The following is a 61,769-nucleotide window of genomic DNA, read 5'->3' as shown; positions in this document are numbered from 1 at the left end:
CCCCCAGTCATGGGGACCCTGACCCGCCACCAGCAAGCATTGAATCCTTGTGAATCCAGCAGCTCGTGCTGGCAGCCAAGGACATCGCCTATCTCGCCTGTAAAATGCCAAGTGGTGTATGCTTCAGACAGAAATCTCTCCTCTCCCCCCAGGCCTGTGACTTCCTGACAGCCCCCAAATACACCTGAGGCAAGGTGGTGTCCCTTGTTTACTGACCACTTCACACTTGCCAGGCTCTGCTCAGGCATGTTGTATGTTCTCCTAAGCAGTCTCTACAGCAGACCGAGGGGAGTATTTGCCCGGTCCATTCTTTCCCTGTCCTTTTAAACTGAGGGTCGAATCAAATGCCTTGGAGGCCAGACAAGTAAGTAAGGTAAATAGACGAAATGAACAAGGTGAAAGAGTAGAAACACAACTAAAACCGGTGACTTCTTGGGAGAGAAGAGACAGAGGGCAATGGCAGTGACTATGACAAAGTCTGATTTTCATGCCAATACTTGAAATTTTTTAATATAGCCAAGTGATTCGGTTAAAAAAAAAAAAAAAACAGACAAAGCTCTGTGGGCTGAACAAAACATATATATATATGGGCTGGAGCCACCATTTTGCATCATCTACTTCAGTCACAGTCCACCCCATCACCTACTGCTTCCCAGAGACCTAGAGTAAGAGCTGCAGGATGAGCTGGTTCTAGGCAGTGGTGCCCAACCCTTCATATTTACAGCCCATGCTCTGGCTTTGTGTTTTTATGCACTTCTGGTTCTGGAGCAGTGCTCTGGCTCTGGATCCCTCCATTTCGATGCACTTCCTTCTCTCTTACCCTTTAGGACAAGGTCTCCTCACTCATTCTCAGCCCAGAGCTCTATCTGTCATCATCCCATAGTCAAGGGAAAAACTTTCCTAGTCTGCCCCCTGGCCTTATAGACTCTACCCTTTAAATCTAAAGCTAGGCTGGAGTGGCGTGGGAAGGATATCCTGGGGGAAAAATTAAGTTATCCTCATTCACGAATGAGGAATATGAGGTCTACTTGGGTCAGGTAATTTGGCTAGTAAGTAACATGAAGGCAATTTGGATCCAGATTTACTCCTCCTCCAAAATCCTCAGAGAGTCTCCCTTTTGCACTAAAAGGGCTCTGAACTGAACAGGAACTTCTAGGAGACCTGGGATGATATGTTTCACCTTGAAATTCTATAGAAATGTTGCTTTCTGTTCCATAATATATTTGTATTTTGAAATATATATTTGTATATTTGTTTTTGAATGCAAATTTCAAAATACAAGTTTTTGAAAGAGAGTATGCACAAGTCGGGGGCAGGGACAGAGGGAGAAAAAGAATCTCAAGCAGGCTCCATGCCCAGCATAGAGCCTGATGCAGGACTCAATCTCACAACCCTGAGATCATGACCCGAGCTGAAATCTAGAGTCAGATGCTTAACTGACTCAGCCACTCAGGTGCCCCTATTTGTATTTGTTTTAATAAAGAATCTGGTATTTTTCCTCCAGGTAAAAATAATGTTTCAGAAATACTTGCTCTACCATTATAAGACTTCTTATTCTCCAGACTCCCAACCACACCTCCAGGGACTCATGTACACCTGTCACATCAAGGCCATCAATACTTCCATCCTCTTCCTCTACCAGTTTCCCCCAGGCTCCCCCAACCCAGCCTGCCAACAATCACCCCCTTGTCAGAATGGGAACTTTCAAATTGGGGCTCATGAAACTTCTAAAAACATAGATCAATAAAATAATTCATTGATTTTTTTATCTTTAATAAAACAGCTGAAAACCTCTAAATGCAAATTAAGTTTTCATTTATCTGCTTTTTCAGATCAGATACGTGAGCTCAAGGCTCACTCAAGCTGTTTTGTCAGCAGATGGTAGGGTGACTAGCCCTCACCACAGTGGTGGATTTGACCACTATACAGTTTTACAGTGTGTTTATTTTTTTGTCACTTATTTCTTATCCATAATGGACCATTGGTTAAAGAAAAAAAGCATTGAAACTAAAATCAATGTGGAGCCATAACTTTGAATTACATTCAGCAAATTCATCACATGGTTCTTTTCATCAGGTTTAGAGGTCATGTGCATCTGATCAAAATGTTACATACTGCATCAAGATGTTTTTAGCATTTTTTAAAAAAAATCAATGTTAAAAAAACAACTTTCACACCCCTATTTGACTTTAAATTTAATGGGAATAGAGACTTGTACACTGAAATATTCTATTTGCAGATATGTGCTTAAAAATAATAGCCTAACACTTTCTGTCCTGTCAGATAATTAAGGTGAGAAAATAAATTCATTTAAACATTTACCAGTTAATTTTTGTGGCTCAAATGTTAAGAATGTGAGCATCAGGTTTTGAAAAAATTTTTTTTCATCTATTTTCATGTCATAATTTTAAGTTTCAATCTACATTTTAAAAAGTTTGCTCCTCGAACAAAATGTCACATTAAAATATATTTTAACATATTATACTTTTATTTAAAGAAAATTAGGGGCACCTGGGTGGCTCAATTAACTGAGTGTCCATCTCACTCTTGATTTCAGCTCAGGTCATGATCTCAGGATCCCAGGATGAGCCCTGAGTTGGGCTCTGTGCTCAGCAGAGAGTCTGCTTGAGGATAGTCTCTCTCCCTCTGCCCCATCCCTAACTTGTGTGCACGTGCTCTTTCACTCTCTGAAATAAATCTTTAAAAATAATAGTTAAATAGCTTTTATCATTTTTATTTATTAAATTTGAAAAATAAAATTTATCTTTACATAGTTGAGCATTATGACATTTAAAATTAACTTCAAAAATATATTTAAGATGATTTTCTTTCAGAAAATTACTTTTTTATCATATGCTACATGGAGAACTTTTTAAAGGAAGTGTTTAAGGTTTTGAATTCATTCGAAAATGGTCTGGAACTTGGAAACATTTTGCTAATTCTGCTTTTGTATAAATTCATGTCATATGAAGCATATATTCTTTAAAGCTTGCTGTATTGGAATAAGAACCCAAAGAAATGATTCCCAAGTTGTAGAGCATCCAACCCATAATAGGGAAATAATTTGGGACAGTGAATCCCTTTTATTAAAGTCTTTTAATCTAACTATGTAGGTAAATGTCTACCTGCCAATCTATACAGATTATTATATTTTTTAGGATGTTAACTAAAGTCTCACTAAAGTACCCATATTACAGATATAGGATGTTGACACACTGTAAGTGTACAGAATTTATAAAGGAAATTTTTATTAAGATTTATTTATTTGAGACAGTGCAGAGAGAGAGCACAAGTGGGGAGGGAGGAGCAGAGGGAGAGTGAGGAGCAGAGGGAGAGGGAGAAGCAGACTCCCCACTGAGTAGGGACCCAGCATGGGGCTTGACCCCAGCACCCTGAGATCATGACCCAAGCCAAAGGCAGATGCTTACTGACTGAGCCATCCAGGTGCCCCTAAAGTTGTATCTAAAACCAAATTAAAAAAATATAAATCCGTATATAAAAAGTTTAGATGCTCGGCTAGGTTAAAGATATGCAAAGGTAAAAGACTGACGCAGAAGTTAGAGAGCTATTGATAACCCATGAGTCCCTAGCCCCTCCTCTACCCACAAGACTCTGCCTTAAGCCTGAAAAAGTCTGGGAACAGGTCACTTGTTCTTCTACAGTGAAAAGCAAGGGATGGACGAGTGTTTCCCTTAAACAGATGTGGACCATGGGAGAAAGCCAAAGTAAGGTCAGCAATAGGACTTTCCAGAGTGCTGGAAGAAAACAGCAACAAGTTGGATGAGAAAGTTGGTTGTCTACTATTCTAGAAGGAGTTGAAAATGACTACCCAAAACTAGAAAAGGCAGTCAGCAAATATGTTTTGGAAAAGGTTAGATAGTAAACGATGTAGGTTTTTAGGGCTGCATGATGTGTGTCACGACTACTCAACTCTGTGTAGCATGAAAACAGCTATAAATAAGCCGTAAACAAGTTTGTAGGGCTCTGTCCCGCTAGAACTTTATTAACAAAAACAGGTCGCATGCTGGATGTGGCCCACAGCTGTACCTCCCAGCTGTGCTCTAGACTCATCAGCCTGGCACGGGAAGAAGAGGAAAGGAGGGCAGAGCCTGGAAATACTTTCTGGAAATACCCAGAAAGGTCCAAGCTTTGGAATGCACACCCATGGAATGCAAAGCCAGCTTACACAACCAGCATCACACTTGAGAACCTTCCTCACTCCTCACTTTTCTTCCTTCCCCTGACTCCTACCCTAGAGATGTAGGAAGCCAGCAAGCTGAGGAGGGAGAGAAGGAAAAGCTCAAGGAAGGGAAATAAAGAAGGAGTAGCAGCCACCCTTTCCTCCCTGCAAGCTGCCAGCCTGAGGAAGACGGAGCTGAGGAAGAAGAGAATATTTGAATTAAATCCAATTAAGAGATCTTGGGCCAAACACACTTCATTTCGAACTTAAAATGACAATAGACCTGTTTGCCTAAGGATCAGAGAAGTCATGGGGTTGAGAAAGAGGAAAATACGTGTTGACTAAATCACACATGCTTTCAAACTACTAGTGACATACAAAATCACAGTCAAGTATTTTCTTCTCTTAGCCAAAGACCCCAGCTCTTCTGGAGAAACAACTGGTGACATCATCCACCTCAATCGCTTTTTGCAAACTTTCAACACAACAAACTCACCAGGAGGGCCACTCAGCAGTGTGAACATTACTGACTCATTGTCATATCCAGTTCCTCCAATTGTCCAAACCAGATATTTGATTATAGAAGATAATTGGGGATTCTTTTGTCCTTCAATAAATGGCATGACTAATTTATGTCTTCCTTCAAGTAATGTGTGCACATCCATTCAGATACTTTTAATTCTCTGACGGGGTCATGTTTCTAAGGGCCCTTCTGCCTTCCCAAGGGCTGCTGGAAAGCTTATTCGTGGCCTGCAATTCAGAGCAAATGGCTAATTATAGGGGGTGCTGATCAGTTCATTAGTGGCTCTTGAACTGCTGCCTGCGGAATGCCAGCCGAATCAGCAATTTTTCTTCCTCTAGGCTGAGTGGGGCCCCTGGAGCATTTGCAGGGATCAGCAGAAAGCTTGATTCAGTTTCAACTCCTCGACTAGGAAAGACAACAGTATGAGAATCCCGTCTGATTTTGTTCAAGATATAGAAGAAAGCTTTGTTTGTTTTGTTTTCCATATTCTGAGCTAAAAGGGTTCTTGAAACAAATGGCATCAACCTTTATTGATCTTAACACCTCCATGCTAAGACTATTGTAACATAGGTTATCAAATCCATACTTAGTCCGTGGTTTCCCAAATGTGCAACTCCCCTTTGTTGTCTCCAGCTACTACCACTCAGACATACTTTTCTTGATAATGATGTAATACTATTATGGCATTTTCCAGGATTTTGCTTTATGCTTAATCTCAGTGGGGTTCTCTTCTTAACCCATGAGCTGCTACCAGGGAGAATGGATGTGTGTCTGTCTCCTAATTTGTACTGCTTTCAGTGTGGTGTAATATGTATCATATTGGATAATTTTTCTTCTTTTAAAATTCCATCACAATCACCCCCCCAAAAAAATGGTGGTGTGGAAAAAAATAGCGTGGAGGTTCATGGTTATATGAATCTTGGTTAACTGCCAAGTCCAATGATCATTTTATTTTTTAGAACTTTTTATATAGGCAAAAGCAATTGTTTATCTAAAGTTAGTAGTGAATTGGCTCTCTAAGTCCTCTTTTGCTTCCTCTTTTCAGCAACTCATTGTCATGAAGAACAAAAGACTCTCTTCATCAAAGTTGAACTTTTGTCTTCAAAAGGGTGGATTATGTGGAAGACTGTCAGAGTGCTACTTTCAGGTTTGAGTTATAAATACCATTTTTAATGAAAGGAAAATTAGGTAAATATTCAGCTTGAGAACATTTCTGTTCTCATTTTCATTCAACAAATATTTAGGGAGAGTTCACCATGTTTGAGAAAATGTCCTAGGTACTGGGATATGCCAGAGAAAGAGGCAAGGCCAAGGACATTATCAGAGGCGATCAATGTCATGCAAGGGTGTAAAGCAGGAGGATGTAAGAGAGTGACCTTGTCGTAAATTTGGATTGAGTAGTCTAGGAAAGGCCTCTCTGTGAAGGTAAATTAAAGTTGATCTGAGTGATGAGAAACAGTCATGAAAAGATCAAGGAAGAGCAAACACATTCTAGAGAAAAATGCTGGGATCCCTGGGTGGCGCAGCGGTTTGGCGCCTGCCTTTGGCCCAGGGCGCGATCCTGGAGACCCGGGATCGAATCCCACGTCGGGCTCCCGGTGCATGGAGCCTGCTTCTCCCTCTGCCTGTGTCTCTGCCTCTCTCTCTCTCTCTCTCTCTCTGTGACTATCATAAATAAATAAAGAAAAAAAAATTTTAGAGAAAAATGCTAATACAAACACCTACAGTAGGAACCAATTTCAGTGATCCAAAAGAAGCTTAGTATGGCTCAAGAGTTGTTGCTGATATGAAACTAAGAGTTGAGCCAGGGAAGGAGGGAGGGGTCATGAAATGAGGGCTTCCCAAGAAGGGTTAAAGATTGGATTTTTTCCAAGTTTTAGAAGAAGTCAGACAAAGAGGGTGTTTAAGTAAGGAAAATAACATGACCATAATCTGATCTAGATGTTTTAATATTTTTTTCTGGCTGCAATAGGAAGAATGGATTATGAGAAGATAAGAATAGAAAATTAAGGGGCGCCCAGATTGCTCAGTCGGTTAAGTGTCTGACTCAATCTCAGCTCAAGTCTTGTTGTCAGGGTCGTGAGCTTGGGCCCCACATTGAGCTCCATGCTGGGCATGGAGCCTATTTAATTAAAAAACGTTTTTAAAGGATAGAAAATTAATATGGAAACTGTTCTAGTCCTCCAGGCAAGAGGTGATGGTGTCTTGGATTAGGGTGGTAGTAAAGATGTAGAAAAGTGGGAGAATGCAAGATAGACTTTGACATAGAGTCGGTAGGCCTTGCTGAGGGATAAATGTTGGCATAAAAGCAGTAGAAGAAATAAGAATAATGCCTAGATTTTTGTCTTGTGCAACTGGGTGGTGTGGTGGCAACGCTTACTGAAATGGGGCCTAAGGACTAGGAGCAGAATAAGGAGGTCAGCAGAGAACAAAATCCATTTTAGTGATGTTAAGTTTAAAATAGCATCTGGAAACCCATCCAGAGGTGCCAGAGAGGCACGTAGATTTGGGGACATCCATGCTGGAAGTAAGTATATAGAGGTTATCATAATAGAAAGAGTATTTGATGCCATGAGGACAGTTGAAGTCGCTAAATGAAAAAAAGAAAGAAAGTGAAGAAATCCAAGGCCCGAGGGCCTGGGATAGTCCTTTATTTAGAATAAGAAAGAAGAAGATCCATAAAGGAAAGGCAGCCAGCAGAGTAAGAGAAAAACCAAGCACATGTGGTGCCATAAAAGCCAGGAGAAGGAAGTGTTCTGTAAGGAAAGAGTAGCCAACTGTACCTAAAGCTGTGGAGATGCCAAGTGAGTAAGGGAAGAAGTATGACCATCGTCATCAGCAGGCAGCACAGAAGGCATTAGTGAGCAGTTCAAGAACAGCCTTAATGGAGAGGGCAGGTCAGAAGCTCAGTGAAATGGGGATGAAGCCCATCACTGCAGAAAAGTCATTTAGGACATTTCACTGAAACAAGGAACAGAGTAATAAGGAAATAATGGCAGGTAATTTTTTTTCCCAACAAATATTTATTGGTCAAGTGCTAAGTGTAAGGCACTGTGCTGAGTACTGCTGGGGGACAGAAGATAAATACTGAGTAATGCATGTTCTAAAAAGTCTCACAGCAGACAGTAGAGCATCAGGAGAGTTATCAGTAGTCACGTATATTCGTTATAGATTGCTATGCGATACGCTACCTGACAAACTGCCCCCAAACTCAAACATGGTAAGCATTTATTCTTGTTCATAAGCCAGCTGAAGGGTTCTGCTGATCCAGGTCTGACTCAATCTGGGCTGGGTTTGCTCCCATGTCTATGCTCGGGGCCCTTCTGGTGCCAAGAACTTGGTGAGCAGGAGAGTCACACAACCGTGAGGCTGGTGTTGACCACCAGTTCAGAAGAAGACCACCTGCCAAAGAAGAGAATGAGGCCCGCACCCAAAGAGGGACAGAGAGAACTATTGAAGGGTCTAAATAACACCACTGAGCCTGAATCCAAACATGCCTGATGTCTTCCATCCTGAACTTCCTAGTAATGTAAATCCAAAACGACTCCTTTATATTGAATATAATCTGCACTGGGCTCTGTCATTTGCAACCCAAAAAGTTCTGGCTAATACATCCACATTCAAATTCTTAGACCTTTAAAAATATAAATATAAATATAAATAATATAAATATAAATATAAATATCCACTGATGATTTAATCAAAGAGATTTCTTTTTAAGGGGGATTTAGGAAGATTCATTCTCATAGACTGGTTGGGAGAGATAAGAACCTACTGAAAGGAAGTCGAGCTGGCAGGAATTTCATAATTTAACTCCTGAGGATAAAAAGGAGAATCCCATTTCCCTGCCCACTAGCTGATAGTCAGTTGGTCCACACCAGTATGCACCGGGCCAGTTGTTTAATGCCGGCGTCCATTCTGATAAGGAACATCCACATTTTCTGATTGTTAATATCTTGATTATCACCCCTGCCCATCCCTGTGCTGCAGTATATTTTCAATAAAGTGAAATTGCTTCGAAACATTTTAGAATTCGGTTTTCTGTCTGCCTGTGATGTGTGACCTCAATTATCTCCACCTTGGATATCAAGATGCAACAGAAATAAATTTGCCTGCAGCCTGGATGAACTGGCTCCCCACGAGAGGGACTTACTTCACTTGCTCTTCTCCTTTGACCAAGTCGTGCTGAAAGAATCAGAACAGACTTGGGCAGAATGCAAATGGCAGTAACATCCGTACTGTCAAAGACACGGACAGGAGGCTGACCCCTGGCCACACGGTGCCAGAAGCAGACAGGCAGGAAGGAAGCCAGGGAGAAATAGAGGTATGAAAACCTACAAATTATGTTAGCAATGCCACATTTACTCAGTGTGCCATGAGCAAACTTGTGTTACCAACAAAATCCAGAGGGTCGGGGCCTCTGGAATAGGCCACTCCCCACCTCGAAACACCCATCCCATCCACTGGCTACTGCTCAAATTTCCACCACACTAACTTAATTCTTTGATCTAAGGAAATAATCAAGCAAATGGGCAGTGATTGAAACTTTATTTATAATAGCAGTCATTCGAAAACAATCTCTCTGCCCAGAGCTTCCTCTGACTGCCCACATAAATTATGATGTGCCCATACAATGGGATAAGATAATCCCATTAAGCCAAAACTGGGTCACATGCCACTCCTACCTACCAAAGAGTCTGGGGATGAAAAGACTTTTAGTTGAGGATGTTACCATTTTGAACAAAGTCAGAGTTGTCTTCATCAGAAAGAAGAATGGATATTCATAAGCAAGTTGCCATATCTACCATATAACTTAAATACCCTGAAATATGAGATTGTTCAAGTAATGAATGGAATGGCCCCTGAATGGAATACTCTGCAGCTGTCTGTAGCTATTAGGAATGATGAAGTAGGAAATTGTACAGTAAATGTGCTGGGCATTTTTAATGAAAACAAGCTGAAGAACGTAAATAATGCGATCATGAGTATGTGTACGTGCATGCATCTATGTATCTCCTTATACGTGCACACAAAATTTATGGAACAGCACATAAGAAAGCGTTATCAGTAGCTACGTCTGGAAAATGAGACTGAAAAAGAGTGTGACATTTTCACTTAAATCCATAGTATATCTTTTTTTAAAAGAAGTGCGAGCATGCGCAGGGCAAGGGGGTGGCAGAGGCAAAGGGAGAGAGAAATTCAAGCAGATTCCGAGCCAAGCGAGGAGTCAGAGGCGGGGCTCCATCTCAGGACCCTGAGATCGGACCTGAGCAGGAACCAAGAGTCAGAGGCTTAACCAAGTGCACCCCCCAGGAACCCCTAAATCCATAGAATTTCTTTTGTGACTGGAATCGTAGCATGTCTTAGGATGAAAATACTCAGTTCTAATCTGGTAACTTGCTTCCAGATAGGTCTACCGATAACAGCATCCTAGGCAAATCTGCCTCAACCCTGTCCTCTGAGATCATCAGCAAGAAGTGTGTTTACCAGGATTCCAGTTCTGCAAAGGAGGCTCCTCAAAAGAAGGAAGCATCCACCCACCTGAGAGACTCTGTGTCAGAGAGAACCCAGAGCTTGGACGGCAGCATACTCGCTTCTCTCCATGTCACCTTGTGCTCTAAGGTAAGGAATACACTCCTGTTTCTAAATTCACTTTGATGAGCTGATTTATTTGTAATCACCCCGATCAAAGTCCTTCTTTGTATTGAAGTTAAAATCTTCTATGCAGCCTATAATTCTCCTTCTCTTGGGCTGGTAGAAAGTTGGCCACCATCCTCCTCTGTGTTGTCATGGAAAACTGGAATGCTTCATGATAGCTAAAAAGAATTAAATAGGTATATCCAGGATTCAGAAAAGTAAACCATAGCAAGTCAGACAAAGAGTTAAAATTTCTTTTTATTTTGTTTTGTGTTAACAGTTTGTGAGAATCTTGCCCTCTGCTCTGTGATACTGCTATAGCTGCATCACATAAAAATCATCTCCTTCTCTGCCACACTGATATTTGAATAAATTGATGCCCTGAAAAGATGCACAGTGTCTTTGCAAAGACCACCCTCAAAACTTTATTCCCATAGATTATGCTTCCATATGACTTCACCCCCACAGACTTTTAAGTCAACCATTCCAATCCTCTTAGCCCATGGACAGGGTCCCCTCTTCACATCTTCCCATAATTTTTCTCCAAAGCCTACTCTATCTCACCAGCACCCTTAAAATATGATGCCCCAAAATTCGCTACAGCACTCCAATGAGGTAGTGTTTTAAAAGGCCCAAATGTATGGCCCCATTTTCTCTCTCCTTTTCAGGACACCTCCTACTTATTTGTATGTATGTCTGTCCTGGAACAAAAGGAAAGCACTGAAAAATCAAATTAATTGGTATTACTGAGCCTCTCCACTAACGACTCACGTGCCATCACGGTGCACAATAGGATTGATCAACATGCCGAAGTGCAGATACTGAAAGAATCTGCTCCAGAGAACATCCCAGCATGACCCAACACCTCCTCCAGACAAAATCCAGGCTGGAACCAGCCAGCAAGATTGAGCTTGCTGCTGGGATTGTCCCAGGCCCTGAAGAGAACTGAACAGTGGTCTGGTGAAATTTCTAGCATATTTTGAAAGGAAATGTTTTGTCCAGATATACATAGTTGGATTTGAATAATGCATATATGATAGGACTCCACCAATGGTAGTCCCAGAACCGGAAGTGTGTTAAGAATTTGGAGAGAAACTAGGAAAGAATAAGCATTGAATAAATACAGGGTAAAACATGCTTTGTATCTTTCACATGTAGATGGAAATTTTTATTTGGTTATAAAGAAAAAGTTTCTGATTCTTGGGCAAAAAAATAATAAGAAATTATTCCGATTATGAGTCTTTCCCTGAAAAACATTTATATAAGATTTCTTTATATAAGATTTCTCTGATAGACAGAGAAAAGTATACAGTAGATCAGTGTAGACAGCATATACAGTAGATCAGTGGTCCCTAAATCCGCTTAACAGAATCAGTACGGAAGAATTTTAGATGCAGATTTCAGACTTAACGAATCAAAATCCTGAGAGAGAACCAGGAAAGTTATTTATAAATCTGAAGATCTAAATCTACATCTGTTTCTGGTGGTTGTCCAGGTTTGGGAGCCATTGTGAGGATGACATCCTGTTGCACCTTCCAGAGGTAAGATCAAACTTTTTGTCTTCTGAGGCTGGTCCATAGTTGTAGTTTTTTGTCTTGTTATATTGAACTTTTAAATAATAATCCCTGCTTTTGTTCAAGACTAATGTCATACACTAGCATGATACACATGTTAGCCCCACTTATAACAATTCTTCATTCTCTGAGAACTTCCCAGTCTATAGGAAGGCACCCAGTAGACTTTTTTATATGATACAACCAAATCCCCTGGCTTCTGTTTAGTGGAATGAGAATGTTCCAAGAAGAGCAAGTCGGAAGCCCAGCCCCCTAGAAATATGAAATCAGGAGCTAGAGTGAAAGTTAGTCTTTCAGTGTGGCTAGACCTTGTTGACTTGGAAATGGCTGGCTGACATCTTCCACTGGACAGAGACACAGGAAGGGCTTTTCCCCCAAGAAAGAAGACAACAGAGGCACAGAAAGAAGCAAGAGACCAGCAAGAGTACTCTCCGGATCTCCAACAGGCTTCCAGCACCTATTATGATCTTCCCAAGGCCCTCATTGCTTTCTAGCCCTCGGGTCCCATGAGCCACCCTTCCTCCTTCTAATTATTTTTGTTATTTAAAAGCTACCTCAAGATGTCACTTGCAGCAAGTGATCTACCAATGTGCCTACTTCCACCTGATAATGAATGACATATTCTCCAGGCAAGAGAGGTTCCGTGTCCCTCCCCACCATGGTGACCAAAGTCATTCTTTTCCCAAGTGTAACAGTTCAGAGGACATATGACAGCTTCCTTTACATTTGATGATCTCTATACACTATGCATCTGTGAACACTGATATGATGGGGGAAAAAAAATCTATGTTCTTTATTAATATGGGAAAAAAGTGCCTAAACATGGTCTGGGACCAAATCATTTTGTAAGATTATTTACAACCTTCTGGGAAAAAAATGACCATTCCTGAATAAAAATACTTCAACAATTTTCTGATAAACTTTCATAATAGCTTAAGATCTCCTCTGGGAACTTGCTACCCACCCTTAGAGTCGTCTGTCAGGAATCAAATGGTATTTAACCAGACATTGCTTTTTATTCAATCCCATCAAAGACTCTCTAGCCCATTCTCTTTTCCTATAAAACATTCTTACCAAAAGAATATCTTTGAATTGGTAAGGTCTTTTTCCTTGCAGCAGGTGTGAAATGAAATTTAACAGCAGCTCATAGAAAAATCATCTGAAATTTTTTTTAAAAATCATCATGTTGGGTCTTTACAAAGGCCTTTTTTTAGTTATTGCGGCAGTTTACATCAGCCAATTGGCTGTGACTTTACTTCAGACCCCTTTAGACAAGCTCTTTATTGCTTTGTTCAAAAACATCCATTCAGCATTGATAATGAATTAGAGTATCTGCTGTCCTCTTAGAGGTCTTCAAAATCCTGCTGCTGTATTACTTGAAATGCTTCAGTACTAAGCTTAAAAACGTTGCCTGTCTACAGCTTTCTCATCTACACCCTTGCTCATCTAGACTGTGGTTTGGCATCTGATATAACTAATTTGCTTCTCCCAGAAAAACCCTATCAGATTGTTTTCTCCTTTCTGGCATTACTTAGATCTCAATTGCTGGGCATATTGCAAAACAACATCGGTCCCCTTTTCTTTTGCCAATGAGTGTGTGTGTGTGTTCGTTACTTCAAATCTTTGTTAGTGTCCATGATGTGCAAAGAGTCCTTTACATTTCTGGTCCTCCAGGAGGTAAGGGAATGGATAACAGAAAAATAAAGCTCCATAATGCAATAAATCCAGACCCCCTCATGTTTCAGGATGATAATATGCACTTAGTTAAACACATCAGAAGACATCTAAGAAAATTTTTAATATTGAAAAGAAATGCATAAATGTACTGAAGTCTTTCAAAGAAGCAACTACCAGACATGACCTTGTACAACCCCAAGCAGCTGTCCTGAGGATCCTGTCTCAAAACCTTATGGCAGCTGCTTCCTTTAAATCCCTTCTCCTATCCCAACTCCAGCAAAGGCTTACCATTTTCTTTCTCTGTCTCAACCCCTTTCCCTTAGTCTAACATCCCAAACTGAACCTTTTCTGTCAGAAGCAGCTCCAGGCCCTTTCTAGCCATTTAAGGTTTTTTGAGCATCTACAGTTTTTATTATCTTAAGGAGTATGAGTCCAGGCCTGGAAGCCGTTCCACCAAATGGCCTTTGTCTTTACTAGCGGGTCCAGGGGAGTCAGCAAGACTGTTTATACTCAGATAACAATAACTCTGCCTCCAGTAGAGCTGTGATGTGACGCAACATGGGACAAGGGCCATATATACAAGTTGAAAGGCAGCAAAGGCATCTAGAGGAGTGCAAGGTTGTTTCTGTTTGTGAGGACTAGCCAAGTTTCATGGGCCAAGGGATGCAAATCAACTCAGAGTTGACACATGAGTCCTCCAGACGGCACCAAGCCTCCCTACCCACACGTGGATAAATGGGAATTTGCCACACCAGGCCTCCCTTCCTGATACTCTCCAGCCTGGCCAAAGGCATTTCTATCCAGATATCTCAAGGCCTTTTGCTGGCCAGGGTTGTCATGTGCCAGCCACCATGGTACTGGACAAAGCATAGAAGAGTTTCTGCTGATAGAACACACCGACCGGTGCAGAAAGAAGTTATCAGAGGAGGCCTTAGGATGCCTCTCTCCAGAAAGGGCTGCTAGCCAGGTTGCCCCTTGACTGGCACATGGGAACTTGGATTTCAGGACAATTCCCGCCATTCCCAGAAGAGGTAAGAAAGCCTTACTGTGCTCAGTTGTGCAAACCATGTGATTAATGCTGAACACCTGCTTTCTTTCTGGGAGTCTGGAATTGTAGTGTTTATTAGGGAAAGTATGCCTGTGTGACCAGTCTCCAGCAAAACTCCTGGACACTGAGTCTCTAATGAGCTGTGCTGGAGAAATCAAGCACACCCTGTGCAATTCCACTGGAAGAGGACTCTTGGAAGTTTGTGCCTGGTTTCCCCCAGACTTCACCCTATGCATCATTTCTCTTTGCCTGTTTTCCTTTGAATCCTTTCGCTGGGATAAACTATAGTCATGCAAATCACAGAAACTAAGCATGTTTTGAGACTCCTGACAACATGAGCCCTTCTACTTACACAGACTCATCTCCTTACACTCCTGCCCTTGCTCACTCTGCTCCTTTCTGTTCCTCAAACAATCCAAGTTCTCTCCTGCCCCCAGGGACTTTGTATGTCCCAGCTCCTCTGTCTGGAATATTTTCCCCTATAACTTCTTATGACTTATCCTTCAGGTCTCAGCTCATGTGTAACCTCCTCAGACACTCAGACACCTTCCCTGACCACCACCAATGGAATTATATTACCTCTCACATCATCCCGTTTACTTACTGTCTACCAATCTAACCTATAATTCTCCTTTTTATTTACTTAAATACAATTAGACTGCAGTACCATAGGGCATGGGACTTACCTATCTTATTTACAATATATTCTTAACATTTTTGACACAAAAAGAATTCAGTCTGTATCTGCTGATAGATTAAATGAATATGCCCCTGTGTGCAGATCAAAATATCCAAGGGGGTAGGAGCGGATTCTTAGAAATCCATTCCAGCATTTTCCATTCTATAGAAGTCCATTTTACATACTGGAATTCCTTTTTTAAAAAAAAGAAAACAAAACACCACTGCTCTCTGTGTGCACATGGCCTTTCAGGGCTGATTTTAGCACTTCTCCTGAAACACCACAAACATCTTAGTCCTTGTTCAAACAGCTGGCTATAATTGACCTGAGCTCATGTTTCACTGCAAGATGCGGGAATTAGTAATGATCCTTCTTGCTATTGGTAAGAACTCAGATTCTGGCAAGGCAGTGCTCTGTCAACATATTTCAAAATGCTTACTCCCTAGTGACCTTCTCCTCCTTGCATGTATTTACAAGAGTTATAAAAACAAATGCCAAATGCTGAACAATAAAAGAAAAAAACCCTTTCAGTTTAGATTTCGAAAGTCAGTTGCTCTGCAAAAACACAAAATAATCCTGCCAAAATGTGAAACAAAGAGAAGTATGAATAACTTCCCTAATGACTTCCTCTCTTCCAGGAGCTCTTGGATCATTCACAGGACCTGGCCTTATATTCTGAAAACTGTCATTCTTAACTTCTTTCAAGTGAAAAAAAGCAGAGGTCAAAGACAAGAGGCCCTCTAAAATGCACTGCTATTTAAGGACTCCTTCATGATCAGAGTTCAAAGCCAGAAGACTTCAGTGAAGTACTCCAGCTCATCTGGCTCTCTAGGATCAGACTTTAAGTTTGCAAAGATAGGGGTGTGTCTTAGGTATAGAAAGAGACCCGACCTTGCAATACACTTGGCTGTCAGAGACAAGATGAAATCTGCTAGATGCAATGTCCATTGTCTTTGGCCTTGACCTGAGCCATGCTAACCTTTCAAAGTCATACGTCCTACTATTTTCCAACATGTACCTTAAGCTCCCATCATATTGAAATTTTCACAATTACTCAGGTAGGCCAAGCTCTTTTACATTTCTGAGTCTTTGTACATAGCCTTCCTCTACGTCTATGTATTTCTCCTTCCTTTTCTACCTTGAGGAAAACTATGCGTTCTCCAAGAAACTGTTGAGGTGCCACTCTCTTGTGAAGCCTTCCCAAATTTCCCAGTTAGTGGCTCCCTCCTCTGTGTTCCTATTGCCCTTTGGGGAAACCTTGATGATAGCACCTCGGATATTATATTTTAAATTTGTGTGTGTGTGTGTGTGTGCATCTTTCTCCCCTGCAGCCAGGCTGTGAGTTCTTTGGAGGCAGCCAGCTTCATTCATCTTTGCATCTTTATTGTTTGGTAGCTTCCTAAGTGCTGATTAACTAGCTGAAGAATCATAATTGAGACTTCGGGTGTTTGACTCCAAGTACTAATCTGGGGATTGTTAAGATAAAACTAAATGTAAAATGCTGTAACGTGTTGGAGATTTCCATTTACAGCATTCTAAAAGGTTTGATACAAAAAAAATTAAGGAATTTTATATACCAAAGAAAGCGTCAATTATGTCCTGTCTTCCTTTAAATATAGACAGGCTGCATATCAAAATTTTTTTCCCTTTTAAGGGTCTTGGAGCCTATACTCTATAAATTTTGTTGGTGTTTTATAGAGCCCAACCCCCACCCCACTTCATCCTGGCTACGTGTTCGGGAAGGTCTTTTACACACCAAGGGAATGTTAATACCCAAGCTTTATGGAAGATTGGCTGAAGAAAAATTAACTCATGAAGCCCAGGACCATAGGAAAAGAATTATGGAATGTGTGGCTGTTTATCTCCAGGAAGATTTACTATCTCACCTGAAGAGACACGCTGCCGTGTGACAGGAATTTATTTACAGCTCAAGCCTGACCTTTTTCCATGTTGAGGGAGATTGCATTACTGGGTAGCTTGGGGATTTATTGTCTCTGTTTAGCGGCGCTGACATTTCCTGACTATTGGCTGCAGAAGCCCTTCTAAGCTCAAGCACAGAAAATCCTGACCCTGATGTCCCACCTCTACCTAGGGCTACATTTCTCAGGGCAAAGTATTAATAGGTTTAAAGGACAAAGTTTCTTGGACGAGAATAAGAGCACAGGGGACAGGTGATACCTTGCCACCTCCCATAGAAATCAAGACAGATAAGTTCAAGTAGACGTGGGACCCTAGGAGCCCAGCAGGGTGAGAAGACAGGTGGCAGATGCAAGGATATAAAACTTCAGGGAAATGAAATAGGACCCTCCTGCCCTTCCCCTCTTTCCATCTCCTTTGGCTTCCTTCTGCTCCATATCTAGGTCACAGCACACAGTCTTCCAAACCAGAGATGCCATTCTCAAATTGGCTTCTGCTCCAATTACAGGTGATCTTTAGACAAACATTAAATAGACTGCCAAGCAGCTCTGTGTATCCTAAGTATATTTTAAGTGTCCTTTTGCTAAATATCCTTTTTTCTTTTTTTTTTTCCCTCCACTCTCACCATTTCTATAAACGTTGGGGTTAAAAAAAATGTTGGGGTTTTTTAGATATTTTTAAAATCTATCCAAGGAAATTCAAAATAAAAAAATCTCTCAGACTAAGAAAACACAGTGTCTTGGTGATTAATAAATTGTGATTAACAAAACCAATGTTCCCAATTAAATTAGAGAGTGAACTTGATTCAGGATAGGGACATTTTTAATGGAGAGAACTATCTATATGCACCAAATTTAATGAGTCACTTCAAGTATAGCCTATTTGACTTCATTAGGTTCACAGAGATAAATATCATATGCAGCAATTAACCAAGAGAATGTTGATTTAACTATCAAATCGCCTTTGCCCCATCTGTAGTGTTTGCCATTAATCACAGTCATATACAAAACTTCAAGACACAAATGGACACGAATTACTGTGTTCTTCTAAAGGCATGTCTTCTTAAAATTCTGTGCATTTTTTATTCATGTTCAAGTTACATGCTTCAAACTATGGAATGAAAAGGCTAGAAAGAGACCTAGTTATCATTTTGAACAGGTTTTTCCAACCAATTTTTTAAGCAGAGAAACTCCCCCCCCATCTACCCCCAAAAAAGAGGCCCATCAAGTAAAATAAAGAAGAGCAGAGTTTCTTATCAGGAAGTCTTGGAGATCCATTTCTGTCTCTCTTTTTAAAAAAGAAATATTTTATTCATTATTTAAAAGACAAAGAGCATGAACATGGGGAAGAGTGGAGGGAGAGAGAGAATCTCAAGCAGACTCTATGCTGTGCTTGGAACCCAATGTTGGGCTCCGTCCCACAGTCCTGAGCTCATGGCCTGAGCAGAAATCAAGAGTCAGATGCTTAACCAACTGAGCCCCCCAGGCACCCTTGCAAACCCATTTTTTTGGGGGGGTCTCATCCCCTCCTTGCTGTTGGCCTGGCCCCTCAGCCCAAGATCTCCTAGGTATCAATAAAAGATATAGAAGTGCCAAACCCTTACTTGGGACAGTCTGAAGGCAGATAAGCTGGGGGAAAAGCTCTCATTTTATAGTTAATGAAAATGAATCCAAGACAAGTTAAACTACTTTCTTAAATCTGCACAATCAACTAACCCGAAGCTAAAACCCAGGCGTCTATGACACCAAACTGATTCCCATTGATATCCACATCTCTTTTGGAGCAGAATTCTGGAAAACAAGCCCTTTACATCTGGTTAGAGAAGACATAATTCACTGCTGCCTTCATTGCTCAAGATAGAGGTCATTTTTTTATCACACGGTTTGCTATAGCAGGTAATGAACATCTATCAAGCCACAATCATGGAGTTTCTTCTGTTAAAAATAGAACTGCTGTATTATTCACAACAGCCAAGGTATAGAAACAACCTAAGTGAATGTCAGCAAAGACGATGTGACATATGTACGTACATACATAATGGAATATTATTCAGCCATGAGAAGGAAGGAAATCCTGCCAGTTGTGACATCATGAATGAAATTTGTGGCCATTATGCTCGGTGAAATAAGCCAGAGAAAGGCAAACACGGCACGATGTCACCTTTAAAAAAAATAAAATCCATAGAAACAGAGCAGAAAAGTGGCCAAAGACTAGAAGTTGGGGAAAATAGGAAGAAGTTGGTAAAAGGATACTGACTTTCAGCTATAAGATAAATAAGGTCCAAGGATCTAATGCAAAACGTGGTGACTGTAGTTGATAACACTGTATTGTATAGCTAAAATTTGCTAAGAGAACTTAAATATTCTCACCAAAAACAAATAAATAAACAAACAGTGAGGTGATGGATGTGTTAATTAACTAGATGGGGGCAATCTTTTCACAATGTGCAAGTTTTTTTATTAAATCACCACGATGTACATTTTAAATATCTTACAATTTTACATGTGAATTATATCTCAATAAAGCTGAAATTTCAAAAAAAATAAGTGTATTCCATATAATGGATAGCCATGTATTTCCACCAAGTACAGCATTTCAGTTGTCACGTTTGTCATGAACAACTAGTAATGCTTAGAAAGCATTTGAAAAATATAAAATATGGCATAATTTAGACATAAGAATATGAAGTCATTTCCTAAAAATGAGAACGTGAATCCGTGAGTCCCGTGGCCTGAACACCACATACCTGTCCCAACTTCTTCCTATTTTCCCCAACTTCTAGCCTTTGGCCACTTTTCTGCTCTGTTTCTATGGATTTTATTTTTTTTAAAGGTGACACTATGCTTGACTCCAGATGATGGAGATGCAATGTCGCAAGTAAGAGAGGACAGCCTGTGACACAAGGGAGCAAATATGGCCCAAAATTGAAGTAGCCTCTGCAGACATTCAGATGTTCAGAGTGGCTGTTGGCTGTATGGTCCTTGTTTGTTTTCTAGAATAAGTTTATTATTCTTACTGTTTACATCAACCCTGAATTTAAGGTAACTACTTCCTGTTACTGTCCATTTTATTTTGTTTATACCAGAAAAAAGAGGAAAGGAGATAAAGTATTCCCAAGACAGTATAAAGTGATCCAAGCTAATTAAATGCAGTAAGAGCCAAGTGACGGATTAGCCTTTCATCCCATTAGCCCACATGCATAAACCAAAGTCATAAACATTTAGTAAGTTCTTTGTCATTTATTTTAATGCTTTTTAAATGTGCTCAAGGAGAAAAATTTATGATGTGTTTCTCCAGCATTCTGGTTTATGAAGGTTCTATTTATCAATAACTAATTTATTTCTATAATAGAATATCAGTTTACCAAGAATGCTTCATGTAGTAAATATGTGGAATTAATGTACAAGGCTCTAATTATTGAATAATATAGGTAAGAATGTAAGTACTTACTGAAGAAAGTATATGTACTGAATGTGCAAGAAGCAATGTAAGAAGGAAAAATGTTTTAAGTATTTAGAGGAAAGAAGGATTTTTAAAAACCACGTGCGTAAGACGAATACCATATGATCTTACTTATATGTGGAATCTTCAAAACAAAACAAAACAAGAAAACCAAGCTTGTGGATAAAGAGAACAGATTGGTGGTTGCCAAAGGCAAGGGATGGAAGTGGACAAATGGGTGAAGGAGCTCAAAAGGTACAAATTTCCAATTATAAATAAGTAAGTCATGGGTGTGTAACGTACAGCATGGTCACTATAGTTATACTGTTTTTGCATTATTTGAAAGTTACTAAGAGAACAGATCTTAAAAGTTCTCATTATAGGAAAAAAAATTCTGTAACTATGTATGGTGACAGATATTAACTAGCCTTATGTGGTGATCATTTTGCAATATATACAAATATTAAAGCATCACATTGTACACCTGAAACTAATACAGTGTTATATGTCAATTATACCTCAGTAAAAAAAATAATAATAAAATTTAAATTTAAAAAAGTTACATGGGTTTAAAGTCTTGCCATAAATAAAAGAGCTCCAAAGCTCAGGATACCACCCCCTTATTAAAAACCTAAATTAAAAAAAAAAAAAACACTAAATTTTTGCTGGGTTGAGCACTGGGTGTTATACTATATGTGGGCAAAATGAATTTAAATTTTAAAAAATGTAAAAAAATAAAAACCTAATTTTTTAAATAAAGATCTTATTTATTTATTCATAAGAGACACACAGAGAGAGAGGCAGAGACACAGGCAGAGGAAGAAGCAGGCTCCATGTGGGGAGCCCGATGTGGGACTCATTCCCAGAACCCTAGGATCACGCCCTGAGCCCAAGGCAGATGCTCAACCACTGAGCCACCCAGGCATCCCTAGAAACCTAAATTTTAATCCAATGAATTTAGAACCACTCCAGCAAGGTTACCATAGTAGGATTTTAAGTATTATGATGATATGTCTGTTAGGTAAAAATGACTGCCTCTATAGCACACTTGCTGGGAGGTTTACCTTAGTCAACCTATTAAGTCAAACATAGTCACTTAAGCTTCAGTCAATGGCTTATAGAAAGTCACTAAACATTTTAAGCCACAGACATAATATGCAAAGACCCTGTTGGTCTTGCCTTCCTTTAAAACAATTCAGGTTGAGTCTTCAAGAATTAAGCGCCACAGGAAGAGTGGTAGGAGCCATAGGATGCAGTCCTCAAGCCAAAGAAACAGAGTTCTATTGAAAAGACAAGATAGGCACCCCAAGGGCTTTGGCAAGCAGTGTCATGTCATGGTCAATAGAATACAGCAAGGTACCCAGGGCATAGCCAGGTAATCTCAGAGGGATTAGACACTCTGAGCAGACCATCTGAGAAAAAGGGAGCTTGACTAGCCCTTGAAGAAAGGAGTGATATTGGGAAGGTAGAAAAATAGGGTAGGGCATTCCAGGCTAGAACCCAGAATAGCAACCCGGTGAAGGTGGTGGTGACCAGGTCTCACTCAGGAGCTAACAGGACCTTTGCCTGAAGAGAGGGCACCTGTCAGGGTGTTGATGGGGGAGGGAGGGGCAAGCAGATGGTAAAGGGTCTTCATTGCTGCACCGATGAGTTTAAATCCCATTCAGTGGGGCAACCACTAAAATAAAAAAATTATGTCAAATATTATCCCATGTATGATTGAAAAATAGACCCAGGTGCATATTTATGTACATACAAAAATGCCCAGAAAACCACCCGCAATGATACACAAAAAACCATTATCAATGGCTGCCTCTAGAGTGGGGAGGAGTCAGAGTTGAAATGGATCGAAGAGGAACATCAGCTTTTTATTTGATACCTTTCTGGGTTTCATGGGGTTTTTGTTTGTTTGAGGCTTTTTAAATAACAGGTCATATTAAATATCACTGATATATATCACTTTTTATATTAAATATCACTGATATATATCACATTTAAAATGTAGGGGGGGAATAAAATAAAAATAAATAAAATGCAGGGTGGTTTTTTTTTAGAATCAATTTGGGGTGGTTTGTTCCATTTTTAAAACAAAAATGTAACTTTTCTTATGTAAAAGAAGAAAGTAAAATCCTGGGTCAACCCGTCCGACATGGTCTTTGCTAACTGGAGCCTCATTTCAGGACTCTTGATGTTCTAAACGCAAGTGCTGCCTCAGTAGTACAACAGAGAGATGTTAAGTTGAAGAGAACCTACGACCTGCTGGAAGAACAGCAACCTGCAAGAGTCAAGGAGTCAGCATCTCAAACCGGATCTGTGGTTTGCTCTCAACGCAGACTCTTGCCTCAGAGGTGCGCGCAGGCCGCACTGCTGGGGACCACAGGCTTCGGAAGGGCGGCTGGTTGACATGTATTGAGTCAACGAGGCAGGTGGTATCGTCACAGATGAGGAAACAGGTGCATGGACCTGTGGCATACTGTGGCCCATGTGACACCCACCTCATTGGATTCCTGAGCCTGGGTTCTCAGATCCTCCGGCCCCAGCTTCGCATCACGGCCACCAGCATCATGATTCCCCACGCTGCAGATTTCTCATCTATGAGGTAAGCATGAAATGAGATCATATATTAAGGGGGTACCTGGGGGGCTCAATGGTTGAGCATCTGCCTTTGGCTCAGGGCATGATCCTGGGGTCCCAGGATCGAGTCCCACGTCGGGCTCCATGTCTCTGCCTCTCTCTCTTGTGTCTCTCATGAATAAATAAGTAAAATCTTAAAAAAGAGAGAGAGATCATATATGAAAGAACCTAGCCTACTTTGGCACATAGTAAATGCTCAGTAAAGTTTTGAATGTTCAATCTGAAGACTAGTTTTTCTGATTTTACCACAAGTTTCAAAAGAGGGCCTGGAGGGTGCCCCCCACTTGCAGTGGTCTTTGTGCCTCATGGGCAAGCTTCAAGCACTTGGTGCTGGAAAAGCTGGTGTTGAAGCCGAGCTGCAGGAAGGGCAAACACTGAGATGCAGACTTCACTCCCCTGATCACACGAGAGTGGGAGGTGGAGGGGCAGCCTGCGGGCTCACAACCAAGGAGAACACCTGCAAGCTGCCCATCTCTGCAACATCTGCTTTCAGACACATCTGCAGTCTTCTCCTGGTGCCACTGCCAACCTCAAGAGGGGGCCATGTGGGGGCGCCCGGGAGGCTCAGTGTGTTCAGTGCCTGGGTCATGATCTCAGGGTCATGGGATCCACCCCCCCACACACACACCCGGCTAGGGCTCTGCGGGGAGTCTGCTTGAGATTTTCTCCTCTTCCTGCCTCTCCTCCTGCTCCTTGGCATGCTCTCTCTCTCTCTCTCTCTCTAAAATAAATAAAGAAATAAGAAAAACCTTTTAAAAAGAGAGGGAGAACTATATGTCAAACTCTAGTTACTGGGGCACCTGGGGGGGGGGCTCAGTGGTTGAGCCTCTGCCTTTGGCTCAGGGTGTGACCCCAAGGTCCCGGGATCGAGTCCCACGTTGGGCTCCCTGTATGCAGCCTGCTTCTCCCTCTGCCTGTGTCTCTACCTCTCTCTCTCTCTGTGTCTCTCATGAATAAATAAATAAAATCTTTAAAAAAATCACTAATCAAGCATCATTTTTGAAGGGTATTTTTTCAGTCAATTTAATCCTTGCTTGTTAATATATTTCCTGTAATGAAAATTTATTTTTTTCAAAAGATTTTATTTATTTGAGAGAGAGCGAGAGAGCATGAGTGAGGGGAAGGGCAAAGAGAGATGGGGAAGCAGGTTCCCCACTGAGCAGGGAGCCCGATGTGGGATTTGAACCCCCGACCTTAAGATCATAACCTGGGCCAAAGGCAACCGCTTAACTGAGCCACCTGGGGCCCCTGTAATGAAAATTTAAATTAAGCTTTAATGTAGCCTGTTTTGTGAGGGTTTAAAAAAAAAAGTTTTAAAAATAGAAAAAAGAAAGAGTTTAAATGTTGTCGATCTGTGGATGGAACTACCCAGGGAAAATGTGTGGGAGGCACGCTGCATGGTGTTGGTTAGCAGCTTTTGCTTCTGTCCTTTTCAGCCTCACTTTATTTTTTATCATAATTTCCTCTGTCAACTGGTATGCTTTAAAAAGGATTTTTTTTTTAAAGATCTGTGGTGACAAGTTGCAAAACTAACCTAAAAAAGTCATATTTTTTTCTTTTCTTCTCTAGGTGATTGTCTCTCATGCCTTTCTGAGAAAAATGTCATGAATATTTCATCAAATGTGAGAGAGAAGAATCCCATAAATATGAGCATATTTTTTATGATAATATTCTGTTATGCAACTGCTATCAAATTCTTTTTAATGGGGCACCTACTGTTCCTCGGGTCCTCCATGACTTTGGTTTTCTCAAGCTGTCTCTCTCCACATCTCCCCACAAGAAGGATCTTTGGTTTCCCAAAGTACCCATGGCCAAGTTCACAGGACTTGAGGGGAAGGAACAGACTCCTTCGCCAGCAACTGCTGGCTTCCTAGGAAGCTCTCAACCATCCCCCGATTCCCACTGTCTTATTTTAACATTTTGAGCATTTCTCTTTCCTACAACTTACCCTGTGTCTTGGGCAAGTTACTTAACTTCTCTGGGTCTTTCTGCTCATCTGTAGTAAGGGCCTAATAATTCCTACTTTGTGGGTCATCATGGAGAATAAACATATGTGAAGTTCTGATCGGATCACCTCGAGCGGAGTAAGCCAATCCCTGATGCCCATTATTATAACTATTTGCCTCAAATTTATCTGGTTGCTCTACTTGAGTCAATGAAGGAGGAGCTACTTAGTAAATGGTTAGAAACAAGTAACCCTGTTCCATGGTCCTCCAAGCGAATTTGTCCTTCTTTTGGGTCAGGGTGGCCAGATTGTCCTTGTGGGAAGTCCTTTCCCCGCCTACTTAGTGGCTGCAGGAATGACTCCTGGACGCTGCTGGAGGGTCCGGGCATCTGTCAGAGGTAGTACACCTTGGTCATCTCGTGCTCACCGGGGGGAGGGAGACTGGGATTCCAGTGTCAGCTCCACCGTTTATTAGCATGGAAGGGTGACAATGAAGATTATTCAATCTTGTTTTTTTTCATCTGTGAGCTGGAGATGGATTATAATCGTATCCACTTCCTGGACAAGACAGAGTCGTCGAACACCCAGTGGAATCCAGTAAACTCTACTAACCAGCCTGCCAGCCCCAGCACAGGCGGTGGTCAGGAGCATCAGAGGCGTGCGGGTCTGCTCCCCTCTCAGTCCTGGCAATGGTACCCCAGTCCTCGGGGTCAAGACAACCTCGCCGGAGACTTCTCCTGTTTTCAACGTTGACATGATCCTACACTGGACCTACTTAAATTAGAATCCTCCTCTCCCAAGTCATCCAAAGACAATCATTCTCCCTGATATGCACTCACAGGTCTTGAGAACATAAGCATTGAGTAGCTGGATTCGCACATTAATAATCGGAGCCAAGATTTACTGGGAGCTTCCTCCGGCAATCACTTGTCGTGCATTATGTCATTTAATTTTTACATCAGCCCTGTGGAGTACTATCCTCACTCTACAAATAAAAAAACAAGCTCGGAGAGGTAACCTCACCCAGATTTACAGAGATGCATTTGAAGGTAGACAGTTTAAATGCACAACTACTTGAGGTATGATATACGCCCCTCAAAATGTTCTGTGCTTTAAATCATCTGTTAAATACATATATATGTGTGTGTATGTGTGTGTTACATACATATATATATATATATATATATATGTAAATATATAATTTCAACCTATGTGATGACAGGCCTCTCGCTGACATTGCACCCTGGGGACACAGCTCCCCGCTGACCAAGCTCTCCGCTTCACCATTGCATTGTTCTGAGTCTCTGAACCCGGGCCAAGCTACTGCCACTGTTCATGAAAATCTTTCCTTGGGATCGTGCAAAGAAAACAAAGAGGGAATGCTAAAAACCCGGTGGTAATCTAGAGCTTACACACTATTTAGGGAATGGGCATTCTGTTAAGCAAACATTCCAGTTAAATCAGAGGTGTTGGCGTTTGTGTGGAGCATTAAATGCCAGTTTCCAAAGTATATGCATGTAATTTCTAACACCCAGACTGAGCACGTTTTCATCTGTCCTTGCCAATTCAGAAGTCATGGGTTGTGTCTCAAGGTCATTATCAGGCATATCAATCACCTCAATAAAAACTACCAAAGAGAAAGAAAAGTGCTTCTTCAATGGGATTTACTGGATCACAGAGAGAGGGTATTGTATTTGACGATTGGCTGAAACTGTCCTAAGTTTTTGTTCCTGTGTTTCATCGCACTTAAACCAGAGTCCTTGAGAGCCCTCAGGTAAGTGAAAACCATGTGAATATTTATTTGCCCAGAAGAGTTTACGAGTTCATTTGTAAAGGTGCTTTTGTTCTGGTGTCATGGGCCTTGCAATCTTCCTACAGTCTGATATATTGAACAATGTGGATTTATAGTGTGCAGTCGAGGATGAGAGCTGTGAACACAGGGATGGGCATATGGGAAAGTCACTGGGATCTGTCTAAAAAATTGCATCAAAGAAATTTTCTGTTTCCCAGGGTCTCCCTTTCCTTTATCTACTACCAACCCCACAGAACACATCCCACTCCCAACCCTGGGAGTCTTTCTCCACTACCCTATTCTTTCACCTACCTTAAGGTTCAGCATCAACTTGCCAGGAGACCTTAGTTCTGAGTCCTCACTTTCAGAATCCCACTGCCTCAGTGAGGTGCTTAGGAAAGCCATCTCCGGCTCTGACTCCATCCCTAGTGGACTGTGCCAGATAAGGGAGTCAGTACCTGTTGCGCGCGCTGCGGCAACATGATCAGGGTCCTGAGGATAAGGGGATGAGGAAAATAAAAGAAAAGTAAAGAGATGGGGACAGGAGGGACACAGTGGATGATGTCCAAGCAGTGCCAGCTTTATTCAAGGTTTTACAACATTTTATAGCATGAGCAAAACAAAGACAAGAAGGTGTTTATTTTTAGCAGGTTTGTGAAACTCTCCAAAGTTCCCTTTTCTCAGCATGCAAGACAGACTCACAGGTGCCAGAAGACCTTGGTAAATAGATAAGCTTGTTGCTCCAGATGTGCATACTTCAAAGGAATATTAGGTATGGTAAACAGACCAGCAAGGACAGACAGACCCTTATTTACATTTATGACCAGGGCAGAATAAGTTGTATCTATTGTGTTATGTGGGCGATCACGTACAAGCGAGCCCTGAGAACCATTGCTCGAGCCCTTTCTCAAGCGTCTACCAACTATTCACCCTTTAGGCTCCCGAGCATTTTGAGTGAATGAGGGACGCAAGTCCGGGCCTGGTTTGGTTCAGTTACTCCAGCTAGTCCGTGGTCGCCCACAGTGCCTTAAGAGCTAAGGCCATGCTGATCCCCTACAGATACCTCTAGGGTCTCAGCACGTCTGGCAGCATTGCTAAACAGGACTTCTCCTGTTTATCTATGGGTTCTCCCTTATGTCATATATTGTTGGTTCAAAACCTCGGAAGTTTCCTGGGTAAGATCTGAAATTGGCCCCATCCATGAAGGGCAAAGAAAAACTGAAGGAAGAGGCCACTCCAGACTGGTGGGTAGAGTTTTGATAAGCAAGGCCACTTACCAGGCTCGTTGGGGGTGGCCACAGGACCAGTAGATCTCCACACCACCTGCCACATCTTAAAAGTTTATACAGAGGCCCTAACTGGGTCCAGTCACATATACGGTCCAGATGGTCTCAATGACACGTTGCTCTCTCAAGGCTGCATCCTTGACAACAGCTCTGATTGTAGGATCCATGGGCAAAATGTACATTCCCAGGACAGGGGAGGGTTGAGTAGCTTCTGATTGCCTGGGTCCAGCTCGTAAGTCATGTCCTCTCCATGGCCTCCTCTAATGTGTTTCCAGTGACTGTGCAAACACAAAAGTGATTCTCACGTCAGTATACACATACATTTCCTTCGCTTATTAATCTCAAAATCTATTTCTATGTGCTGACTATGTAATTTGTTGATCATATGATGGTCTTCTTCTCACAAATTAAAAAATATTAGCGTCAGCAAGGATGTGGAATTCTAAATCAAACCCTGCCCTCCACCCACATCTGACCAAAGAGCCCCTAATGGGTGAGCTCTGCTGTATTTCACTTCTAAATTCTAAAGAATTTTAAAGATGCTCCCGCAAGATCATTCAACCAACACAAATGTAGGCACTGTTGTAAAAAAGAAAACAACAACAAAATTACGGATGTAATTACAGTTGCAGATCTTAAAATAGGGAGATGATCGTGGATTATTTGAATAAACCCAATCTAATCAGGAGAGCCCTTAAAGGAGAAAGATTTCTCTGGCTGCAGTCAGTGGATGTAGCAGCAGAAGGCAGCAAAGGAAAGATGAGGCAAGAAGGAATGGAGGTCTGAGAGACATGAAGATAATCTTTGACCCACCTCTGTTGGCTTTGAAGATGGGGAAAGGGAGCCATGAGCCAGGGAATGTGGGTGGCTTCTAGGAGCTGAGAAAAAACTTCCAGTGGGTGGCCAGCAAGAAAATGGAGACCTCAGTTCTTCAACAACAAAGAACCAAGTTGAGTGAACAACCTGATTGAGACTGGAGGGAGAGATTCCCGGGAAGGAATGCAGACACCTTGAGGTCAGCCTGAGTGAGCCTGAGATGAGCCTACCAGACTCCTAATCTACAAAACTAAAAGGAAATAAATGGATGTTGTTTGAAGCTACTAGGACAGTGGTCATCTGCTTCAGCAGCAGTAGGAAACTAATGAACTAACATCCAGGGTGGAATTCATGTCCTCCAAATGTCTGGTCAGTGTCCCTTACTACAAACTGTTGTTCCCTGTTTGGTCTTCTTATCGAAATCACTTTGATTCAATTTCTCACCTTTTCATTCCCATTTACTAGGATATAGAGATGGATCCATAAAGTCCATATTCACTCTAAAATTGAAATCCAAGGATGCCTGGGTGGCTCAGTGGTTGAGCATCTGCCTTTGGCTCAGGTTGTGATCCCGGGGTCCTGGGATGGAGTCCCACTTCAGACTCCTTGCAGGGAACCTGCTTCTCCCTCTACCTGTGTCTCTGCCTCTCTCTGTGTGTCTCTCATGAATCAGTAAATCTTAAAAAATAATAATAAATAAAATTGAAATCCATATTCATTATAAGACAAGGGTCATACTGAACATCTAATTATGTGACATTTTTCTGCCATTTCCACACTGTTAGAGTGCAGGAAAGTCATTGTATTATAGAGATGCACGTTTATTTAATATACCAGTCAGTATGGGTAGGCAAGAGAAAGGTTTAAAAATTCTGTCAAATGCATTTGACCTCAGCTTACACCATGCTTTTTATAGGAACGGAATCCACTTTGAAAATAACCTTCAGGTACCTAAATTGATTGTTGGAAAGTCTCAAATGCCCCATAAAAGTCACAGGAATAAATACAATATCATCTTTTCTTTATAAAACCTTGTAGTGGAAATTGGGGGAATTCAGTGAGAAAAGCCAACAGTTATGGTAGATGTAAGGAAGCCATGACTTATGGTCTTCAACCATTTTCTTCTGAACCTGGAAACCATCTAATGACATATTGTTTGATGTCTCTCAACCAGAGTTCCTAAGCACAATTTGAAAGAGCTGGCCTGATAGTAGCACAATTTAACAGGATTTGGTTTATTGGAATTCAGGCTAATGTCTCTGCCTTTGCAAACAACAGCAAGCCGGAAAGTCTCCAGCCATGACAAGCAGGTAGCCTTACCCCACTCTGAGGGAAAGATGAGAGACATGGGTGTGCTCTGAAGCCTAATACTCCCCACTGAGACTGCTCCTTGTGAGCAAATTGCTAACCTCGGGTGGGGAGACTTTCTGGGCCCTGCGTAGCCCTCTGTGTGGACCTGGTGTTGATATCAAGGCAAAGACAGTTCTCAAGTGGGCTTGGCCCTGAGGCCTGGACATTCTGTATTTCTGTTCACCAGAGTGGACTATAAAGTCCCCAAATGCATAGTGTGCATTTTGTGTGCAGTCTAAAAGAAAAAAAAATTCTATTAGCATATGTTTTACTTCAAATCTTATTTTCTGAAACAGTGAGAAAGAAGATGTGTTCCAAAGAAGCCAACGCAGCCAATTAGCTGTCCATGGACCAAGACTCTAAAATCTGGATCCCATTTCTGGTTCTGCCAATGACCTGGAATGAGAAAACGACAACTTGCAGGCTTTGGGGCCTTTGGCTACACCCTCTTTCTACCATAAAATGGCAAATAATGTGGCACCTACAGGAACAGACTACCAAGTGAGACAGACCGGGCTCCCAGAGCCAGCTCGGCCACTTGGTGGCTGTGTGCCTCTACGTTCGCTAAGTTCTCCAAGTTTCAGGGACTTGGCCTTCAAGGGAGTGTAACAAGATCCACCTACCTCATCAGGATGACGTAATAGCAAAACAACATAGTACGTACGTCCTGCGCAATTTCTTGCCCATCATGAGCCCTCACAGATGCAACTGTTGGGGTTCTTCCAACGAGGAAACAGGATTACAGATCCCTTCAGGTGACGCAGGCCACAGGTCTTCATCAGGCGTTCCTAATTTCACTTTATCTATAGCTTTACGTCATCAGAACCAAACGACGACCAAATTAATTGCTTATAAAGAATCTATTTCAAAAAAGTAAATCTTTTGGGCTCATGTGTTCCACCTCCACAACTTTGTATTCCGGCCATAGCCTAACCTGTGAAACTGCCTCTCACCGTGTGAATTCAAATAACACTGCTTGGAAAAGAAAAGGGGAGAGAGAGAGAGAAGGAGAGAGAGACAGAGAGAAGGAAGCTGTTAGGACAGGGCAAAGCAGACACACAGAGGGCAAACAAAGCACATTTGTCTCTGTCGTTGCCACCTGGCCCTGTTTCCAGAGCTCAGAGGACATTTTTGTATGTTCAGTTTATTAATTGGGTTTCTGTCACCTACAAAGTCCACCGCTGTCAATCTCAAGGCAAGGTTGAGCCCCGGAGTCTCACCGCCTACCTTAGGAGGAAGCTTCCTAAAAGCCACAACTAGGAAGGCTGTGAGGTGTCACAGCAAAGTGACAGTCCCTGTGAGGAGGGAGGAATGGCTCCTCTCAGAGGACAAACGCATTCCCTCTGAATCAATCAAAAAATCTTTCAGATAAGTAAACTTGTCAAACAAATGGAAATATCAAAGAAGGGAGGTCACCGGACTCAGAAAGCCGGAGAGCATTTCAACAGCAAAATCATTTTTGCATTCATTAACCCTATTTCAGAATGGTCATTATTTTTTAAGAAATATTTTCAGAAAAAAAAAATATTTTCAGAAAGCCTTAACTTCTTATTTTACCTTCCTTGAAACAATCATAATAAAATTTCCTTTGCCATGGCCTCGGTGGCTACTCACATAATATTTGAGCTCACGGGAGAGAATCAAATGGCTTCTGTCCAAGTGAGATATTATTCTAGTTAATTATTAGCATTAAAATTCCAATTTAGTGCTCAACACACCAACAGACAGATGCTGCCACTGTCATGGGTCAACGCTTTTGTAAAAAACAATCTCATACTAGTCAGGTATGAAATTACCTTGAAGGGTGAGTGAGCTAATGGCACCGTGTGCAGCGGGTGTGTGCTCAGGACTCTCAGCACAGAATAAAGCCCACAGAGGCTCCCTGGGGGAGTATGGACTTTGGGAAATGAAGTTCATTTACATTCTGCAAATTGTTTCTATAAATAGCATCTAAAGAACAAAATATAGTAGAGGGCACTTTGGGGGATTTCAAAGGAAACAGAGAGCCTCTGGCTTGGAGAGGGGCAGTGAGGACATAGGAATATGAATCACACGGAGAACAGCTGCACAGAGCATCTGATCCATGTGCCTACGTAAAAACACTTCCATCTCCCCTCACAAGGGTTTGGAGGGCTCCAGTCAAAAGATGGGAATTGAAATTAGAAGAATCAATCTAGAAAGTCTTTGAAGGGCAAGTAAAGCAAAGGGGAGCGTTTCAGAGGCAGTGATGGTGATACAAAGGCTTGAGTCAGAAACCAGCCACGAGTGTGAGGAAGGAAGGAAGGAGAGGACTACTGGTTGCAGGGGAAGGCCTGTATGGGGGTAATAACAAAAGGTGGCAACCTCTGAGAGTTGTTCTGTATTCTGACTGTGGGGATGGTTACCCAGGTGCGTACACTTGTCAAAGCTCATTGAAATATATACATGTCCAATGGGTGCAATTTCAGAAACACAAGTTATATTCCAATAAAGAATTTTGAAAAGATAGATGATGTTTTTAATTATAGAAGTTAAATCAGCAGGGGATGAATTTCTTCAACATTAATCTCTTTGTCTTTCCTTTTTTAAAAACTTGAATTTGACATCTAATAGAGAGTTAACCAGAGAGTATGCTTCCCCGACTTAAGGTTTGGAAAAAAAGACACTCGTCAAAATTACACTTTGGGAATTGGATGAAATTTGATTTAACTGTGTATACATTTTTATGATCAAGGGCAAACTGAATTTAGAATAGAATATTTTTCACTCTCTGCAGCTGATTAAACTATGTCTTCTTGTCCATTGTCTGGTAACATATTTAGACCTTCAATCCTCAGTTATAGATTAATATACAATTTATATAGTCTAGGCAAGTATATTGCCTTTTCTGGTATAAACTATGGTGGGATTAAAATTGTGGGCCTCCACTCACCAGCATCAGCACCATTAAAAGTGAGATAGGATGTCATTGCAGTAACCAAAAGAAAATCAAACTGCAAAAAAAAAAAAAAAAATTAAGATATTAAACTATTATTTCCTGGAGGCAATGAGGTTTAGATTAACTCTAAAATCCCATCCAGGGTAGGGAAAACTCTTTCTAGGTAAGCTGACTATACCCACCTGTTTCCTCCCTTTGAGGCGCTTGCCAAGAGGTGAATGCCATCGGTAGGAGATCAGTGATTGAGCGTGGCCCAAATAGGCTGAAACCAACAGAGCTTTCTGTGCTCACACAAATCCTGCAGATTGAAAACTAGAGGAGACCCAAATGCAGGGCCAGGTTTACCATTGATAATTTGCTGTTCTCAGTCATTTATTGCAGAGAAGATAAAATCCGACGACTGGAAAGAAGGAGCCTGCAACAATACAACTGGTCTCCTCCTGAAGATAGTGCTCGGGTTCTGAATTTGCATGGCTCAGAAAGTGGAAGAGTTAACACCTCAGAATCTTCAAAGAGCAAGACTTTCAGGCTAAAGAGAGAGACTCCCATCAAAACTAGAGTAAGTACGGTCTATGAGCATGGATGTCTTCCACGGGAGGGTCTCCCTTTTCTTCCATTGGGCAGGTGGAGTGTGTTATCCTGTAGTAACTTTTCTGAACCCAGCCATTCCACTCCTAGGTATTAACCCAAGAGAGAGGAAAGCATATGTCCATAAACTGCCCATAAGTGTTCATAGTGGTTTTATTTGTAACAGTTGAAAACTGAAGACAACCCACATGCCCATGAAGAGAAGATTGGATAAACAAATTGTGGTATATCAATACAGTGGAATATACACAGCACAATATGGATCAATCTCAACGATACTGAGTAACAGAGGCCAAACCAGAAAGAATACGTATTATAGGATGCCATTTATATAAAATTTTAAGTGCAGACTTATCTACAGTGACAGAAAGCAGGTCATTGGTTGCCCAGGGATAGGTATGAGAGAGGAGGAAGGGACAGGGAGGGACGGGGGTAGGAACTACAAAAAAAAAAAAAAAAAACACAGAATATTTGTGGTAGTGAGGGAAATGAACTTTTAGTTCTGTATTCTCAAATGCTTTCACCGTATGTGGTGGATAGAAGGTACTCAGAGTTTATGGCATAAAAAAGTTTATAAATAAGTGCAGGCTATCTTTTATGGACTGTGGTTAAGAAGGTTAAAGAAAATCATAGGATAGCAACTCCAAGTAAGTATGTGTGTCTGTGTGTGTGTGTGTGTGTTCAAAGACAGTAGATATTTCAGTAAGTTCCTAAATGATAGAGAAGGCAGCAGTAAAGAAGTTGAAAATAAGAAAGAAGGGATAATAGATGGAATAAAAGAATTTGGGGTTTCTGACTTAGATATACTTCCTATAAAATAATTTTAATGGGGTAATTTGAATATGAATTGCCTACTAGATGATACCAAGGAATCATTATTAATTTTGATAGGTATGATAATGCATCGTGGCTCTACAAGAACATGTATTTTAAGATATAACAACTGAAATATGTAAATGAGAAGACACAATGCCTGAGAAGTACGTACAGCTGTGGCCAAATCGAGTAACTATTGAATCTGGATAACAGGTGAGAAGTCACTTATTCCATTCTCTGTCATTTATACACAGTCTTATAATAATAAAAAAATACTATTAGTCATTCACATTTCAGTATGAATAGATTCCCACAGAAGGAGCAGAAAGAACAATGAAGATCAAGTTACAAGCACAGGGTTCAAGATCCCGATCTAACACCTTAGAAAAGTCACTCAACCCAAACCTCACCTTCCTCATCTGCGCCGTAGAGATAAATGGTCCCTGATCCACTTTAAGCCCCTGGGTTACTGTAATTTTCAAGTGAGATCATGTCTATAAGGACGATTTGAAATAAATGCTTTAAAGGTCTACGTCACTGTAAATAATTAATTTAGGCAGAGCCACTGCCAGCTACAGGGTGTTTTTGGAACAGAGCAGAAAGGGAAACTCCCTCCTGGTGGATGAATCGCACAAAGGCCCTCATGGGCTGCCACAGACCCATGGTGCTCACAGGGGGAGCCCTTGGCAAAGAAAAGGGCAGAGCACGGTGGGTGACAGACAGCTGGACCTCTGCCCAGGCTTGGTGTTTGGGTGAAGTTACAAACCCCCACCCTTCCTCTGGGCTTCTAGGTGTAGTCTAATCCTTTCCTCCTCACTGGGTGGGAACAGCTGAGGGAGAGCTGGAGTGGAGTGGAAGCAAGGAGGAGGAGGGCGCCCCGAATGGAGGCGATGGGCATACTCAGGGGTTCCTGGAGGGCCTTGGCTCTTGTGAAGCAGCGAGAGGGGACACCAAGAGGTGGAAACACAGCTCAGAGAAGGAAGAAGGACTCAGCAACATGGCCCCTCCCTCTTTCCTGCCAGGTCTTGCCTTGGGCTGGCCCAGGCTCCAACTTCCCACAGGCAGAGCTTCCTGTGGAAGGTGAATAGACCACGTGCATGGACAGACCTGAACCAGAAGCAAGCCAGGGTCGAGCTCCTGTCTCCCTTTCTGAATTAACTTGCTCCAAATTACCAAACCAAAGGCCATTATCTCAACATCATAAACCTTATTTCTAATTAAGATGATCGATGCCTCTTTCAGAATTACACATTCCAATTAGCCAGGGAATAAAGTTATTCCTATTGTGTACTGGCACACTGAAATTATCACAGAAAAAGTAAAAAATTACTTCAATTACATGAAAATATTACTCTCCTGTCAAGCTTGTTCTGAAATACGGGTCCTTCACATTCCGTTTAGTGGAATTACAACTTCATTAAATATATTTGCTTGTAAAAAAAAATATAGTCTTCAATATTTTAACACGTCCCTCAATGTTTTTAAGTAGCAGCATGTACGTCCATCAGCTGTGAGAGCTCATAGCCATGCTCATGTTATTTGCATCTAAATATTCTCCCGACATTATTACAGAAGATAATTTTACCCTAGGGAGACATGCAAGACCCGGTATCAGATGTCCTATCATATTTCCCCATCATGTAATTATTCAGTGTTTTTTTTAAAAAGCCCTACGCATTCTATAAAAAGAAGATTCCAGAAAAAAAAAATGTAACTGCGAGATGACGGGCATTTACTAGACTTCTCGTGGTGACCATTTTGCAATATATCATGTTGTATATCTGAAACAAATATAATGTAACAAATAAGTAAATTATATCTCAATTTAAGAAAAGACTGACGGTGCCATATATTTGCAAGGAGGTGCAGCAACTGGAACTCTCACACACCGCTGGTGTGAAAATTGGTTTAAACACTGTGGAAAGCTTTTGATACTATATTTAATGAAAATAGATACACACGTATCCTATGACCAAGCTAAATAAATATATAAATATATAAATAAAAGATTATCCCATTATGCCACAATATCGGCTATCTTGTGGACCCACAGATGGAACAAATATTCAGAAATCTGATATCAAAAAGTTCAGGGCTCATGGAGGACATGAGAAACTAGACTTAAATTCCAGCTATGTCAACCCTACGTAGTGGCTTAACCTCCTCTGGGTTTAGGTTTTTACACCGGAGAACAGGCTGCCGAGGAGATCAAGCAAAATCATGTGCGCAAAACTCATGTCACGTAATAGGGGCTCCCTAAATACCGAGACCGCCTAACTCGATATCAAGCCTACGATGGTAGTTTAATACATATTCAATCTATTGAAAATGGGAGTTCCAAAGTGGTTTAACTGGTTCTACAAATCAGGGAGATTCTTTCTAGAAGTAAAGTTTGAATTGGCAACAGGCTAAGTTCTGGGCAAAATTTCCTTGCTGTTCATGCTGCCTAAGTGTAGCTTGGCAGGTCTTTCTCCAACTCCACAGAAGCTCCAGAAAGCCCGTCTTTCACTGGTACCCATTCTAATCTCCAAGAAGCTTTAGATTGCTAGAAAGCAATGCAGGTAAATCAATTCTTATCTGGCCCTGACTGTCTAAGCCACCTAGAGACACTTGCATTTTAAAAGGAAGCCCAGGACGTCCATTGAAAAGAACAAATGGGCAGAACTTTAGGCAGCACATCAAACAGAAGAAATCCTTTTGTATAGGAGAGGCATTTAAGGTGAGAACAGGCTTTGCACCCCGTACCCTTTAAATTATTAAATGAAGGGGAGCCCTTATTGGCACAAGGGGCAAGGCGGTCATTCCTAAGTATGGCTTCCTGTGTGGGGAGGTGATTCTTAACACTGGGGGGGCTTTTGCTTCTGGAAACCCTTTAGCTATCCTTTTTCCTCGCCCAGCACCCATCACTCTGACTCGAAGAAATGTCCGTCAGAAGTACCAAAATCAAAGTTTTATTCCACAGAAAAAAATTGTATTAACTTCAATAGTTCAAGACTTCAACTTTTTTTTCTCCCCCTAAAGTAGGAATTGGTGATAAAAGAATATTTTTTTCTTGAGGTTAAAAATCATTGAGTTACAAACCACAAAAGTAGTTTGACTTCCAGAACCTCTTCTAGTCTCCAAACACCTCCATTCTCCTTCCGCTGCTACATGCCAACCAGCCAGAGAAATAGTGAGTAGTAGGGTTTGCACGTCTTCCCTAAAGGGAGCCGGGGAGGCCCTGCTGCAAGAGGCGATGGCCTCCAGCCTTCGTGGATTGCAGGATTTGCCTCACCTTCCCCCCTTTTAAACTCTCCCAACGCCTCCCCAACCAGCATCCCTAATAAATCCCCCCCATTACCTGTTGTGGGTTCTGTTTCCTGACTGGACCCTAAACAATGCAAACACACCTCAGCAGGGGCTGTTGGCATGTGCTCCAGGGTTTTGCTGGTATTTGGAGAACCGATGGTCTTTTGCGGGCCTCTACGGTGTCCTCGGAGGACCTTTGTGTCCCCTCTGGCCTCATGGGGCATTGAGCTGAGGTCTGCTACTGGAGTCTGTGATCCCAACAGTTGGCCTCCAGCTGACAGGTCTTCAATTCTGCACTTGTTTCTCTGGCACCAAACTTCTGTGATTCTCTGGCTTCTGAGCACCTCCGGGTCCCTTTATCAGGGCACACAGGGGCTCTGAGGTCTCCCGCAGGCTGTGCTTCCCCAGGGCCTCAGGCACGTGCTCTCTCTCTCTCTCTCTATCTCGATCTCTCTTTCTCTCTCTCCCATTTCACTTTACTGCCTTTTCTCCCTTTTTTGGAGATGGTATCAATTTAAATACAGAGTGTCTAGAAGCTTGCAGCCTTCCCCAGGCTGTTCCCATGGAAGTGGGTCACTACCTTCGATTTCCGTACGTTCCCTCAAGCTTACCAGGGTGCTGGGGCACCTCACCCTTCAAACCCTAAACAGTAGGAGGAGGCGAGAACACTGGTGTCTCACTCTCCCCCCTTCCTCTCAACCTCCCTCCTGTCTGCATCTCCTCCTTAGATCAGAAACGTTCTCTTTTACTTCTTGGTCTTATTTGACAGAGACTTGCCCCAGATTACTGCCTTCCCCCCAAAGTGTTATGTACATCCACCACTTTCCGGGGAATCCTCCCAACGGGAAGGCTGCGGGGAAACATGATTTCAAGTCGAAGGAGAGAGAAATGAAAACTACATTCATTTAACATTATAACATTTTACTCCTACTACGTGCTCCCTCTGGGATAATCTTTGGGCCCCTCGAGGACACTTCCTCTTCTCTAGGTGTCTTCTCTCCGTGAGGCAGAGAGCTAGGCCCCTTCGTCGCCCTGTGCACCTGTGCTCTTTAGTAGGGCAGCCACCAGCCACACGTGAGGGTAGAGAGCTTGAAATACGAGGGGATCCCTGGGTGGCTCAACGGTTAGCACCTGCCTTCGGCCCAGGGTGTGATCCTGGAGACCAGGGATTGAGTCCCACGTCGGGCTCCCTGCATGGGGCCTGCTTCTCCCTCTGCCTGTCTCTGCCTCTCTCTCTCTCTCTCTCTCTCTCTCTCTGTGTGTGTCTCTCATGAATAATTAATTAATTAATTTTTTAAAAAAGAAATACAGCTTATCCAAATTAAGATGTGCCCTAAGTGTACTAAGTTGCGTAACGGATATTGAAGACTGAGTGGTAAAAGGAATGTAGTATGTTGCATTATTAATTGTTCTATTGATTGCATGTTGCAATGACAGCTTGCATGTGCTGGGACTCACAGAATATATCACTGAGATGGACTTCATTCGTTTCTTTTTACCTTTTTAATGTAGCTGTTAGAAAACTTTAAATTGCTCGTGTGCCCCGTCATACTCCTATTAGCCGCCAGCTTCACCGAACTTAGGAGAGTTGCCACTTGTAGACTTTTGTACTCGTGGCTGGTACCCAGAGCATTTGCACCGGGGCGCCCGTACCAGCTGTTTACTGGTGTTGACAGTGTGGGTCATTGACTTGCCATCAAATGGGATCGAATATCTTCCCTAGCACTTGAGTGGATGGCCATTGGCTAGCACAGTGCGGGCATATAGCCCTGGTAGCATGAATGAAAAGCTGAAAACTCAGATGAGACCTCCTCTTGTCTCAAAAATTGCCATGCCCCTCTGACACGCCAGCAAATCACAGAAATCTGTCACACTGGCCAGATTCCCATTCTCCGTCCTGTGATTGGGAAGCCTAAGCTACAGAGCGTTGTGTTCATGTCCAAACACAAATGGTGAAAATGCCTCCTGCCCTATCTCTTGGGTGGGAGATTTAATTTCTGCTTTCGCATGTGGCATCAGATGGGTGGCAAGACGCAAAAGCACCGTCCATGTGAGTTTACCTACGTCCAGATTAACTGGATGGTATCAGACAGGGACTGGGGGGTCTGAGATTAAGTTCTAGAAATAGAACCCTCTGCGCCTGGAGACAGCAAGCCTAGAGGGAGAACCACAGTCTGCATGCAATTTGTAAGAGGCAGGGGAGGATGTTCCCCTAGGATCACAGCAACAAATAAACAGAGGGCATCAAGCCCTCGCCAGCGGGAGGGGAGCCAACCAAACTCAGACCAGCACTTACTGAATCCGAACCAAGTACAATGCCAAATGCTTGGCTTACGGTATTTCATCCAATTCCTGCAACGGACTCACCAGGGAGTATTATCATTCCCACTTTCCATGAGAAAATTGACATTTAGTGAGTTTAAATAATCTGCCCAAGGTCATACAGCCAGTGAGTGATAAGACGGGATTTAAACCCAGAGATTTGCTGTTAGGATGCTTCCCCAGCTTCCCCGTCTGGCAAGCAGCTGCCCTAGATGACTTTCTTTCATGCTGGGGCCACTAAAAGCTGAAGAACCCACGTATTTTAGAGAGTCTTCTTTACCAATATTGGTTCACCTGTCTAGCAGCACTATGTGCATACCCAAATTTAATTAGCTTTGCATTCCCACTTCCTAACACAGGACTCAGCTCCCAGCTGGAGCTCAAAAATATTTCTAATAATATTTATTTTCTAATAAACTAAGTAAACACTTGTTGATCGTGTCTACATACTTAAAAAAAAAATCAATCAATCTTTGGACCTTCTTGTCTGTAAAACAGCACTTACAAAAGTATTGACCTGGAAGGAAGCATTTCTCTTTTCTCCTTTTCTTTTTTTTTTTTTTTTTCTTTTCTCCTTTTCAACTGTGAAGTACTACAGTATGGTTGTATTTTTTTGTGAATTAAAAAAAGCATCCAGGGCCACCCCAGAGAATGTCCCCATCCTTAGTTGCCAAGCTACCCGTGACAGCTGGCCTCTAGACACCCATCCTCTCTCTCCTTCTAGATTCTTATACCTAACTCTCCATCAGGTTCCCTTTTGCTCACTTATTCCAATTTTTCTTGGAGTTGTTTTTGCCAAATCAGGAGCTTTTCATTTTAATAAAATCTCCAAGGCAATCAAATAATTGATATCTTCAAATGAGATCACTCCGAAAGGTAGCTAATTTTAGACAGCAGTGGATAATAGACCTGGGGATAATTTCTCTCTCCTAATAAGGAAATCAGAAGTCAACTGGTAGATGGACAAGCAGGATACAAAATTTCCATTCCTCAACCAAGGTCATGTGAAATTGTTTCTTGGCAAATATAATTTCGTTTCTTGTGCTTGCCCTCACCCTAAGTGGAGAAGGGAGGACTGCCAAACACCAACTTGCAGAGCCTTTAGAGTTGCCAGTCCCCAGAGAAGGTCTGAGTTCTCATTAGTAAAGAGATATGAGATCCTATTTTGCAATGAGATAGCTCACACATGGCTCAGATCCTGAATAATTATCCACACAGAGTGTAGGCTCTAGAATGGGAGGCCTTGAGGGGCAAAAACCCTTGCAGCGTGTAATTTGATATTTATGATGTTCTGTCGCCATCTCCTGGAAGGAAAGACCAAGAACACACACAAAAAAAGGACCCTAGGATCGCAGGCTTCAGTGAAGGTAATTTTCTTCCTTTCTCAACAAACGTAAAGACTCTGCAGCCACTCAAGGTGCATACTTACATCACAGTCCCCACAAATTAACATAACGTTGGGCAACCACGAAAGCTAAAAGGCAAATGTTCAGAACTCCAGCGTCAGTTATTTGAGAACAAGAGATAACATCAAACTATGAGTGATGAGCCTTTCCAGCTGCCAGTCCCCAGAGAAGGTCTGAGTTCTCATTAGTAAAGAGATAGGAGATCCCATTTTGCAAGAGCCAGTTGCACTGTGGGAGCAGAGAGAGATACGAAAAGGATGACTTTCACACTTGGCTTTGAAAGCAGTCATCCTTATCTTCGCCTTTTAAGTCTCAGAATCTGACAAAACTGTTTTAAGGATTTTAAAACATGATTGATGGGACCGAGCGTTTTTCCAGATTAACTCTTCCTCCCAGGCTCACTTGTGTATTGGAGTTATTTACACATATGGCACGAATACAACCGAGTGGATTGAAATGTCTGACCCTCTCTAGGCAAGATCCCACCAGTCTCCGTATCTCAAGGTTTCATTTACGTAACAACAAAGGCACGTGGTGCAACACTTTAAAATATGGTTTTAAAAACAATTTTCTTGTGGTCGTTGTGTCTTTTCCACCAATATCCTCATGCAATGAGTGAAAAAAAACAATCATAAAACTTTGGAATAAGAAGTCTTTTAGTCCAACCACGAGCTACATTCACACGACGAGGAGAACTCTGTGGTCGATTCCCATGAATCATCTGTTCTTTCTGAAATGGTGCCCCCATCCTGCCCCACTCGCCTGACTTTTGGGGAGTTTTACAGCTTACACAACTCACCAACATCCTGAAGTAGCTGATCTCCAGGGACCGCTGATTTCTTTTCTGAATATAGGTTTATTCACAAAACATGGAATATAAAACACAGGTTTTGGATTTTAGAGCTGGAGGGGACCTCTCCTTTATAACTGGCAAAAGTGATTTGCTGGTGATACCTGATGGCCTATTTTGAACGATGGCAGGTTTGACCAACAGCATTGAAATATGTGGGTTTTTTTTTAATTCAACTTCCCTTGAGGGCTTACCCTGTAAAAAGCACTGTGAGGAACCTGTAAAAGATTTAATTTCTGTTCCCCAGAAATGCTGGACTGTGTTGTCTGAATTTGGCTTCCCCAAGCTACCCATAAACTGAAAGGGAGAGTGTGGCGGTCTAGTAGAAAAGTGGATCCAAGGAAGCCTCATCCTTCCCTGTGCTCTGCCTCTTTATAACATGTCTCATGCAAGAGGATACTCAGTGGGTTCAGGGGTTACTTGAGAGAGCCCATCACCGCATGGGAATTCTTTCTGAACCTGATGGCCGGGAAGAGAATTAACCTTTGTAACTGCCAAGCTTCTTGCGGCAGGAACTCTGCCCACACATCATCAATAACAACATTTCAGCGTTCCAACCTCCCACTGAATCCACATTTGGGGGTCAGAAGTTCAGTTTTCATAAATACCAAAAAAAAAAAAATTGAAATTCTTCCTTGGCACACAACCAAAGCCTTGGAAACTTCTCAATCCATCCTGTCCTCCTTTTAATTCCTCTTCCCCTCTCAGAGTGGAACTGGGTTGCTGTGACACTCCAGCAGTTCTGGACAAACTTCCTGTCCATCTTTCAGCTAGCTTCCAGCTGAATATTGGCAGTTTGTGTTAGACGGTAAATCCATAGAGTTCAGACATGTGACCGAGATCTGCGAGGTATTGATACTACCAATTTGGCAATTATCTGTCCACGTCCTGCAGCAGCTCATCAAAATGAGCTCGCGTCGCACTAACCAGTAAGCCGAGAGGCTGGCTACCTTCATAAAATTCATTTCAAGCATGTCACAGATATGTCGCAATTGCCGTTGACCCATTCCCAGATCTCACCAGTCTCACGGGTTGATTTTAAAGATTTTATTTATTTGAGAGCGAGAGCAGAGCAAGAGAAAGAGAGAGCACAAGCTGGGGGAGAGCAGATCGAGAGAGAGCGAGCGAGCATGAGCAGAGGGTGAGCACGAGTGAGCATGAGCGAGCACAGGGTGGGGGGCAGAGGGAGAAGCAGCAGAAAGACAGATCACTGACTTTCCTCCTTCTCCCTCTTTCCAGCTAGGTGGTGTCCTAGACAGCCCCATTTTCCCATCACCACAAAGCTTTGGACCCACAGGAGTAAATCTTTCATTGCAGTGGTTAGAAGCCCTCAGCTTTTCCAGGCCTCCCCAGAGAACTAGAGTCTCTCTGAAGGCCAGCAAGGAATGGGCCACCCAGACCCGTGTGACCAGTCTCTCTAATATGCAGGGTCATAGCGCCATGCCGGGCAGACCGCTGACACTTGGTTGGGCCTTATACAAATCCAAATTTTTTAGTCCTAGACTCAGAACAGACATCAGAACTTCCCCTCTTCTCCCAACTCAACTCACTAAGAATCTAGGCTTCATTCTTTGTTCTTTTTTTTAAAAAGATTTTATTTATTTATGCATGAGAGACATGGGGGGCGCAGAGACACAGGCAGAGGGAGAAGCAGGCTCCATGCAGGGAGCCCGATGTGGGACTGGATCCCAGGTCTCCAGGACCACACCCTGGGCCAAAGTTGGCGCTAAATAAACCACTGAGCCACCAGGGCTGCCCATTCTTTGTTCTTCTAAAGCCAACTGTGTTATGAAGGGAGATCTGTTTCTAGGGTAGAAGTCCATACTTAAAATTTCCCACTGATTCTACAAAGGCACCATTTCTATATCCAGAGGAGAAGGCCATTCAGGAAGATCTCTTAACTTCTAGAGAACATGTGACCATGGGAAACCTCAGCTCCCCAAATTAACATGCTTTGGTGTCAATGTCAGAAAATGCCAGGTTTGTGAGAATAAAGACTTGATATGTAGTTCCCAATATTATTTATGAGCTCCATATTCCAGATTATGAACTATCAGCTCACTCCTTCTATCAATTTTGATGATCTGCAGAGACTTGAGATATAAAAACGTGGGAATGCACGTATTTCAAAATGTCAGTTTTTCTCTCTATTCATCACTTACACTTTGTTCAAATATTCTGTTTCAGGAAAGCTTTCTTTTTAAAGTCTCCAAGTAATTATTTTACTTTCAATACTACATTTTTGCCATGTTATAATAATGAGTAATATTTTAATATTGAACCATGCATGTTTCCATTTCCTGTCATCCCCACCCAGTGGTTAGGTTAGGGTTAGGCTTCCAGTCCCACACCAGTAGCAGCTGGAATGGTCTCTGGATGCTTCCCTTAATTGCAAAAGCCTGGGCTTTCAATGGCAAAACATTGAGAATGGCTTCTTGGTTTTGTTTTGTTTTGTTTTGTTTCATTTTTGGAAAGAGAGGAGTTGATTTTCTGTCTTTTGATGATTTTGTTTTTAACTTTTAAAACACTAGGCTTTAAATATCATAAGCCAAATCTCCGTGGACCTAGAGCACAAACTTTACACAATAAATCCTACAGCATGATGGCATGAGTTGCTACATTACTCCCGAAATCAAATAAGAGTTTGACTAGAGAGTAGAAAAGGGAGAAACAGAGGGACCATGATAGCATAAATAAGCCAGGGCGTCCCTGAGAAAAAGCCCTGCCCTCCAGGCCATAGACTTCATCCTAGAAACAAAGGAGGCAGCAAGACTACAGAACTGCAATAGAAATCCCAAGAAAATATGAGGCGCTCCCAGAGCAGAAGCTTCCCAGACCATTGTCCAGGGGGTACAAGTGGTATGAAGAAGGGCACATTCCATCTGGCAGCAATAGACAGAGGAAATATGTAGGCTGTTGGGTTTGGGGGATGTCGCACCAAGTCCCCGTGCGTCCCCCCAATACACACACTCCCAAGCTTCCACAGAAGTGTACAGAAGTGGCCAACAGCAGTGAAGAACCTCCAGGGGATACCGAGTGAAGGGAGTGGTGGTGACAACCAGTTGCCTCAGTGGGATTCTAGTCAACTCAAGGGAAGTACTGATGGTAAGGACGGAAGCCCAAGGGACAGGCAGAGGGCCACATCTCCAGGGGGACTGGACTGACGTCCGATGCCAGGGGATGTATGAGGCCTGTCATAATCTGTTTGGGCTGTTAGAAGAAAATGCCATAGCTGGGTGGCTTATAATCCACAGAAATTTATTGCTCACGGTTCTGGAAGCTATTGACACAGATTCAGTGTCTGGTGAGAGCACTCTTCCTGGTGGGTGGCTGTCTTCTCACTGCGTCCTCACATGGCAGGAGGAGTGAGAGAGCTTTCTGGGGCATCTTTTATAAGGTCACCAATTTCCCTCAGGAGGTCTCCACCCTCCTGACCTAATCACCTCCCAAAGGCCCCCAGCTCCTAATACCATCATATCGGAGCTTGATTAGGTGTCAACGTACGAATGTCGTGGAGATGCAAACATTCAGTCTACGGCAAGCCACTTGGAATGCAGGCCACCTAAGTGAGCTTCCTCTAGGAAAAGAGTAGAGAATTCTGAAAGAGATAGAGCCTTAAAGCCGAACAGATGAAGAAAGACTGAGCTTTCCATTACCCAGCGGAAATGGAGGCTTACAACTTACATTGATTTTAGTTTTAATAAAATAAATTTATACTCTTCCAAGTACAGTCTTTAAATATAAGTACAGTTATACTTAAGTCCTTACTCCACAAAAATGAAAACTTAATACATTAACATCATTTATTCATTCAACCAAAAATGGAATATTCTAAGCACTATGGTGAAAGCTAGAGATATAAAGATAAATAGGATGCCTTTAAAAAATATATGATTTATCTAGCGCAGGAGACCCTATAATTACATGTGATAAGTACTATCATAAAGGCATGTGTGTTTGTTTTCTGAGGCTGCTGTAACAAATTACCACAAACTTGGCAAAGTTAAAGCAACATTCATTCGCTCACAGTTTAGGAGGCCTGAGTCTAGAACGAAAAGTGTGGTGAAAACAATATTTACTAAATGAAGAAATTCATGAAGCACTAACATGCAACTCACGAGTCTGATATAAATCTGTCCAAACCAAGCCTCTATAACCTGCCAATGAAATTAGAGTGATTTTTACATATTTTATATCACCATACATAATTAAAATAACTAAAGTACAAAACTGATGTGAGGAAGCTGATGTTGAAGAAAAGCGATATTTTAGCGTAGCTCTAGGCTTCCCCTGCTGCCTTCTATCAACTGGATTTTTGAAATGCTTGATTGTTTAAACAAATTACTTTTTAAATCAACCTAAGTACTCTACAATGGTGTGAGGCATTTTTGTAAACAAATTTTCTTCGTTTTGGGTGCATTTTATGTGAAAGTATTGAAATCTTTAATCAAGGCATTCAACAAATGGAGAACCAAAAAAACTTCAGCTTGCCAAATGTTTTAGGAAATTAAGGCTATTGAAAACAAAGATAGCAAACAGAGAAGCAGTGAATTTAGTCCCTACAAAAGCAAGGAAGTGAACAAATGTAAAAATAAGCATTAAAGTGGTAGACAGGATTTAATTTTGAAATTCTATAATTGCACTTCAGAATTATAAGTCAAGTCTTCAGAATTATAAGTCAAGTCAAGTCTTGACTTGAGGAAAATCTTTTGATGGGGCACCTACTTTAATTGGAGAAATTGCATTCTGTTCCAGAATGGAATGGGATATAGTTGAGAAGCTTATACTGTTGCAACATATAAATTTGATGAAGCATTGGGCTGCCTAGGTGGCTCAGTCGGTTAGGCGTCCAACTCTTGATTTTGACTCAGATCATGATCAGAGTCGTGAGATCAAGTCCAATGTCAGGCTCTGTGCTGAACTTGGGGCCTGCTTAAGATTCTCTCTCCCTCTGCCTCTCCTCTGCACACACTTGCTCTCTCTCTCTCTGCCTGTCTCAAAAAAATTTGGTGAAGCACTTCAAATAATCATAAAGACAACCTCTTACAGCAATGTATGTCAAAGAACAGTGTTCTAGATTGAAAGGAAAATATTTGGGCTAAAATTTTTACTCACCTTAATACATTAAAAAAAATAGAATTGAGAAGATATTTAATTTAGCAGAACTTGCTCTGAGCTTAGTAAGTACCCCAGCGCCCAGAGAACATATTCTCATTAAAAATAGGGTCTTCAGAGAAAAGTCAATTAAAAGTGTCAAAAATTTCCAAGTTATATACCATAAATCCAGTTTTGAACATCATAGCCAACTTTATGAAAATCTAGAACCATATCAAAAAAAGAAAGAAAGAAAAGGGAGAAACACAGTATCATAGACATAGAGACTGATCAAACTAAGAAATTAAATAAAATGTAGTCATGTTTCAAGAATAATTATTATGCTTGTGTTATTTTTTAACATTTAGGTAATCTGTCTGCTTGAGTGCTTTTTAGAGAGACTTTGTAAAACCCCAATCTAAAGGAATTATTTTAGATGTCCACCAATAAACCTAAAACCAATTTGTTGATCAAAAAATAAACATCTCCAAAGTCACATGATTTTAATTTTTTAAAATAATTACTTAGTCTCAAAATAGTTTGGCTAAGAACTTAGATTCTCAGCTCAGCCCAAGTGCAGATTGGGTGGCAACACCTGAGGGTGGAAACAGGTCCTTTTGGGGCCTACTGGGAGGCTCTGCTTAGATCCTGACAGTTCAGAGGACCAGGTGGGATGCAAGAGGAAAGAGTAGGTGAGGCCAAGCAGGCAGACGAGGGAGGTCCCCGCACCCACTTCCCCTGGAGCAGCTCAGCCTATATCCATTTTACCTATTGGATTTCCATATAAATTCTGATTTGAAGAAATGGTTCTCTGGCTAAAAATAAGCCTGAGAACACTGCTGTGAACAACGGAGTATCAGGGATGAATTTTAAGCAAGGAAGTAACACTAGCAGGTTTGCATTTTTAAAAGTCACTCTGGCAACAAGGAGGATGGACACTTACAAAAAGTGAACAGCAGGATATGTGGGTTTAGCACATGCACAGAGGACTTCGCTGCACTAAGGTTTACGGTCATGCCCTTGGCTTTCACAACAACAACAAAAAAATTATGTTTCTAAAGCCGCTAATGTGAGGATCTACCATTAGATTGTGATTGGAATTCCACGAGAAGAAATGTTCTGTTTCTTTAGACGACCTAATTGGATTTCAATAAGAAATCAGCAAAATCTATATTACACAACGTGTTTCCTGTTTTTGATCTAGCTGCCTGGATGCTCAGAACTAAATTGAATGTTTGACTGTAGCAACTAATTTATTCTAGCCTTCCAATACAAATTTTTCCTCTACTCTCTTTCTTTGTTTTGTTTTACCTTTTTTTTTCTATATTACCATTTTCAATATCTTTGGGAAATAAGGAATCGAAATGATAAATAACAATTATGATTGCTATATATGTAATTGCTATATTATACAGGGCTTACACGTGCTAGGCAATGCTCTAGACTCTTTATATATATTAATTCATTTATTCCCAACAAAACTAAATGTGAAATTCTCTCCGGCTTTGGGATTAGTAAACTATGTCTAAAACTTTGGTGATGTTAAGGGACATCTGTCTCTCTTTATCACCAGTATAAGCTTAACTAACCATTTCTGTGTTTAAAACCCATCAAAGCTTTGAAATAGCCAATTTAAAAGAAAAATTAACTGCTATCAAATGAAGAGAATCACTACAAGTCACCTCTCTGATCCTCAACTAACTCTCTCTTAAGTAAAAGAGGTATAAAAGGGATACATCACAGGATGAGAAAATTAATGCAAAGTCACGTCGAATGTTCTAATGGGGTAAACAAATGCAGGTGTTGTTCTTAAGAGGCAGATACAACGAAGAGTTCTTTGTCCCTGTCTTACACCTCTCATGGGCTCCATTGGCAAGTGGCTCCTCACAATGATTCCAGAATGCGATCACCTCCCAGGGCCTCTGCCCTGGCTCAGGGCCCCACCGTCTCTTACCAGCACCACCGCCACAGCCTGCTGATAGGTCTCCTGCATCACACGCCTTCCCCTTTCCACACAGCAGGTAGGGTGATGCTTTTCACATACAATGCAGAGCACATCACTGCTCTGCTCAAACCTTCTGAGGGAGGCAGAAATGTCCGAGTCCAGTCCTAATCCGGAGTCCCAATCCCCAGCACCTATGACTGTGTCCCCTTTCATGGCAAAAAGGTCTTTGCAGGTGTGATTAAGTTAGGGATCCTGGGGTAGGGGAGATGGTTCTTGATTTTCCAGATAAAATCACAAGCATCCTTATAAAGAGGGAGGCCGGAGGTCAGAGTCAGAAAAGGAGACGTGACAATGGAAGGAGAGGTTGGAGTGGTGCCATTGCTGGAAGGGCAAAGAGCCAAGGAATGTGGGTGGCCTCTAGAAGGTAGAAAGGTCAAGAAAGAGATTCGCCCCTTGAAGTTCCTGGAGGGAAAGCAGCCCTGCCACTGCTTTGACTTTAGCTCCATTTTACAGATTGGATTGGGCCTCTGTGCACAAACAGGTTGGGGGCCTGACCCATAGCACCTCACAATGTAATTTTGCTTGGAGATGGGGCCTTTACAGAGGTAATCGAATCAGAAAGAGGCCATCGTGTGGGTTCTACTCCAATATGACTGGGGGATTTATAAAAAGGGGAAATTTGGAAGCAGACACGCATCCGAGGAGGACCCCGTATGGAGTTGAAGGCAGACATGAAGGTGACGCTGCTACAAGGCGAAGAACGCCAAAGATTGCTAGCAAACGGCCAGAAGCTAGGGGAGAGGCATGGAACAGACTCTTCTTCACAGCCCCGGGTAGTCACCAACCCTGCCCAGACATTGATCTCAGACTTGGAGCCTCCGGAAGTGTGAGAGATTACATTCTTCGGTGCAAGACACTCAGTTGTGGTACTTGGTCGCAGTGGCCTGAGCAAACTCACATCCTTCAGAGACCATGGGGGCTGCCCAACCTCCAGAGATAATCAATTCAGATCGCTCTAAGCCACAAGTTTATAGTATTTTGTTATAGCTGCAATAGGAAGCTAATCCATCCTCCAAAGTTTCCCCCTCAGAAATCCTAAAATCTGAAGCCATCAACATAGCTTAGCATCTTCCAACCTAACCCTTCCTCTCTGATTTAATCTCCTGCTTCTCTTCCCCTCACTCTTCTGTCCCAGACTCACTGGCTTCCTTGCCATTCTTGGAACACCCTTGCTCACTTGCCCCAGGGCCTTTGCATTTGCGGCTTCCACTGGCTGATACGCTCCTCCTTCCCTCATGCTCCCTTACATCTATCAAGTCACTCGAGGCCTCAGAGAGGCCTTCCTTCAACATTCTACGTAAAATAGCGCTCACTCTAGCTCCTTTCTCTGCTTTATTTTTCTTAGCTTGGGTCACCATTTGACATGTTACACACTTGTTAGTTTGTGACCATCCCCTCCCTTTGCCTCAATTAGAACACAGGCGCCTTGAGAGCAGGGAGTGGTTAGGCTCCCTCCTGCATCCCCGCTGCCTGTAGCAGTGCCAGGCACCTAGGAGGCACTCAGTATTTCAGTGAATTCAAGTTGCTGCCATCTTCTGCCTCTAAAGCTCTCTCCACCTAAACTATTTTCAGTATTTTTGTCTTTGAGCGTACAAACAACGAAACCGTAGCTCCTGGGGTCATACAGCCAATATACTCACTCCATGTGACTCTCATCCAAATAAGTTGGAAGATGAGCTCACCAGGGAGGCAGCAGTGCCGCTTTCCTGCAGAACTTCAAAACTTTTCAAACCAGATAGTCAAGAGCACCACGAGGCCGACTGCTCCCGACCAGAGAAACCAGTCAGATGTAATGAAGGCCGTGGACTTCTAATTAATCTCAAAAGGCTGGCTAGGCAATTAAGCCTGTGTTTGGAACTAGATGTTAAAATATTAATGCACTAAAAGATTTTTAATGCAGTAATTAAAGGGGGTAGGTTTTAGTTGTTTATAAGGAATTCAAAATTAATCACAGTTTTCAAAAGCTCTCCCATTTCTAACTTAAAATTTTTACCTAATAGGATGTGACTGTGGTGACAACACAGGCAGCCTCGCCATGAGAGTCATAATGTGGGAAGACAGGCTGGGGAGTGCAGCTCAAAAGCAAACTGCTGCTCAATCCTACGCTCTTCCATTTAACTTGGAAGTTAGATCAGACTCCAGATCTGAATACAGGGGGAAGATTTAAGCACTTTTGTTTTAGCCCTAAAAATCAGTGTCCTTTTTTTGTACCATCGTGCCCATCCGCTTAGGACTCACAAAGCCAAACATAAGCAATGGAAAGAGTGGATGTGTCCATTTCTAAACAAGCTTAAATAAAATGTCTTCCATTACTTATCAGTGTTGGACATCTATCAGTCCGATACATAGCATAGAATAGACTCATCTTATATCTTGGAGATCCTTCTAGACTCAAGTCCCCAGATCTGTAATTGCCATCATAGGAAGGGGCATGCTTCCATCCTTCCTAAATATTCTCAAGGGAAGAGGAGGTGCTAATCTGGTCAGAGAATACAACGTGTTTCTTCATGTGTGAGTCTGTGGCTCCTGTTCATTCTCTAGAGCAGGGAGTCCCTGAGTCAGGCCCGGCCCTGGGACCCAGCAGTCTTGCTCTTTCCCATCCCGTGCCAGCACCTGTAGGTCACTGATGAGAGTTCCTCTGAGGGGAGGCCAAGCAGAGGTGGTAAGATTCCAAACTTTGGATGTAGGCTTGAGGGAACTCAGAGGTCCCATATGAGCCTCAAACATAAGCCAAGGATGCCTCAGTGGTTGAGCGTCTGCCTTCCGCTCAGGTCGTGATCCCAGGGTCCTGGGATGGAGTCCCACATCTGGCTCCCTGCTCAGGGGGGAGCCTGCTTCTCCCTCTGTCCATGTCTCTGCCTCTCTCTCTCTGTCTCATGAATAAATAAATAAAATATTTTTTAAAAAGCCAAAAGCTCCCCCCATGCATCCTACTGGGGTCCATATTGGCCTAGTCTCCCCTCTCCCCAACAGCAAAATGACCCCTAATGTTGTTATTGGGAAACAACATTACATCTATCTCCCTCTTGCCAAATCCTATTAGAACTCTGACTTTTATTCCACTCTACATACACTTTCCCCTCTACAGTGTGAAGGGGAACACATCAACCCAGGCATGATCCCTTGGGCTCCTCCATCTGAGCATCAAAGCGTAGTAGCCATTGGCTGAGAACCACCTAGACTTTGCAGGGCTCCCTCCCCAGTTACTCCACTCTCCCTAATTTAAATGACAAAAATTACATTACAGCAAAACCACAAGAACCTGCAGGGCTGCTTGCGAGCAGTCAACACCGTCTATGTGAAATGCAAGAATGCTGTGTCCACTGTTTTATTTTCAGTAATGTCGACATTCTGTAGATTGCTGCAGGCAGTATCACATAGGCGTTAAATGCACAGGCTGAGGAGTTGGGCGGCCTCAATCTGCCATCACAAGGTATGTGATCTTGAGTATATTCCTTAGGACTTTGTTTCCTTAACTCTAAAAGGGGAATAGTAATACTTATTCGATGGGGTTTTTCTGAGGACTAAACAAAAAGCATTGTGTACAATGCTTGCCACACAGCGAGCACTCAGTAAATGTTAGGAGAGATTGCCATTGTTACTTCATTACCAAATGAATTAGTCTCAGCAAATACAGAAATGATGAGGGCTTACTTAATAATCCTCTTTTTTTGTAATAATGCTCTTTAAATTATTACCACATTTGGAAAGGCATCTAAGAGTAAAGCGATCAAAATGTTTTACATGAAGAAATAGCATATATACTGAATAAAACAACCAACCAGCCATCACAGTGTGGCCCCATAACCCCAATGTCATGTTCTGAAGGCTCAGAGAGGAAAAAAAAAAATTTTTTTGACCTCAATGTAAAAGAATATAAAGCCTGTCAAACCTGGGAGTTATTTCTATTGCTAAATAATGAATTACTAAAATTTAGTGCCTGAAACAATGCAAAGTATTACCTCATGGGGTTTCAGTGTCCAGGTTAGCTTGGTACTCTCTTTGGGAGTCCATGTGCCCAACATGTCAGTCATGGCCACAATCTCATCTGACGCCTGGGTGCTCTTCCAAGTTCACTGGTTGTTGATAGAATCAACTCCTTGTGATTATAGGACTGAATCCTCATTTTTCTTACTGACTGCTGGCTGGGAGTTGCTCTCAGTTACCAGATGCTGCCTTCTTAGGGCCCTGCCACATGGCGCCCTCCAGGAACAGTTCATATGATTGTTTGCTTCTTCAAAACCAGTGGGAGAGCATCTCTGCTGTTTGGAATGTCCCTGCCCTGTAAGTCCTCCCTCTATAAAGGGCTTACCTGATTAGGTCCAGTCCACCCAGCACAATCTCTCTTTCAGTTAACTCAGTCAACTGATTAGAGACCTTAATTACATCTGCAAAAATCCCTTCACATTTTTCATATAATATAGCCCCAACCATGGATAACCGTGATATCCATCACTTTTGTAGTTCCTACCCACACTCAAGGGGAAGGGATTTACATGGGGAGGGTGTACACCAGGGCACAGGAATCATGGGGGCTAGGTTAGAATTACATCAACCACAATCTGAAATCAAATATTAAAACCATAAAACACAACTTACAGATTTAATGATTCTCAGATTGAGTGAAAATTACATTATTTTAAAATAAAGATAGAAACTGAGAAATAATAGACTCTGGCATAAACATAGTGGGTTGAACACATTCACTTAACTCATCTGTCTCCAAAAAATGCATTTGAATGACAGTAAAAAAATAAAACAGTGTAATGCTTCCAGGACAAGGAGAATATGAGACATGAACAAAGATGTTGACACGCATATGAAAGGTATAAATGGATAGAGACATGGTAAATGGCCCTAGTCGAAGAGAAAAAGCTGAACCCAGGTGCTCACAGAGGCAGATGCCAACAAACAGAATCCAGGAAAGACCCAGGCATCAGAGGGCCCATGTGGCAGGGAGCAGGTTAAAGAATGAAGAAGTGGCTGCCAGTCTATGTGAAGAACAGTTATACCCCTACATCTCCCCCACTCACTCACCCCATAGAGCGAGACAACGTTCACGATGCCAGCAGGAGATTCTGGATTCAAGGACAGCAGAGAAGCTAAGTGAAATTTTATACATTGTTTTAAGATGTCTCGCCACAACCACTATTTCTGCCCCAATATTTTCAAAATTTTGAGAGAACAATATCTCATCCTAAAGTTCTTTACTGAGCCAAACCATCTACCAATTATAGGGTAGTGTATTAGGGGTCCAAGGTGTCCGTAACAAAATTCTACAGATTAAGTGGGTCAAACAAAACAAAATTATTTTCTTGCTGTTCTGGAGGCTGGAAGCCCATGACCAAGGTGTCTCTGCGGCTTGTGGATGGCCTCATATGGTTTTTCCTCCTTGTGCGTACAGGTGCCCTATCTCTCCCTGTGTGTCCAAATTTGCTCTTCTTATAGGGACGTCAGTCAGATTGGATTAGGGCCCCTCCTACAAGCTTCATTTTAACTTCATTACATCTCCGCATCCCCTCTTTGCGATATAGCTACATTCTGAGGTGCTTGGGGTGGGGACTTATGTATATGAATTTTGACTAACACAATTCTGCTCATGACAGATAAAATAAAGTCATTTTTATAGTAAACCAAATCTGTAAAAGGAGGAGGTGTTCAACCAAAATGAAGCCCCCCGGGGAATAGGAGATCTAACATGGGAAAGAAACAGAAGAGTTTTCCTAGAATGACAGTGAGAAAAGTCCTAAGACCATGCGTGTGGAAGAGCAGCCCGGGCAGGATCCAGTGTGGGGCAAACGGATGACCTGACACGCTCAACTGTATTGAATGTACTTCTATGATTCCAACAATGAGAGCTACAAAGAGGTCTAAGCAAACAAAAGGAGCTAAGCCATTATTAAATCCAGGAAAATCCGAAGTTGTGAAGGAAACAAGTGTAATCACAGAGGAGTGGAGGGTTCAGGCATGAACGATAATTATAAATCCTAATCAAGTAAACACAGAATATTAACTCAACCCAAAGTTGGGGTATAACCAACCGTTTGGGGGAAGATAATGAGAAAAAGAGCAGGGAAAGCAGGGAAAGGGGGTGGCCTACGTTTGTTTAGTACACATATTCCTTAATAAGAAGTTGACAAGGAAAGGCCAAAGTTGGATAATAAGGAGATTGCAGGTTAAGCATGTTAATGAGAGATCTAGAAGTAAGTGGAAGAGAGACAGAAAGTTACAACCTCTGGAAATTCAGGGATCAACACAAGTGCAGCCAAGGAGTGATATTTTTATCATCAGCTTTACGTTCTTGTTGCCTTTTTAAAACTACTTAGATGCATCACTTTGTGTGAGAATTAACCTCTGGAACAATTCTCACCCATTTCCCTGTAGGACACTAAGTCCACCTGCTAGGGAGGTCCTCCCATTTCTGTCCCTACTAACATAACTCTAGCTTAGGCCCTTATCATTTCTTTAAGACTTTATTTTGAGAGGGCAGTTTTAGGGTCACAGCAAAAGCGAGAGGAACGTACAGAGATTCCTCATATTTCCCCTCCTCCCACACATGCGTAGCCTCCTCCATGGTCAACGTCCCCTGCCAGAGTGGTACATTTTTCACAATTGATGGACCTGCCCGGAGATGAGAAGAAGAGTAGGGATTATTATTTCCATCATAATCCCCTTAAATCTGTAGATTACGTTAGAATTCACTTCCGGTGTTGTATATTCTATGGATATGAGCAAATGTATAATGACACGTATTCATCTTTATGGGATCATAAAGGGTATTTTCACTGCCCTGAAAATCCTCTGTGCTTTGCCTATTCATCACCCCTTTCCCCCTTCAAACCCTGGTGAACACTGATCTTTTTCCTGTCCAAATAATTTTGCCTCTTCCAGAATATCATATCGTTGGAATCGTACAATATTCAGAATTTTCAGATTGACTTCTTTCGCTTAGTAATATGCATTTAAGCTTTCTCTGTATCTTTCCGAGGCTTGATAACCCCCCTTTTTTATTTTTATTTTTTTATAAATTTATTTTTTATTGGTGTTCAATTTGCCAACATACAGAATAACACCCAGTAGCACTGAATAATATTCCATTGTCTGAATGTACCACAGTTTATTTTCCCATTCACCTACTGATATTCATCTTGGTTGCTCCAAGGTTTTGGTAACAATAAATAAAGCTTCTATATATAAAGATCCAGGTGCAGGTTTTTATACGTATATAAGTTTTTCAACTCCTTTAGGTACAAACCAAAGAGCACGACTGCTAGATCATATGGGAAGGTGTGCTTAGCTTTATAAGAAACCACCAAACTGCCTTCCCTAGTGGCTGTACCATGTTGCCTTCCACCAGCCATAAATGAGTGTTCCAGTTGCCCTGCATCCTCATGAGCATTTGCCGGCATGTGCTGGATTTTGGTCATTCTAACAGATGTCCAATGGTAGATCGCTGTTGTTTCAATTAGCATTTTCTTAACGACATTTGAGGTGGGGCATCCACTCATATGCTTATTTGCCTTCTGTTTATCTTCTCTGGTGAGATGCCTCTTAAGGTCTTTGGCCAACTTATAGAATCAAGTTGTTTAATTTCTCAGAGTACAGTGTTCTCAGTTGTTGTTTTTTTTTTTTTTTTCTCTCTCAAGTCACAAAATATTTCATTCCACTCTCTTCTTGTTTGCATGGTTTCTGAGCAGAAGTCAGATATCATTTTATCTTTGCTCCTCTACAGTTAAGGTGCCTTTCGCCCTCTGGTTTTCTTCAGAATTTCTTTTCTTTATCCTCGATTTACTTTAACTCAAAAATGATATACCCAAGTGTCGTTTGTTTTTGTTTCTGTCTCAGCATTTAGCCTCCTTGGTGTTCTCTGACCTTCCTGGAGCTACAGTTTCATGTCTGACATTAACTTGGGGGAAATTCCCAGTCTTCACCCTGCTGGAAGTTCAAATATTTCATCTGTTCCTTCCTTTCTCTCTTTCCCAGTGGTATTCCCACCCTGCATATGTTACATCATTTGTAGGTGTGCCACAGTCCTTGGATATTCTGTTCTATTCTTTTCCATCTTTGTTCTCTTTGTGTTTCAGTTGTAAAGGTTTTTATTGAGATAGCTTCAAGCAGTTTCCTCCCTCAGCTGTGTCCAATCCAATCAGCCCATCAGAGGCATTCTTCATTTCCTTTTATGTTTTTGATCTCTAGTATTTCTTTTTGGTTCTTTCTTGGGATTTCCATCTCTCTGCTTACGTTGCCCATCTGTTCTTGCATCCCATCTACTTTATCCATTAGAGCTCCTGGCATACTGATCATGCTTGTTTTAAATTCCCTGTCGGAGAAAGACAAATATCATACTTTGCTTATATATAGAATCTAAACAACAGCAAAAGCAAACAGAAAACAAATGAGCAAACAGAAAATAGACTCACAAATGCGAGAACTTGTGGTTGCCAGAGAAGGGGGATGGGAAATGGATGAAATAGGTGAAGGGCATTCAGAGGTACAAACTTTAAGTTATGAAATAGGTCAGGGAAATAAAAAGTTTAAGTAGGGAATATGGCCCATAATATTGTAATAATTTTATACAGAGACTGTACTTATCATGGTGAACATTGAGTAATGTATGAAATTGTTCAACTGCTACGTTGTAATTAGTATCACATTATTATAACCTTAGTTAAATTATTTTAAATCCTCTGATAATTCCAACATCCTTGACATGTCTGGTTCTGATGCCTGTTCCATCTCTTCAAACTGTGTTTTCTGCCTTTTGATTTGCTTTGTAATTTTTCTTGATATATGGACATGACAGACTGGGTAAATTGAACTGCTATACATAGGTTTTTAGTAATGTGGTTGTGGGGTGGGGTGGGATGGGGAGAAAAGCATCTTGTAGTTCCATGATTAGGTCTCAGTCTTTTAGGGAACCTTAGGGACTGTGAACTTCACAGGTATTTCTCAGTTCCACCCCCTTTCGGGTGGGACAGAACTGCTAGATTGGGCTGGCCATCTTCCTTCTCCCACGAGGAAGGCTGGAGCCAGCTGGAACTGGGTGTTTCCATTCTCCCTGGTAGGCACTGACAATAACCCCAGTAGGTTAGGGTCTGGTTAATTAGTTTCCCCTGGTGGCAGGCCTTATTAAGAAGAGCAGAGTGCGCCTGAGTATTTCAACATGGTTCCTTTTGCTTTCACCCTGCTGGAAGCACAAGATTTTTCTCTGATATTTACTGTGAGAACTTGGTCAAACTCCTTGATGTAGGGAGTGTGCCCCCCAGCCCCCATGACTGGGTCCACCAGGAGTTCCTAACTCTCAGAGTTGTCTGCACCACACCTCCAGCAATTTGCTATTATGGTTCAAGTTGTCCTACTGTCCAAGGTGGTTTCCACTTGTCTCTGTTCAGGTAAGCTGAGACTCGCTGCATTTGCCCAACTGTCTCTCCTGGGGGTTGCAGGGGGGCGGCGGTGTTCGTCCTGTGTCCTGTTCGTCCTGTGTCCTCATCTTCCTTACAGATTCCAGAAGAATTCATTCTTCGGTCTGTTTAGCTCTTTACTTCAGGCCTTTGTCAATTTTCATCTGGTCTATTAACTATTAACGTTGCTCCTGTCTTCTCTTTCTCCCATATTCTCGTTTTCCTTTCCATCTTTCCACATCCTGCAGTTTAGCTTTCTTTTTTATTCCTCTGTGCCTCTGCATATGCTATTTTCATGTGCCATTACTTCCATTATCCACCTAGCAAAATCTTATTGCATGAGTTAAGATTCTAGTGGTTACAGGTGGAAGAAAAGAGAACTCAAGCGGGAGGAAGTATAGAGAGGGAATTGGTTGGCTTATGGCACTGGATTTGCAGGGTTGGCTTGTTTCAGGAATAACTGGATTGAGGGCTCAAAAGTTGTCATTGGGACTCTTTTTCTCCATCCCTCTGCCTATTCCTGCTTTTTGACAGGTGTTGATTTAATTAATTCTCAGTGACCCTGCACTGGCAAGTGGCTGAGATAATTCTGGTCTCCTATTCTTGAGGCTCAAGTCCAGCTAGAATGAGAATATCTCTTTCCAGGCATCTAAGCAGCTCTGATTGACTCAAGCCGTGTAGCCATCCCCGACCCAATTGCTAAGCCCCAGCCAACAGAAAGCATTTATTGGCTTGCCCTATTTGTTGCCATGCGCCTATCCCATTACTCCACCAGACCCCAAGGACTAAGCATGGCAGAGGGATGGGCTCCTGCTAAAAGCCAGAGGCTGTTACCCGAGGTAAGGTAAGGTAAGATAAGGCTGCTAGATGACTAAAACACAATTATCCACTATTTTATTATTTTATGATTTATTTATTTGAGAGAGAGAGTGCGTGTGCATGTGAATAGCCTGAAGGGGCAGAGGGAGGGACACCTGGGTGACTCAGTGGTTGGAAGGGGCAGAGGGAGAGAGTCTCAGCTGACTCCATGCTAAGTGTGGAGCCCAATATAGGGCTCAATCTCACAACCCTGAGATCACAGCCTGAGCTGAAACTGAGTCGATCACTTAACCAACTGAGCCACCCAGGCACCCCCACAATTTTATTATTTTAAGACTCAGCTGAAGCATCCCCACTGGACTGAGGCCCCTCTCTGAGGTCAGAGATTATACCCCTTTCATCCTTGAACCTTAATGCCTTAAATATGTTAATGAAGAACGTGCCTACAGGAAAACATGGGGGCGGCAACTAACCACCAGGGGAAGTTGGGGACAGTTTCAAAGGGAACGGAGCACTGAGATAAGTCTGGTGGATGAGTCTGAGTGCCCCAGGACTGGGGGAAGAGCAAGGAGGATACCCAAAAAAGAGTAATAGCTTACGCAAATGCATGGACCAGCAGGGAGTGCTTCAAGCTAAATCATCTAGGAGGAGTGGGAGATAAAGTGGCAGGAGATGGGACAGGACAGGGAGACTGGGGAAAGCTTCTAAAAGCCAAGAAAACAATGAAAACCGCAAGATTTATATTTATCTCTAAGCAATGGGGAATTACTGCAAGATTTTACCTGAGGGATGAAAACCATCAAGTATTTTCCTCAAGAAAAACAATATTGATTTCTTTCTTCTCCCAATCTATCCTCCCCACTGCTGTGAGAGTCAAAAAACCAATTAGAAGATTGGTACTAAATCAGGCCAGAGAATATGAGGGAAATTAAAAACAGGATTTGGGGGGAGCTAGAATTGAGAACCGGTAGTGATCCCATCCGCGTGAGAGAATGGAGAGGAGCGTCAGGTTGTCTGACCGAGTGGGGGCAAGGCTATGGGCCAAGATAGAGAATACAGGAAAAAGAAAGGCAGCCTGAGACCGGCCTCCCCTTCCTTCTCTTTGTTTTGCTCTCCCATGCTGTTTCACTTGCTTTGCAATCCAAGAAAAGCTTTGGCCCATGCTGCAGGCCTCACAGTTGGCCAAGGCCTTCCCCAACGTGATGACTATCTTGCCAAGACTCTAAGGACAAAGGCAGGGTGAGGTTTCTCGAAACCTGTAAAAAGAGGGGTTCTAGTGTAAGTTCCTCCGTGTAGATTATAATTTTTCCCAGGAAGAGCATGATGGGGAAGAGAGAGTTTGAGAAATCTGAGCACAGGCCAAGTCCTTGCACAGGAGAAGGTAGCGCAGGGAGGCAGCAAGGAGGAGGTCTACTCCTCCACTGGTTGCCAGTTACTGCCTTTTGCTAGTGTTGGGTTTCCAGACTCTCTGACAGGTCAGTCTGGGTACTAAACTGATGGGAAGAATTTTAAAGCCCTTTTGGTAGAAACGTTAGCTTCCTTTCTGGAGTCCATGAAGACCAATTCCCTGTACATATGAGGGCATCCTATTCCTGGTCCACTACTCTGGGTGTTCTCCTGACAGCAGGATCTACCTTAACCACGTTACAGCTAACAGCCGCCTGCTGTTCCGGAGACATCCATGATGATAATACCCGGAGTTAGTGGGAGGGGGAAATGGACACTTCTGGCCGCAGGCACAGGTGTGAGTGTGTAGAGCCTTGC

General features: G+C 42.2%; 3 long non-coding RNA genes across 4 annotated transcripts; 1 reads left to right on the top strand and 2 right to left on the bottom strand.

Annotated features, from left to right (window-relative positions):
• Positions 1–10,351: 10,351 nt before the first annotated feature.
• Positions 10,352–28,415, bottom strand: LOC140642500 (uncharacterized). Its single transcript, XR_012038916.1, has 5 exons — positions 28,325–28,415; positions 27,360–27,539; positions 23,939–24,031; positions 23,172–23,268; positions 10,352–10,519 (listed from the first exon to the last, which is right to left on the bottom strand). It is a non-coding gene; the product is annotated as an uncharacterized lncRNA (long non-coding RNA).
• A 16-nt stretch (positions 28,416–28,431) lies between these two features.
• LOC140642499 (uncharacterized) lies at positions 28,432–34,456 on the bottom strand. The gene is made up of 4 exons (XR_012038915.1): positions 33,599–34,456; positions 33,411–33,471; positions 31,123–31,471; positions 28,432–28,611 (listed from the first exon to the last, which is right to left on the bottom strand). It is a non-coding gene; the product is annotated as an uncharacterized lncRNA (long non-coding RNA).
• On the top strand, positions 33,611–36,449 carry LOC140642498 (uncharacterized). Of its 2 annotated transcripts, none has more exons than XR_012038913.1 (3): positions 33,611–33,975; positions 34,896–35,033; positions 35,843–36,449. It is a non-coding gene; the product is annotated as an uncharacterized lncRNA (long non-coding RNA). The 2 variants fall into 2 exon arrangements; XR_012038914.1 differs by lacking the exon at positions 35,843–36,449 and adding an exon at positions 35,118–35,818.
• The last annotated feature ends 25,320 nt before the right edge of the window (positions 36,450–61,769 follow it).

The sequence above is a fragment of the Canis lupus genome, chromosome 11 (genome assembly GCF_048164855.1).
Source record: "Canis lupus baileyi chromosome 11, mCanLup2.hap1, whole genome shotgun sequence".
NCBI lineage: Eukaryota > Metazoa > Chordata > Mammalia > Carnivora > Canidae > Canis > Canis lupus.
The sequence above is the reverse complement of the archived record's forward strand: the minus strand, read 5'-3'. Positions and strand labels throughout refer to the sequence as shown.